Genomic DNA, 65,108 nt, shown 5'->3' with positions numbered 1-65,108 from the left:
TCAAAATACAATTAGTCAAAGAAAATGGGTTATGTGCACCTGAAAGCTTTGGATAGCTCTCTTGATCTCCGACTTCAAGCTCCGGGCTCTTTACCCACAACAGACCCTAACAAGAAAAATCATGATTAACTACTGGATACAAGGGAGTTCCCCTTCAAAAGCGTCTCCACTCCAATAACATACCTGTTGCGCCGACTTCGCCTACTTCTGTTGCAACAACCAGCACCAAGGCACTAGCACCAGTCACGCTCACAATGGACGCAACTTCAGCCATTGTAGGCACCACACCTCCAAAACTCTCGGGGACTGTTGGGCCCTCCACCGAGCGGATGACCTCTTGCAGCATGGATATAGTAGCACCTAAACGACCTGCGTCATCGATCTTAGGTGCATCCTCCATAGTCAAGTCGACTATGGGCCCAGAGAGGATAGTCGACGGACCAGCCTCCGCCCCCATCTCGACGGGAATAATGTCTTCAGCATCCCTGGACCGATCAAGTCACGAGATTATCATCGGGCTACAAAGTACAAAAAATATCAAAAGGAAAGATTACACAAATCCTTACCGGGCTGATCGCGGTGGCAGATGAACACGCCTCTTTTCGACTACCACCGGTTGGATACTCGGCACCACAGGGGCCACGGGAGGAAGTTTCTTCACTCTTTCGCCAAGTCCTGAAAGAACCAAGGTTGAGACTACGTACGCACGACTACCTGAATAGATCGCGTACTCACCATCAGTAATATCCTCAGACAACAAGGCGTCAGAAGCCACTCCCGGTGTCTTCACAGCATCTTCCAGCTCAGAAGTCGTGGCCTCACCACCCGATGGGTTAGTAGCATGCCCGGGGGCTCCCAGCTTGGGGTCTATCGGCTCAGAGGCTACCTGCTTGGGGGCTCCTAACCCCGAGTTTAACGGTGCCTCCTCCACGGGCAGCTCTTCAACAGCCGCAACACTTGCAGCTGCGTCTCTGACAATCGCGACTACTTCAGCAGAAGTAGCCTCGTCATCACCAAAGGTCAAGTCGGCAGCCTTTTCAACACACACACTAATATCATTAGTATTCTACAAGTAATACGAGTAAGTCAACAAGAAACAACAAAATTACTCAAATAAATGCAACGCGCGACTATGCACCTTGGTACCCTGCGACCCCTCAGGGGTCAAACCCGAAGAAGTCGCAGCATGCTGAGTAGCAGGTTTCCTCTTGTTGGGATACGAGGTAGGCTACGCTAGCGCAAATCAAAATTTTCTACCGCGTATAACCAGGAAGAACTGCCGTATAAGGATCACGGGATTACCACTCGACGCACTACTGGTGCGGAAGATGTAGATTTGCGTCGATGCAGTGAAGACGATCACGTAGTCGTACGTAGTCGATCAACGTCCAGCAGCTCCTCAGCAGCTCGTGCAGCTCCTCAGCAGCTCGTCCACGTGCACAGCAAGATCGCCTCCGGTGCCGCGGCTCGTCGTCGGCTCGTCGGCGGCTCGTCCAAGTGCTGCAGGCGCAACACCTCCAAGGTATCCACACGTGCAGGGAGGAAGCGTCGCAAGCCGGATTGCTAGATCCGCGAGTTGCAACAGGCGAGGGCGTGGGAGGCGCGGCAAGTGTGTTCAGCCAAAAGGTGTGAAACCCTAGGGCGCCCCCACCCCTCTATTTATAGGGGTTCCTGATGGGCCTCTGGATCCGAGGCCCATTAGTACTCCTAAACCTAATCCAACTCGGATCAGATCCGAATTGGGCTTCCAGCCCCTTAAGTGTGTGACCCTATGGGTTCGGATACGTATAGACATGGCCCGAGTACTCCTACTCGGCCCAATAGTCGGTAGCGGCCTCTAGCAAGACGTGCCAACTCCTATACGCATACGAAGATCATATCAGACGAACCATCACAACATAATATACATGCTATTCCCTTTGCCTCACGATATTTGGTCTAGCTTCAAGCCGACCGCTCTTTCTCGATCCTGTGATTCGGAATCCCTTTGTAGGTTAACTCTTAACCGTACGTAGCATGGCCATGCATTTTCTGATCCGATCACTCGAGGGGCCCAGAGATATCACTCTCAATCAGAGAGGGGCAAATTCCATCTTGATTGACCATGTCTCATAGCATGCTTCTTGACAAACCCGAAAGCTACCTTTATAACTACCCTGTTACGGCGTAGCGTTTGATAGCCCCTAAGTAGGTCAATCCACATCTAGAATACATGCGACAAACTCAGGTCTAAGGATAAAGCGTATATGTTGTTTAAAGAGAGAACTACTTCTCGTGTTGGGTCAGTCCTAACACATGTCTCCACATGTGTCCACATTATTAGTTCAACATCTCCATGTCCATGACTTGTGAAACATAGTCATCAACTAATACATGTGCTAGTCTAATATTCATGTGTGTCCTCACATGAACTCCGACTAGGGACAACTTTAGAATAACCATACAAGTAAAGAGTTTCACATACAATTCACATAATTGCAAATCAATTCAAGTAGCCTTTAATGGATATTCAATGAACACAATATACAAATCATGGATACAAATGGAATATCATCATCTCTATGATTGCCTCTAGGGCATACCTCCAACAGTCTCCCACTTGCACTAGAGTCAATCTAGAAGGTACCTAATACCCATAGCTCTTACATGCGCATCATGCTTAGCCTGCGGGAGTGGTTTTGTCAACGGATCAGAAATGTTCAGATCCGTGTGTATTTTGCATATCTTGATCTCACCCCGGTTAACGAAGTCTCGAATGAGATGAAATCGCCGCATTACGTGTTTGTTCTTCTGGTGGTTCCTTGGCTCCTTTGCTTGCGCAATTGCCCCATTATTATCACAGTAGAGATTCAATGGGCTGGACGCATTCGGGAACACACCAAGCCCAATGAGGAAATTCCTTATCCAAACACCTTCCTTCGCGGCTTCCGAAGCCGCGATGTACTCGGCTTCTGTCGTAGAATCGGCCACCGTCTCCTGCTTGGAACTCTTCCAACTAACAGCACCACCATTTAGCGTGAACACAAATCCTGATTGTGACTTTGAATCATCTCTGTCGGTTTGGAAACTAGCATCGGTGTAACCTGTTACAACGAGCTCCTCCTGACCTCCATAGACGAGGAACATATCTTTAGTCCTTCTCAAGTACTTAAGAATGTTTTTCACCGCTGTCCAGTGACTCTCACCTGGATCAGATTGGTGTCTGCTTGTCATACTTAGCACATATGAAACATCTGGGCGAGTACTTATCATTGCATACATGATAGATCCAATAGCCGAGGCATATGGCACTCTACTCATGCGATCCCGCTCATCAGCAGTCGAAGGACACTGAGTCTTGCTGAGATGTATGCCATGTGACATAGGCAAGAACCCTTTCTTTGCCTCTTCCATGCTGAACCGCTTCAACACTTTGTCAATATAAGTATCTTAGCTCAAACCTATAAGCCTTCTCGATCTATCTCTATAGATCTTAATGCCCAGAATATATGCCGCTTCCCCTAAGTCCTTCATCGAAAAACTATTTTTCAGTGAAGTCTTTACGGACTCAAGCATAGGAATGTTATTTCCAATCAGTAATATGTCATCCACATATAAGATTAGAAATACTACAGAGCTCCCACTAACCTTCTTGTAAACACAAGACTCTTCTTCGTTCTTGGTGAAGTCAAACCCTTTGACCACTTCATCAAAACGAATGTTCCAACTCCTAGATGCTTGCTTCAATCCATAAATGGATCTCTGAAGCTTGCATACCTTTCCAGCATTTTTCGGATCGACAAAACCCTCGGGCTGTATCATATACACGTCCTCAGCTAGGTTTCCATTCAGGAAAGCTGTCTTGACATCCATCTGCCATATCTCATAATCGAAATATGCAGCTATAGCTAGAATAATCCGAATGGACTTAAGCATCACTACGGGCGAGAAGGTCTCGTCGTAGTCAACTCCTTGAACTTGTCGAAAACCTTTTGCGACAAGTCGTGCTTTGTAGATGTGAACATTTCCATCCATGTCCTTTTTCTTCTTATAGATCCACTTGCACTCTATGGCTTTAACACCATCAAGCAGGTCAACCAAGTTCCAAACTTGATTGTCTCCCATGGACTCTATTTCGGATTGCATGGCACTCTGCCATTTTTCGGAGTCTGGGTCCATCATTGCTTCTGCATATGTCGCAGGCTCATCATTGTCCAACAATAATATTTCCCGCATTTCACGGAGCCTTGCTGACCTTCGTGGTTGTGGTGGTGCTTCTCTTGCCATGGGTATCTCAACTTGTTCTGCTACGTTAGCATCACTCATTGATTCTTGCCCGATCGGCTCATCTTGAACTTCTTCAAGATGCACTGTCTTTCCACTCTTTTCTCCTTTGAGAAACTCTTTCTCTAGGAAAACCCCGTTTCGAGCGACAAACACTTTGCCTTCTGATCGGTTGTAGAAATAATATCCCAAAGTTTCCTTTGGATATCCCACGAAAATGCACTTATCCGACTTGGGTGTGATCTTGCCCGACTGAAGTCGCTTGATAAACACTTCACATCCCCAAATCCTTAGAAAAGACAAACTAGGAACGTTTCCAGTCCATATCTCATATGGTGTCTTAACTACAGATTTAGATGGTACCCTATTAAGTGTGAAAGCTGCTGTTTCTAGAGCGTATCCCCAAAATGACAACGGTAGGTCCGGCTGGCTCATCATTGATCGAACCATGTCTAACAAAGTTCGATTACGTCGCTCGGACACACCGTTTCTCTGAGGTGTTCCAGGCGGCGTAAGTTGTGGAACAATTCCGCAACTCTTTAGATGATTGCTAAACTCGTGGCTCAAATACTCGCCTCCACGATCAGATCGTAAGGCCTTAATTTTCTTGCCACGCTGATTTTCAACTTCATTCTGAAATTCCTTGAACTTTTCAAAGGTCTCAGACTTGTGCCTCATCAAGTAGACATAGCCGTATCTACTAAAATCATCAGTGAAAGTTATGAAGTATTGGAATCCTCCTCTAGCCGTCGTGCTCATTGGTCCGCATACATCACTATGTACGAGTTCCAACAAGTCTACTGCTCTCTCAGGAAATCCTGTGAAAGGCGTCTTGGTCATCTTGCCTAGCAAGCAAGCCTCGCATGTCTCGTATGATTCAAAATCAAACGAAGTTAGAAGTCCATCAGAATGGAGCTTCTTCATGCGCTTATCACTTATATGACCCAAACGACAATGCCACAAGTAGGTAGGACTCAAATCATTAGGCCGAGGCCTTTTAGCACTTACATTACAGACAGGTGAACCATCAAGATTTAAAACAAACAATCCATTCACAATGGGTGCAAAAGCCATAAACATATTATTCTTAGAGATCACACAACCATTGTTTTCACTCGCAAATGAATAACCATCCTTCATCAAACATGAAGGAGATAAAATGTTTCGACTTAAACTAGGAACAAAATAACAATTATTCAACTCCATAATAAATCCTGACGGGAGGTGGAGTTGCATCGTCCCGACGGTCAAAGCAGCAACTCTTGCATTATTGCCCACGCGGAAATCAACTTCTCCTCTTTCCACGCTTCTACTTCTTATCATTCCCTGCATCGAATTGCAAATATGAGCAACCGATCTGGTATCAAATACCCAAGAATTAATAACTGTATCAGCGAGAAATATGTTGTCTATAACATAAACAACAAGCGTACCTGAGGTAGAAGTACTCTTACTTCCGCCGTTCTTCAAGGAAGCTAGGTACTGCTTGCAGTTTCTCTTCCAGTGACCAAGTTCATGACAGTAAAAGCACTCTTTATCTGGAGCAGGTCCAGGTCCAGCTTTAACCTTGGGCGGTGGGTTTGGCTTGGACGTTCCAGCCTTGCCCTTCTTCTTCCAAGAATTGCCCTTCTTCTTAAAGCTGGGCTTGTTCTGTATCGCCATCACATGGCTGGTACTAGCGCTTTTCTTTATGTCAGCCTCTGCTGTCTTGAGCATACCACACAGCTCATTCAGACCCTTCTCCGTCCCATGCATATGGTAGTTCGAGATGAAGTTCCCATAGCTAGCCGGAAGAGATGAAAGAATGAAATCAGTGGCCAACTCTTGGCCCAGTGGGAAGCCTAGCTTCTCCAACCGTTGAGTGTAACCAACCATCTTGATTACGTGTGGTCCTACTGCTGCGCCTTCTGCTAGCTTGCTCTCAACAAAGGCCTTAGACACATTGAACCTTTCAGTCCTGGCCTGTGTTTGGAACATATCTCTAAGCGCCACGATCATATCGTGCGCCTCATGGTTTGTTTCGAACTGCATCTGCAGCTCGGGTTCCATGCAAGCAAGCATAAGGCAGCTTACTTCAAGGTTAGCATCACATGCTTTCTTGTAAGCATTCTTAGCAGCAGCGGGTGCATCCTCAGCAGGTTCTTCTGGTAGTGGGTTGTCTAGAACATCTTCCTTTTTCTCAGCCCTGAGAACAATTCTCAGGTTGCGGATCCAATCCGAGTAGTTTGTTCCATTCAACTTGTCCTTCTCAAGGACCGAACGCAAAGCAAACGATGTGGTGGTGTTGCTAGGTGCCATTTAATCTACAACAAGAGTAATGCAAAATACACTAAGACAAACGTATCCATGATAGAGCAAATTACATTAAACTATTTTAACAGAATCTACTCCCACTAAAATCAATATCCCTCTATTGAAACTTAGTGATTCAGGATCCACAACTAACAAGTCTACTAGTGAGCTTTAGCATCACCGCTAGCAAACGAGGTAGATCGGTAAGCAACTTTTGCTAATCATATCACATATGACTCCTGTTGTTGGGTGACATCTCCATGTCTCGGCGCCCAACCTTTATGCCCCAAGGTCCTTAACCGTTAAGATGACCTTGTTAAGCAAACCAACCCTTATGCGTGCAAGTGTCCGACACAAACCCGTCTAGTCAAGGAAAACTAGTGGCACCCTAATTTCATAGACCCACCACTAATTGTACAAGACATGGGACGGTGCAAGTTTTAGTTGGGAGGGCATACTAACTTAAACTTTGTAAGGGATCGTTCTACTTCTAACATCACAGCATGCAGAAAGTAAAACATAAATCAGAATAGCATTCACACAGTTGTGACACAGTATGGCCCGTTTTCATATGGTGATCTCCATCTCCATAGAAGCTGTTCACCATGGTGATCTCCATCTCCATGTTCCATGTGCGCCATCCTTCTGGTGATGAGTCCTCCAAGAACTAGAGCATGCTATTACGCCTAATAGCTAGTAAAGAATCTAGTAATGAAGATTACATAGTTGCTTGGATCATCACAGATTGGTACGCAGACCATTAATTACAATAAAGTGACAACACATATGGCTCCTGCCGTGTTGCCGTACGCGCGACACGCAGGTCACGAATGAGTTACACACATGCATCACATACACAAGGGGCCATACTGATCACAAGATACATACATCCTGCAAAAGAGAGTTAGGCGTCCTAACGTTCCAAACTTGGGAAGCCCGAAACTCCATCTTCCAAGCCGAATTTGGCAAATCTAATGTCGCTGAAAATGGCGAAGCGGTTGAATTTCATGTGTAACTTTTTCTGTAGATCAATTTTCATATAGAAATCGCCCCGATCCGAGATCGTACCGAAAAGTTACGGCTGATTTACCGAAGCATGCGCATACGGCAAAATCCCGACCCCGGCAGTAGATCACATCTACTATTGCACATCTAATGCGCCTGGCGTATGACCCTGGATCTCGATTTGACCAATCATATTGATCTTCCCTCACTGCAACTGGATTTACGTGTATCACTTAACTCCGATGGCGGAAACCGACCGGTAGGAGTATGTCGTTACACTACCATTGCAGCAAGGGCACGAAATCAGGACATAGATCAAACAGAGAACTCGCATATCTCCATATGCACACATCCCAAATCCAAAACTAAGCAGCTAAGGCTCTGATACCACTGTTGGGATACGAGGTAGGCTACGCTAGCGCAAATCAAAATTTTCTACCGCGTATAACCAGGAAGAACTGCCGTATAAGGATCACGGGATTACCACTCGACGCACTACTGGTGCGGAAGATGTAGATTTGCGTCGATGCAGTGAAGACGATCACGTAGTCGTACGTAGTCGATCAACGTCCAGCAGCTCCTCAGCAGCTCGTCCACGTGCACAGCAAGATCGCCTCCGGTGCCGCGGCTCGTCGTCGGCTCGTCGTGGCTCGTCAGCGGCTCGTCGATGGCTCGTCCAAGTGCTGCAGGCGCAACACCTCCAAGGTATCCACACGTGCAGGGAGGAAGCGTCGCAAGCCGGATTGCTAGATCCGCGAGTTGCAACAGGCGAGGGCGTGGGAGGCGCGGCAAGTGTGTTCAGCCAAAAGGTGTGAAACCCTAGGGCGCCCCCACCCCTCTATTTATAGGGGTTCCTGATGGGCCTCTGGATCCGAGGCCCATTAGTACTCCTAAACCTAATCCAACTCGGATCAGATCCGAATTGGGCTTCCAGCCCCTTAAGTGTGTGACCCTATGGGTTCGGATACGTATAGACATGGCCCGAGTACTCCTACTCGGCCCAATAGTCGGTAGCGGCCTCTAGCAAGACGTGCCAACTCCTATACGCATACGAAGATCATATCAGACGAACCATCACAACATAATATACATGCTATTCCCTTTGCCTCACGATATTTGGTCTAGCTTCAAGCCGACCGCTCTTTCTCGATCCTGTGATTCGGAATCCCTTTGTAGGTTAACTCTTAACCGTACGTAGCATGGCCATGCATTTTCTGATCCGATCACTCGAGGGGCCCAGAGATATCACTCTCAATCAGAGAGGGGCAAATTCCATCTTGATTGACCATGTCTCATAGCATGCTTCTTGACAAACCCGAAAGCTACCTTTATAACTACCCTGTTACGGCGTAGCGTTTGATAGCCCCTAAGTAGGTCAATCCACATCTAGAATACATGCGATAAACTCAGGTCTAAGGATAAAGCGTATATGTTGTTTAAAGAGAGAACTACTTCTCGTGTTGGGTCAGTCCTAACACATGTCTCCACATGTGTCCACATTATTAGTTCAACATCTCCATGTCCATGACTTGTGAAACATAGTCATCAACTAATACATGTGCTAGTCTAATATTCATGTGTGTCCTCACATGAACTCCGACTAGGGACAACTTTAGAATAACCATACAAGTAAAGAGTTTCACATACAATTCACATAATTGCAAATCAATTCAAGTAGCCTTTAATGGATATTCAATGAACACAATATACAAATCATGGATACAAATGGAATATCATCATCTCTATGATTGCCTCTAGGGCATACCTCCAACACCTCTGTACTACTTGGCGTCTCTTAGCTGGAGGAGCAGAAGGCGCATCTTCAGTATTACCCTCAGCTACCTCCTTACCCTTGGAAGGCATGGGCAAGAAACCAAGCAACACCCGGGACTACAAACCACAAGACAACATTGTTATTGGGAAAGTACTAGTCAAACAGAGTCAACCAACTACATCTTCGACTACTCAAAATGAACAAAGAGAAGCAAAAATACCTCTGTTGGTCCATACCAACTGTCAAACTGCCGAAGGAGTCCCGGGAGTACTAGCACTCCTTGATAGTTCCTGAATAACTTACCCAACAACGCCTCCACGTCGTCATCGGATACGTCTTCAGAGGACATACGTGACGGGTCATCAAAACTCGTATACTTGAAGCCCGAGTGAGCACGCTGCTGTAGGGGCTGAACTCTGCGCTTAAGGAAACTGGCGGCCACATTGATCCCAGTTAACCCCGAAGTTCTTAAGTCGGTAATCTGCGCCAACAAATTGGTGATCTCAGGGGTATCCTCAGGCTCAGTCACCCAGTTGTCCGCATATTTTGGAGCATGGCTGGTGATTATTGGCAAGACAGGATCATGGTTGCCAATATAAAACCACCTCTTCTTCCAATCACCATGGGAATCAAGCAGATCATACTCGAGATACGCACTTGAGTTCCTCAACTGAAACCCAGCCCCGTTGAAGACTTCTGTCCTATTTGCATTAGGCTGTGGTTTACACCGAAACAATTTCTTAAACAAGTCGAGACTAGGCAAAACACCCAAGTACACTTCACACAAGTGTACAAAGATAGCCATATGCAACACACCATTTGGATTCAAAGGGACTAGTTGAAGATTATAGTACTCAAGAATACCTTTGAAGAAGTTAGAGGTAGGCACCGCCAGGCCTCTTTCAACAAAATGAGCCAGCATCACCGTCTCCTTGGGGTGCTCTTTGAATTGCCATGCATTCCCATATGCGGGCCTGCACTCAAGCTCGACCCTTGGTTGAAGAAGATTTGCATCAACTAAGGCTTGAACCGTCGGCTCCTTCATCACAGAATGCTGCCAAGTGATCCCATGAGGCGACGGCATAGTCTGGTTCGTCGGGCCACACTTGGGTGCCAGCAACTCGAGTCATTGCCCTTCTTGGATCGGGATCTCAACATGCTGGTGGTCGCGGCCTCCCCCTAGATCTTCTCAGGTTTCTTGCCCATCTTCTTAATACGCATCAAATCTTGAGGAAAAAAGGGGGAGAAAAAGGCCGCAGCAATTTCTCTCCTAAAGATCGGGCGGGGCAACAATGGTAGCGGCGGCACAAATAGGAGCAGCGGCACTAGGGTTGGAGAAAGGCCGCAAATTGCAAGATCTGCTACAACAGGCATGCCAGCAATTAGCGTTGGGCCCCCAATTATATCCGCAAAACTTCCGGATTCCACCCGTTAATCAAGCAACGGTCATATACGACTCAGATTTACCACCATAATGCCCAATGGCTACTCTGACAAAGAGATTGATCCCTTCACTGACTACAAGTAGTCGTCCAAGTGCTCGGGGACTGCGTATACCGTACCGTTGGATAAAATTTTGTTTTTCTGAAGACTGAGATAAGTCGAAGCGAAAATTACAAGTTTGACCCTCAGCCTGATTCTTTTATTCAACCTAAGGCTCGGGGGCTACTCCATATGGAGTGCGATTATCATCGCACTACCATATACAAAATGTTTCAAGACAAAGACTACTCGAAGCAAACATCAGGGACTGCTAAGCGTACCATCCAGTCACGCGACAGTTCTAGTACTCGAAGGTTGGCTGCATTGAGAAGTACTCAAGGAGCACCAGGAGGAACTCAAGCGACATCTTCAAGTACTCAGAACTATTCCTCTCGACTACAAAGTACTCAGGGGCTTGTCGGCTAGGCACCCCCGAGCCCACCAGAAGACTTGTATGGACCCACTCATGGGAACGTACCTGAAACTTACTCGGACATGAAGACTAGTTTGCAGGGCACGTAGGCTTCATAGACTCCCCGAAGACTAGTCAGGTTAAAAGGAAACTACTCTACCGAGTTAGAGTAAGTAGGACTCTATAACGTACTCGACTAGGACTCATACACAATCCGCCCTGTAACCCTGCTCCCCCGACAATATAAGGGCGGGCAGAGACCCCCTCCAGAAAATGGAGAACAACTCAACACAAGTTCAATACAATCAACACACTGGACGTAGAGTATTATGCAATCTAGCAGCCTGAACCTATCTAAATCATGTTCCTTGCGTCACCATTGACTCCTTAATTCTCGACGACACCCACCGCACAAAAGACCACCTTGGGTACTCCCTAGGCAAGTTGCCGATCTAAAACACCGACAGAGCTGGACAACCTTCCAGATTCGGATCAGGTCTAACGAGCTAAAGCGTGACTTCAGGCTGCCACTGTCTAGCTGGAGGCATGATCTAACGAGCGACACACACACTCACGGTCCTCATCTTCCACGCATTCCCGCAGTCTATCCGGGTACAGCAGATCCGACCGTCGCTGAGGTGAATGCAGGGGTGGCCGCCTGCCCCCAATCAACGAAGAATAAGTAGACCAAAACACTATTCCACCCGCCAACCCCAGGCCGAGCAAGCCGCAAACCTGCCGGCTGCTCAACCTGTCAACCCACCGGCCATTCAGCCGCCCAATCCTCCAATCAGCAACACCATCAACAATGACCATCAACAACACAACAAAGATAACCGCCCCCGCGGCGGGAGAAACCATGACGAAGACAGGGGCCAACTAGAACGGCAGCACGATCTTCGAGATGACCTGCATGAGCTTCGCTAGAACCGTGACATTCGCGCCAACCTAAATAAACACCACAACGAGCGCGATGAGTATGAGCTTCGTCACCACGCCGAGTACGATCGCGACTATGGCGCTCCTATACCCAACCGCGATGCGGCGCATGTGACATCTCAAGTAATTAAAAGCCAAATCAATTCAAGTAGCCTTTAATGGATATTCAATGAACACAATATACAAATGATGGATACAAATGGAATATCATCATCTCTATGATTGCCTCTAGGGCATACCTCCAACAATTCCGTCGGTTTCACCCGATAAACCACTTGTTTAGGATCGAAGTTAAGCATACTCACATGAAGGTGAGTTCCAGAGATTACAACATTCCACGTAGATTAACTTAGGTTCAACTTCAATTTATTACACCACAAGAGTTCAAAAAGTGCGTAAAGTAAATTGTTCAAAGTTTAAGCAGTGGAAAAAGGATGGCAACTAAACGTTGAAGCAGAAACATCATGGTGAAGCCGGCCATGATATCAGCTACCGCAATCCTCGCCGACCGAGGATGGGTCCCACTTGACCGTCCAACCCGGAGGGAGTTGGGTCGGCCAAGTCACACTAGCAACCAAGTCATGCACAACAACATTACCTGAAAACATAGCCACAAGAAAGGCTGAGTATACTAATACTCCGCAAGACTTACCCGTCAGGTGGTATCTACTCCACCGACTCCTAGACATGCAAGGCCTTTTGGCTAAGGGGTTTGTTTTGCCAAAAGCATCTAAAGTGGATCCTTACTTTCAAGTTTTAGTATCAGGTTCTAGTTGATTATCCATTCTAGGTAAGCACCTATACTAAGCAAGCATGGTGAAACAAGCAAAATTAATCAAACATCCATTTTAATCAACATTTGTTCCTCTTCTTACTCAGTGCAGCATAGTGATCAAGCAGTTCTAAACTGTGAGAAGTAGATGATTCGAATCGAGTTTCTTAACCTTGCAAGGTGGATCTAAACACACGACATATGCTACTACCGCGACGGGTTCACATATATCCGCGGTTCCTGTCAATGCATGATGTTTGTCTAGATCCCACTTCCCTTGGATACAATGCCCCAATGGTCCCGGAATGACGCCGTACCAAGGCTGCACTTGTACCCACATGATGCACCAAGGGAACCCAGTTCCAGAGAGAGTAGGGAAAAGGTCCACACTGGTTCAATCAGGTAGTAGGTTTCCCGATCCCATACTCAGTATGTGCTTAGTACTTTCAAATACTTGACCACAATGACCATCACATTTCAACCTTAGCACATTTATCGCTAGATAGATGGGGCAATCCACCAATTCAAAACCAAAAGCCTGGCCCCACCTGTCGTCCTTATGGTTCCAGCACAAGAAACAGGCAACTCCTATAACTTGTGAGTGACAAGAAATTACTCGACTTTTACCGAGTCCTATTTAGCATTGCAACTACTCGGGATATCATACTAGTGTTCAAACATAGGTACCTGAGATCATGCAACTAAGGTTTCAAGAAACTCCTATGAACTTAAATGCACAAACATAAGTAGCATAGATATTGCATGAACTATGAATTAGGGTTATGCTCCGGGCCTTGCCTTCCTGTTCTACATTAGTAAGGATCTCGTTGGAAGCTTGGCTTAGGTCTTGCTCAGCCTCGACGTGATGCAGCTCAGCGATCCTTCGTTGGCTGTCGGCAGCAACTTGTAAGTTCCATTTGCGAGAATCGCTTCTACATGAGATGCATATGCAAAATTCAAGTTTCACGATTTCACGAGCAAGATGTATTCTTAAGATTTTGCAAAGTGTGAGTTTAACATGTAACCCAAGTCAAGATTCAAACTGAGTTCTTTGTGAATTAAAGTGCTTTCATGTTTTAAACACTGGGTTTGATTGATGGTGATTGTGTACACATATAAGGTTTTAGAAACTTAGACTTCACAAAGAAGGGGGGTTACTTAAGGGTTGCTCAAAACTCACTTGGAAAGTTATCATGTTTCTGAATTTTTAAACAACTCAAAACATCATATTTTACGTGTATTTAACTACATGCATTTATTTGAGCAAGGCAAAACATGTAGCAACTAGAAGCTAGCATTTTTCCTAGTTAAACAGAGGCATCAAGAACCTAACAAAAGTGATCTTGCATTTTTATCTATTTTCTTCCATTTATAGAGCAAATAACAAGATCACACTTAGCATTACAAGGTTTGCCTTAAACCAATGTGTTCAGCACCTAAACTAGTGCCACAACATTCATATCTAGAACAAGCATGACACAAGTGTTCTAACAGAGGTGGATGTACATTTTTACCATTTTTGTGTGATTTATGGAGCATTTATGAGCTTACACACAAAATAAAAAACTACGGGGAAAAAACATCAGTAACATGTCCAAAACCATTTTTCAGTAACATTCGTTGATCCCGACTCGTTTTCTAGGATCTCGAGTTCTGTGGGGCTGAGTTTCTTTGAAGCTGTGAAGACCTGTTGCATGGGATTGGGTGCTTGAGAAGTCGCTGCGATTTCTACAGCTTCTATGTCACACTCGTATGATCGCCTTAAATCTCCACGTAGTGTCAACTCGCCCTTAGGTCCTGGCATCTTGAGTACTAGGTAGACGTAGTGTGGTATAGCCATAAACTTGGCCAGGGCTGGTCTTCTGAGTATAGAGTGGTAAGAAGTTTCGAAGTCAGCAACATCAAACCTGATGTACTCGGTTCGGTGATGTTCCTTGGTGCCGAAAGTGACTGGTAGGACGACTTGTCCTAGAGGTATGGCAGCATTTCCTGGGACAATTCTGTAAAATGGTGAGTCCGTTGGAGTGAGCATGTCAGTGATGTCGAGGCACATTTTCCTTAGTGTTTTGGCGAAAATGACGTTGGGTCCACTTCCGCCATCGATAAGTACTTTAGTAAGTCTTGACCCTGCGACGACAGGATCGAGTACTAGAGGGAATCGGCATGGTTCTGAGAAACTTGTCCATTGGTCCTTTCTACTGAAAGTTATGGGTAGCTCAGACCATTTGAGTGGTGTGGGAGCTGCTGGCTTGATAGTCATAATCTCTCTATGTACTAGCTTATTGGACCGCTTGGACGCGGTACCTGGGATTCCACCAAAGATGACGGAAGTCTTAGACCGTCTTAGAGGCAGCTTATTGGACTGCTTGGACCATCTTAGAGGCAGCTTGGAACTCACCTTCACCCTCGTCAGCTTCATTGACTTTGCCTTTACCATTGTCCTTCTTCTGACCAATGTCTTCAGAAGGTGGTGGTGCGGGTAGTTCTTGCATTACTCGGTGCATGCTGTAGCAATAAATCGCCGAGTGTTTGCTGTTTGGCTGCCATGGGCATTGTTTCTTGAGTAACTCGGTGAAGGAGGGCCCGTCATTGCATTTGTGTGACCCTTTCTTGCTTGAGTTGGATATAGCCGTGACAGTGTTGTCAAGTTTGCGCTTGCGGTTCTGATTACCCGAGTAGTTGTTTCGAGTATCATTGTTGCGGTTTCTGTCTTGTTCATGATTGTTGTTATTGTTATCACGACCGCGATTGCGATGAGAGCTGAATCTCTCACGTTCTTTGTCTTCTTCCTCTGCCCATTGTTGCACCATGATTTTGAGATCTTGGCCGACTCAAACCTCAAGTCGAACTCTGAGAGAGCCAGAATCCACTTTCCAATCCTCCCTTTCAAAATCGGCAATGATAACATGTACTTGACAACATCATCTTTGCACACAACCACACATTCTGCTGATAACAGATAGTGCCTGAGTTTGGTACAAGAAAAATATAGACAGAGGCACAGCCGTTCTACCGGTGGATATCTTGTTTCGGTGTCCAGAAGTCTTCTGCTGACATAATAGATCACTCTTTCTTTCCCTTCAAACTCCTGGACCAGCGCTGACCCAATAGCCCTCTCATCGGCCGACAGGTACAGTTTGAACGGCTTGTCAGCCTGCGGAGGAACCAATACTGGTGGCGAGACCAAGTACTGTTTGATGTTGTCTAATTCTTTCTGTTGTTCCTCACCCCATACAACTTCTTGCTCGAGTTTTATTTTCAACAAAGGGGTGAAAGCTTGAATTCGCCCCGACAAGTTAGATATGAATCGCCGGATGAAGCTAACCTTGCCAATTAAGGACTGTAGCTCGGTCTTATCCTATGGGGCTATAACCTTGTTGATGGCGGCTATAATCTTCTGATAGATTTCAATTCCGCGCTCGTGGACCATGAAGCCCAGAAATTGGCCGGCCGAAACGCCGAAGGCACATTTGTTAGGATTCTTTTTCAACCCGTGCTTCCTCGTGCATTCCAATACTTTTCGCAAATCGGCTAGATGCTCTTGGTGCCCCTTTGACTTGACCATGACATCATCGATGAAGATTTCCACCAGGACACCGATAAGCTTGTGGAATATATAATTCATAGCCCGTTGATATGTAGCTCCAGCATTTTTCAAACCAAAAGTCATTACCACCCACTCGAACAAACCGAGATGGCCAGGGCATCTGAAAGCCATCTTCAAAATATCTTCTTCGGCCATTAATATCTGATTATACCCAGCATTACCATCCATGAAACTGATGACTTTGTGTCCTGCGGCAGCGTCTATTAAAACATCAGCCGTCGGCATCGGATATTCATCCATCGGCGTAGCCTGATCAAAATTCCTGAAGTCAATGCACACACGTAGTTTTCCATTTTTCTTGTATACGGGCACAATATTGGAAATCCACTCAGCACAACGACATTGCCGAATAAATCCTGCTTCACTGCCGAATAAATCCTGCTTCAATCAATCTTGTAATCTTGGCCTTTATGTCAGGTAAAATTTTAGGATTACAACGCCGTGCAGACTGCTGATACGGCCGATACCCTGGTTTTATAGGCAACCAGTGTTCGACAATGGACAGGTCTAGACCAGGCATCTCATGATACTCCCAAGCAAAGCAATGTTTAAATTCTCTTAACAGACTTGTTAACTCACGCTTATACTCGGGGTCTAACTTGGCACTAATATACGTCGGCCTTGGCTTGCCGTCTCCAAGGTCCACCATCTCCAATGAATTGGCCAACGTAAACCCGTGCCCAAGCTTCCCATCTTCTCGAATGAACTGATCCATTTAATTTAATTTTTCAGAACCGACTGCTTGGATCGGCTGTAAACCAAAATCGGACACCTTCAGAAAATCGGTGTCCCAAGTCCTGCCAGATAAGCATCTGACGTGTCCGCAGCTCCACTATTGCACGTCAGCCGCGGCATCGCTATAGGCGGAATCGGCGGTGACTACTTCGATGTTGTTGCCGACCCACTGGACGAGGCATTGGTGCATTGTAGACGGGATGCAGCAATTTGCGTGGATCCAATCTCGCCTGAGCAACATGTTATAGGACCATTTGCCATTAATAATAAAGTAGTGGGTAGGGTCTTACTGCCGATGGTGAGGTCGACGCAGAGTGCCCCCGGGCCGGAGATACGTTGCCTTCAAAATCTTTGAGCATCATATCCGTCTTGGTTAGATCTTCTTCACCTTTGCTCAGTTTGCGGAACATAGCATATGGCATGATGTTCATAGCAGCGCCTCCATCCACCAACAACTTAGCGACTGGTCGTCCATTGACGTGTCCTTTGAAGAATAGAGCCTTGAGATGCTAGCATTTTTTGTCTTTGGGTTTCTCAAAAGTGGCGGTCATTGGCTCCAGAGCCAGCTGTGCCATCTGTTCCTCTATCTCTGCTGCGTCGTCACAGTCGGCGGGAGCCATGAATTCCATCGACAAGATGAATACCATGTTGACGTCAGCTGCCGAATCGTGATCGTTGTCCCCTTCATCGGTTTTTCTTTTGGGGCGCCAAACTCGGGACCTGTCCCAATTCTTGTCTACCGCTTGCCTTTGTTCTTCTTCTTGTTGCTCCCATTGGTGTAAACATTGGACTCTCCGTTTCCGGGACTTAGTCAAGCCGTCTGGGCACCATTTGGGATTTACTGGTTTTTAGGCGGTTTTGCATGTTCCCAGTCTGGCTCTCGCCCCGGGGTTCTCATATGAGACTCTTGAGTCGGCCATTTCTCCCAGCCGATCATGTGCGCTGGTCCTGCCCCCCAGCCGATTACGCTGGTCAACTCTGCCCCCCAGCTGATCACGCACTAAAACGCGTCAATCTCCTTGCTCGTGCCTATTTCTGCTGATCGGCTCTAGTCCTCGATCCCTGGAGCGTGATCTATTGAACGGACGGCTACTGCGATACTGTCCGTTGCACTCGGGGCAGTTATCGACCGATGGTAATCTGAGGTTATTTTCCCAATAGTGAATGAAAAACAGGCACCTCCAGTGATCTTCGTGTCGGCGCATCATCTCCTCTGGCATCTTGAATCTTCCCGCTACCGCTGGTACTTGCTGAGTAAGTCTTGAGAAGTGACAGGCCGACGTAGTCTTTCTGATCCTTCACCTTCGTTATCCATCCCTCCTTTTCCTTTGACATCCTCGGCCGAGGTCTAGTTTCTAGGGTCCACTGCACTGCTCCTTCTGGCCGATTCTGACATCAGCACTTTGGTTTGGAGCGCGTTTCTTCCCACGTCGACCATGTTAGCAGGGAAGGGGTGCTGATCGATCTTCATCGGCTTCCCCGGTTTTGCTGGGACTTTGAATTTGAGTCTCTCTTGCTCAATAGCCGACTATATCTGTTGACGGAAGATCTTGCACTCATTGGTGTTGTGAGATGTGGCATTGCACCATTTGCAATACATCATCTTTTTTGAGATGTTCGGCCGACGGAATCATGTGGTAAGGCGAGAGTTTGATCTGTCCCTCTTGAAGCAGCAAGTCAAAGATTTTGTCGGCCTTTGACATGTCGAAACCGAATGTCTCGAGCTCCTTTTTCCCGACGGGCATGATATTAGCTTCTTCCCTTTTACCCATTCTGCCAGGCCGATTTCTGCCTCTTCTTCCAATTCGAACCCTTCCATATGCCACCTTCTTCTGGAAATTTCTTCATTGGTCGAAGGGGTGCACTTTCTGGCCGGATAGTCGGTGAACGATTTGGCTCAAACTCTCGAACTCTTGGGAAGCATATTTCTCCTTGATGTGTGGCAGGAGTCCTTGGAAGGCGATATCAGCCAACAAGACGTCGGTCAAGACCAGGGTGTAGCACTTGTTCCTGACCTTCCTGAATCTCTGTATGTAGCTGTTCCTAGCCTTGCTCTTTTGCGTATTAAACCTTCAGTTTATATATGCATTTATGTTTTAGCCCTTGGCTCCTTTAAGCTTAGCCCCTGGAAGTTTTAAAACATTGCCAGCAAGCCCCTGCACCTTGTTTAGTGCATATCCAGATCCGTTTTAAGTGTTTCTTGAGTCTATGAATTTGTCTTAACGTATAGATTAATTTATGATCTTGTTTTCTCTGTTGCTACTATTTGGTTTACTATTTTCTTATTTTATTTATTTGTTTGCTTGTATGTGCTCGTGTGATGCATTTAGAAGGATCGCAGTTCGAGGGATTCGAAGGTCAACATTTAGAAGTCCAAGAAGGCAAGACATGCCCTTGATCACAACTTGATCCTATGAAACTTTTACTTTCATATTCAAAACACAAATGTTATGCACATTAAATTCCTAAACATGATGGGTCCTATTTAAGGTGTGCCTAGTTTTTATTCCCTATGCCTTGATCAACCTAGGTTTATTTTAATGTTGGGTAGTTTATGCTTAGTTGCTCAACTTGGTTATGGTGGAATTAATAAACTTAATAATTAAACTTGTTTTATTTATACTATACCTTTCATTAATACAAGATCACCCTGCTTAAGTGGAACATGGAGAACCACATGGGAAAATAGTACAACCACAAGAACTATATGGCTATAGTCTTGGCTAATTAATTAGAGAGTTTAGTCTAAGGTAATCTTGCCCTAAGAGGGGAGGTGTTGATGGGGTATAACCCGACCCTCAGACTGATCTGCTCTATGGTAGCTTCACAGTCTTAAGAGAGGTTTATGCTCTGCTTCAACCTGAAATCTTAGCGGGTTACCACTTACTAGGAAATCTTTGTAAAGGCCTCGTAGCATCCCTATGCAATCACATCTCAGAAGTGTGATATTGTACCTAGCCCGAAACAGCATGGTTGGGTCTAAAGTTCTTTTCAACTTTTACACGACTTGTGGGTAAAGATGTGCAACCTATGTAGAGTGTAAAACTGATCGATTAGCCATGCTCACAGTCAAGAGCGGCCTGGACCCTCACATGATTAAATTATCAGAAGTTGAACTAAATTGTTGCTATTTATTTCTGTTATCTTTATTTATGTTCATGTGTAATGTTAGTAAATGCTAATAAAACTTAACCAACCAATTAAAATACTAAATTACTATTAAATCATAGCCTATACTTGATTGGCCTTACACTGCACATTTCTCATGCTTGCTGAATACCAACCATAAGTGTACTCACCTTTGCTAAAATCATTACTCAGAACCGGTCAACTTTGAGGAGGTTCTTCAAGATTTTGAGGAGTTCTAGGCGTATGTGTTCCCCAGTCAATTCTTCGATGGAGATCTGCTGCGATAATAAATACTCTTTTTGCTATTTGGTTTGGTCATGTAATAATTATATACTCTCTTTACGTCATGGCATTGTCTTTGATATTCACTAAAGTCGTCGCATGTGTGTAACTTGATCCTAACCCACATGTGATTCTTGCATATGGTTTTACCTTTAAAACCGGGTGTGACAGCTCTACGGAGGAGGGCCATACTAGCGTGGCGTGCACCGCGGAGTATGTTGTTGCTTGCTACCAGAGCCGGAGTGAGACCTACGACCCCAGCGTAGCACTGCAAGTGATCGCCGTTGCCGTTGCCCACGAACTGAGCTAGCTTGTGCGGGCAAATGACGAAGAGGTGGCCAACCATGAGGCCGTGGTGCCAGGGCCACCAGCCATAGAGGACGATGCCGACAAGGGGGAGCTAAACATGAGCGAGGCAGGCAACGCCCACAAATACGCAGACGGTGTAACCCATGCACACCGAGGAGATGGCTTGCTACCATCTAAGGCAGACTGGGTCTCGAGGCACGCGCGGCTGACCGGTTGGTCGTTACAAATTCGCATAACCTACTCCCACTCAGTCACGCATGAGCCATGTTGCGTGGTAAAACCACCTAAGTTACAAGACTTACTGCTATCTAAGGCTGATTGGCTTACCAGATCCTCCAGTTAATTAGCGTAACCTACTGGGACTCGTGAGAGCGCTGCATAAACCATCTGTACAACAACGGCACAAATCTGTCATTTATCGCTTTCTTTTTTTCAGGTCTTGTGTCATTTATCTTAGTTTCGGCTGAATAAAATGGCCGACCCAACAAACCAGGCTGTACTAATTCATTCTGCAAGCCCAAAGCAAGTATTCGACCCATCAAAGAAGTTGTACCTTTCAACTAGCGTGGCAGAAACTGATGGGATGAGCATAATTAACCGATGACCGAAAACTGAACCGAAGTACCCTGACGAAAACCGAAAGTCCCACCGAAAAAGTCAGCCACCAATTCGGTCTTTAAGTTCCTGGTCGCGACTTTCTTCGACGCCATGCTCAGCACTCAGCAGCCCATGTATTGATGCCTCTTTCCTCCCTTGGGTAAAAGCGACGCTACGGCCACATGCTCCCTATCCTTTCCTTTGACTATGCCTTTTGGTACTTGTAATCCATATTCAAGCTAACTAAAATCGATCCTGCTTCGATGTGCATACTATGTTGTGTGCATAAAGACCAGGAACATCTCCTGCTACAATGCCCCCACGTTAGGTGCCTCAAGACCGATGGATGGCCCGGTGCTGTGCCGTACCTTGACTTGTTGCGCGTCCACTAGGGTTACATAACCTTCTAAAGTGGAGGACTGCCACGTCTGCTCACCGATCATCACCACCTTGCTATGGAACACAACTGGAAGGTCCGAGATGACCTAGTCTTTTAACAACTCTGTCGTGCCTATGAAACCACATCTTTCTTGCTGTGGCTGCTGATTTTGCGTTATGGAAGCATCAGTTGTGTGAGTTGAAGCAGCTAACTCTATCCTGTTGTGGAGTATCCTGTTGTGGAGTAAGTACTTTCGTAACATTGTAAACTAGTGGCACTCTCTGTGTACCCTACTCTCAAAAAACTATATGAAATAATATCTACCTAAGATCAGATGAGTTGATTTTTATTGTCTTCCATCTATGTTCTATATATTTAATAATAAGTTCTTACTCTTTCTGTTCTTTGGAAAAATTGAACACACGATGCTCCTATTTCTTTATTTCATTATGAGTCGTATGCTTGCGACAATAATTAATTCTTATTAAAATATGTAGTGTCGCATCTGAAACTTCTCCATCGACTGAACTAAGAGCTTCCAAATTAAATTCCTGCAACTTGCAGAGACCAATGGGACCAATGGCTTGAGATAAAAAGTTGTCCTGCAACTTGGAGAGACCAATGGTCGTGCTTAAAAGTTGTGCTGCAACCATCTATTTCATCCAGGTTGCTTGCGGATCGTAGTGTGCCCTTACTTAGCAATATAGTTCCCTCTTGATAGTTTGCAGTATGGTTTATAGGTTTTATTACTGTAATAAAATCATTTCATCTCATTATTCTACATAATCTAGAAATGATGCTCCTACTATTTACTTGCTGAAGTGCCCCTTATAGTACCAGTGCTCCTGACTTTTCCTTGCTGTAATGAGATCTGTTTCGTATCAATTGCTGAATCAATTACTTGCGCATACCATGTCTTCAGTTTTGCAAAACTATTATTTGGAACAAGTTTTTGAAGTCTGGCATGTTCTTCCATTGTTGCAGGAAAAAGACATCTTCAGATAGCACGATGAGTAGCAAAACCAATTATCCTATACAAAATAATATCTAATTGGCCTTTCAGAGATACAAGCAAACTATGGTCCTGAGTAGAAAATATATTCCAAAAGATTTATAATAGCTAACTCATGGAAATGCTGTTTAGTTCCTTCTTTGTACAAGGCACAAGGTTCATGTCCTCGCTATTTCTTTTAATCAAATTGTCTTTTGTTAGAATTGCATTACATGATATCAGCCTTCAACCACATAAAATTTTTAATTTCAGTGGAAGTTTAGCTTTCAAGACCATTTTGTATGGAAAGCCATACTCAGAACTGCACAAGTAGTTACACACTGACTTGATTGAAAATCCACAAGACTTCTCGCAGTTCCATTTTGCTTTATATTTTTCTCTAGACAAAGCAAAGGAGATTAGCATAACTTTTAGCCTTCTCAACTCTAAAATTTCGCAAGTTTTCAGTATATTTAGCCGCTCCCACATCCTTTTCAAGACTGCGGATGCATAATTTGGATTTGATCTTTGCTCAAGTGAACTGTATCTGATGTTCCTCTGTTCTAACAGGTTACTGATAGTAAACTGCTTTGCCATGCATAAATTGGAATGAGTGAATTTCACTGTAGGACCTTTAATTATTCCCGAGATCTCATCTAGATCCATAAAGTTTTAAAGCAGTTATCTAGGTCCACGATCTAATAAAGAATGATTGTAGAGGTCCACGGACGTCCACGGAAACATTAGAATGATTGTAGAGGTCCACAGACGTCCACGGAGGCACCTTCTGGCTATGTGGCGATGCCAGCATGGCAACAAGTTGTGAAAAAGACCTATCTTTCATTTCTCACTCTCTCGTACTCATCCGCGGTAATTGGCAACGCGAGCACTGACATAGTGAGAAATGAAAGATGGAGGGGTCTTTTTTACAACTTGTTGCCATGCTGGCATCACCACGTAGGCAAAAGGTGCCTCCATGGATGATCATGGACCTCCACAGACACTCTTTATTAGATTGTGGTCCTAGATGACCACTTTGAAACTTCATGGACATAGATGAGACCTCAGGAATAGTTAAAGGACCTATGGTGAAATTCACTCAATTGGAACGCTAACATTTATTGTCAAATGAAATCTTCATGTTCACCAATTGGCTAACCAAATTGGCATTTTTAGCTATCTTTTATTATCACATGCTGCTTCCTGTGGTAACTTGCAATAGAAAAAGCAAAGCGCCACCTGCTTGACAGATAATAGGCTATAGGTATTAAGTATTAACAAATCATCACAAGTATTCCGATTATATAATCTGTTGACACAATTGTTTCTGGCAATAGAAACAGGTAAACCGACCTAAATTGGTTTCGGAAACTTACAGGGAGTTTCAGATGCATGGGGGCATGGATCCAAAAGAGCCAATCCATCTAGGTGATGACCAGCTCCTCTGCGGAGAACAGCTATAAGTTTCCTTATGGACACTTGATCACCATTGGGGCAGAGATGTTCAGATGTGCTGAGGTCAGTTCCCCTTCCAGCCTTCTTTCCGTGGTATGTAATCACCTGGAATCCATTAGACCACCTGCAACTCTATCATGAAGTGTGATGTTCACATGAGGAAGGACCTCTATAGTATGTAATCACCTGGAATCCATTAGACCACCTGCAACTCTATCATGAAGTGTGATGTTCACATGAGGAAGGACCTCTATAGTAACATTATTCTTTCTTGAGACTTGCCATCACTCAGAAGTGTCTCCGTAGCTGCCTCACCATCTCTCCTCTCTCTTCAGCCACCATCATCTTGTCGCGTGGCTGGGCTGCCGACGGTGTGACTTCAATCCTGGTCGTCCATACGACCGTACGAATTTGGCTTAATAGATTGTTTGAGTCCATAACCTTAGTAGATGAGTTGTGTGTGTGCGTAGTCTCAATCTTATGCATATTTGATCGACAATTTGACTAGGAACAGGCAACAACCTGATGCTATATTGCTATATATCAACAAATACATAAAAGTGTACTTTTCACAACCACTCCATCGTCTCTGATCTGAATAACAATGAATTGAGCACCTTCACAGGTAAATCCATTGCTTTCTGTACAGCTGTAGTTACTAACAAATTAAATGGCATACTAATGTAGTTTCGTTGGATAGTTAACCATTTTTAGCTTTTACCAGTCAGCTGTGCAATTTTACGAATGCATTACTTGCGAAGTGCCTTTCTGCCAAACAATTTTTCATTTCTATCATCAAAATAACATTTTTGTTCATTATATTTACTGAACCTCAGATGATGATATCAATCCATGTTGCATAATTCATATCAGTCTTGGTGGTTCAATTCATGCACTAAATGCCACAGAGCTTCTGTTCTCCAGATTTTGAATACGAATGCTCAGGAAGGTGTGCCCTACGCCCTACTAAGATTGTTATAATGCACATTTTTCCTCCTCTAGACAGTAAAAGCATGTTTATTTGTATATACTACGATATCCCAATTGTATATAAACAATCAATTTACAAATGTGTATACAAGAACCACCGAATTTGTTATTTGGAAGAGTGGTTGTCATCTCTTTATAGTCGAGGGGAAAGTCGATTTTCTTCCTCAGGTTCTGGACAAAATCAGAAAATTCCTAAGCTTGCTATCTTGGTTTCTGCAAATATGCCTTCTGTGTCTCATTGACATGTCTAATTTCAAGTAAACACCATCAATGTTTTATTGACCAAGCAAATTTCCATTCCATCATGTCCTGAGCTTGAAGCATCGACTGTCTTTGATGGTGCAAGCAATTCATGTTATGTCTATGAAGGATTTGTTTCCTTAGAGGTTTAAATATAAATATGTCGATATTACTTTTAAAATCCTTTTAGGATTTTCCAATCCCTTCTAAATACATGATGTATCTTGGATCTTATCTTGCCATGAAGATATAAGGCAACGAGAAAAGGCCCACTTCAAATATGCTAAAAGCTACTTCTGATATGGTAGCATTAGCCAAAATCAGCATACTTATTACAAATAATCACTATTCAATTCTCAAATGTTGCACCTCAATCGAGAGACACATACTGAATTCTACAGTTGTCCAATCCAATGTAGGCGCAGCAAAGCCGCGCTTGCATTTCTAGTTTTCAGTAAACTGTGTTTTTTGTTTGATTTGGGGCTGGTGTTTTGTTGCTGTAGGTTTTTGGCTGAAGAATGATTTGTGTGGATTCAGTTCTTTTTTAGGTGGTACATAGAGCTTATGGAGCTCTGGCCGTTTAGGTGATCAACAACGATGCATGCTTGTCCATTATGAGCTTGCTTGCTCACTCTCACCACCTGAGCTGCTGCATGGTATTAAACTACTGACTAAATGTTTATTAATCTTCTCTTTCAAAGTACTGCCTATCCCAGTGGGTATTGATTATTTCAATTTTCTCAATTCCTGATGGATCCAAGATGAGTAGGAACAACCAATTGGAGGTGGCAAGTGCTGGGCAGCCCGCCCTTGCCGGAAGGAGACCGAGTAGAAGGTGTTAGACTACTTATTTCATAAGCGCTTCTCAAATGAGCTGCACAAAAATGGAAAAATCGCTTCCCTAAGAAGCGGGTTTGATCCAGCTTCGGCGTTTTAGTACAAATGGGAGTGGTGGGGAGAAGCACAGCCAGAATAAGCTGCAAAAAAATGCGCCGTTTGGCTACTGGTTTCGGCTTATTTTGGCCATAAGCAGGATTTAAGCTGTTCCAATATCTCGGGGAGGCTTTCTTGCCCCCCCCCCCCCCCCAGTCTTGTACCCCTATATATTCACTCTTGAGGCTCAATGCAATATATCCCATGCATTATACACAATCTTACAAAAGGATCTGCCAGCGGCCAAGAAGTTGAAGAAGAATGTGGCTGCAGCATCCCGACCAGCATACCAGTTTAGGTATCAATTCTTGTCTTTGCTTTTTCTTGTGTGTCATTTCACATTTTTTCTATTATTATATTTTGTTTATGTATAACACTTGTGCCTTTTGGGCTCCTTTCCTTATGTTTTTTAAAATTAACAGGAGATATGCTGTAAGATTCAGATTTCAGTAGACCTGTCATAAGTGTTTATGAATTTTCTGGTAATATTGTTACATATTCTTAAGCCCACAAGAATTGGTCTTTGCAACATTGAATCTTAAAGCATCCAGCAATGGCAAATATGTCTCGGTTTTTTATTTGCACAATAGTTCTGCATACTTGTAGGCACAAATTCAGAATGAAAATCTCCTGTGCAACTAATTAACAAATGCTCAAATTTAATTGTAGGCACAAACACCAGATAAAATGACAACATACTTCCCATCACATTCAAACTTGGATCATTAAATTTAAACTATTTTCTGGGAGCAATTCCACTGAAACTTACAAACAAGTACAAATACCCTTTTGTAGAAGTTTGAACATGGAAAGAAATTCATTTCCTGACGAAGTTCATATAAGAAGAATAATAACCCAATACTCCATGTTGGCCATGAATATTCTGTCAGATCTCACATCCTTGATAGCCATTAATCTGAGTGGTATAAGATGATACTATATTTTCCTTTGGCTTTCTGAATCTATCAATCTGGACACTAAGTGATTCATATCTCAAATAGATTTTCTTGCTTTGGTCATTTAATTTTGTTATTCAAGGCTGTAGGAACAATATTTTTTTATGCAATCTATATCTGCAACTACATCCGCAAAATCATGCCTGAAATGACATAGGATATCAAAAAAAATTTAAATGGATCGAGCACTACATCTGACTTTTTAAATCTACACTATGTTTTGATGTTCATTCAGCTATGCATATTGAGCATATTCCATCTCACTGTAGGGGTGGCCTCTTAATGTCTATCTTATTTTCCAACTCCACTGATGTAGAAATAATGTGCATTCATCATTCATAAGTATTCTTGACTTTGATGAATTTAAAAAATGATAGCACTGTTGGTGTGTTGAGCCTATGCCTAATTTGAGTAGGTCTACATCCAGTGATACTAAAATTGCAAGACTTACAGGAGGCTCCGGTGCTGGCAGTCGCCTGTCAGTCCAGCTGTGCCTGGCACCTCGGCACCTGCTGATCCTCTGCTCGCACTCCCTTCTCCATCTGGAAAGGCATAAAAAGAACAAATCACCAGAGAACGTCAGTTCAAATAAGTTCAGTTGCAAGCAATGACTTTGCCAAATCAGGAGCTAAAATGTAAACAAAGGCAAGGCACTTAAATTTCCATTTGAGAGCTAAGCTACAACTTTGCACAGAGTTCAAGCAGTCAGCATAACTATATTCTAAAATTCACATTATACCTTTGGTACCTGAAACCACAAGAGATGTCTGTATATAGTGTTGACTGCTGGCTTTTAGTTGACCAATCTGCCAAATTTGCGCCTTCCTAAACCCAGCGGCCGGCGGAACAACTATCCGTGTTCAAGAACAAGCTCCTTTATTAACCAAGCGTGCAAGTACATTGTTTCCCCATCCAGGATGAATGAATGCAAGCATATTTTTGGCTGTAAAAATTAAGCCCACAAAGGCTTTAAAATCACAGCTATAACACAACACATTAGCATCGACTCCCCAGAAAGTCATGAACTCTTCCCAAGGTTCCACCTTGCACCATCTCCAAATCCCAATCATAAGTAAAGCAAGAAGCAAACAGATTGCTCCAGGCAGATAGAATAAGTTAGCATCTCAAATTATCTTAAATCGGAGAGCTGATCCAGTAGTATAACTCACTGGCAATCAACATGAATATGGATTATACATCCAGGAAGAACTGATTGCCTCTGCATATCAAATTAAACCAACCAAGTTGTAATGACCAAGCAAAGGGATTAACATGCAAGGAAGAAATAATAACGTAAATTGATTAAGCCAAACATTCACTAAAATTTATTAAACCAATCATCCATCAAAAGATCAACCAAGGAATTACATAGAGAAAATAACAAGCCGACAAAGACTACCATATACACTGCTGCAGGAAAATGACACTTCACAAATGACATTACCTGAGACTTGAAACCTCGCCGCTCCCTGCTTCTTTGCTACTTACATGCACAAGCTGATAGCTGAACATGCCTGCCATGGTCAACCTGATACCGTGGCTGAAAATCAGAGAGAAAAAGCCAAGCTGTTGCTGCAATCAAAATGGTACAGAACGTCAAAGCCAATAGGTTGCTACTGTTGCTGAGCAGCAAGTAGAGAAATTCAAATCAGACGAGCAAAAACTGAACCACAAAGAAAAATGAAAGAGGTCCAAGAGTGGCTGCCACTGCCGAGCAGTTAATCAAGGAGCTTAGGCTGCAATTGGTAGTGACAGCAGAACAGAACCAAATCATTGTTGCAGAGCTGCAGTAACCCAAAGGCAGTGGCTAAAAACCGAGTGGCACAGGCAGAAGATAGTGACAGCCGATTAAACTAAATCAAGCGGAACCACAGCAGAGCACAGGGCTCCTCCTAGAAACAATGCACAGAATGATACATCCTTACATCCTTGGTTTGCTTGAGATCCAGATAGGAGAGGGGTACATGAATAAGAAGTTTTTGCATGCTTGGCTGGAAATCTGGTTATTCAATGTGCTGGCATTAGAAGCCACCAATTTTGCATAGCCCATCTGCAGAGTTAACCAAATTAGAATTCGTTTGATATCTTTGGTTAAACTGTTCACCCGACAGATGCTAATTTCTCAATCGGGCACTTGAAATCATAAACTGCAGATATTTGATTCAACACCTCCAAGGATGGGAACTCACCACCGAGAACCCCAAATCTGCACGCAACCCCATATGAAATCGAAGCGGAAGCGAGGCATCCACCTGATGGATGGGCACGCCTCCTTTAGCGGTTGGTTGCTCGCCGCCGGGGAAGAGGTTCCCGTGCGGGGCTTGGGGCTCCGGCGCCCATGGTGGACATCGACGAGTGCTCGCCGGTGCCCAAGCCCGCGCCGGCAAACCCGGACCCCTCCGTGCGGGGGCGACGCGGGGGCAAGGCGCGTCGGTGGCCGGTGGGGAGCGGCGCGGGGCAAGCCGCGGCGGTGGCGGCCGGTGAGGGGCGCGCGTAAGGAGGACGGGAGAGGCGGTAGAGGGCCGGTGAGGGGCGCCGCCATGCCTGAGGGAGTAGGAGGAGAGGGAGGCGGATCTGGGAGAGGGAGGAGACGGGGAAGGGGAGGTAGTCGGAGAGAGGCCTTTTTCCCACCGCTTCAGGCCGTGCGCGACGTGGACAGCCTCGGGAGGAAAAAAAAAAAGACCCGTTAAAAGGCCACGAAGCAGTCCAGCGCAACCTTTGAGGGGCTGAAACCCCGCACCTCGGGACGGGACACCTCGGCCCGCGCGCGGACGGTGGCGGGGCTCCCCGCAAAGCGTTGAGCGGGCTTCTGAAGCACAGGAGCGCGTCGCAAAAAAAACGGACGCGTTTACTGTACACCGGGTGCCTCCATCGAACCCGGATCCGATATGCCGGGAACCGAGGGGCTCCCCGTGAAGCCGCGCGCCGTGGTAGCGACCTCGGGGCCGCCGGATTGTTCGCGGCCGAACGGACGCGATTTCGGAGTGACGTGGCCCGCGTAAGTTGGCCGCGGCAGGTCGGGAACAAGGGGGGTTGATGTGAGCCCATAGCATGTAGACATAGGCCTAGTTAAACCAAAAGAAGAAAAAATATGTACTAGAAAACAACGTAATAAAGCAACAAAAAAAAAAGGGTTGGCGGGCCGACTGGGCCGACGATAGATTGGCGGGCTGACTGGGCCGACAATCGATCCCGCTCCGTAAAACCCTAACAAAGCCTTTCCCTTTTCTATGCTCTCAGGTCGACGAGGGCGGCGGCCTGCGGTCAAAGAAAAGGGCGGCGGCCGACTGGGCCGAGCGATCCAGTTGGTCAAGTCCCTCTCCCGCCCCGTAAAACCCTAACAACCCTTTCCCTTCTCTGCTCTGCGGTTGAAGTGGGCGGCGGCTGTCTGCGGTCGAAGGGCGCCAGCGTCCGCCAAGCGCCGCATTCACCATGGTAAGCATAGTTTGCCTATTCTTTTCCGGCGCCTTCTCGATGCCGGATTTGAACCGCAGCCGATCGTTGCTGAGTTCTTACAACCCATTAATTCATCACCATGAATTTCTCCTTTTCTGTATTGCCCCCAAAAATTTGAACTGTGCTGGTTAATGAGGGTGTAAAAGATGTAGTTATTCTCATTTTATTATCGAAGCCTGAGTTGAATATGACCAGACCCTTGATTTTTTTTTTCAAATTTGTGTTTATTAGGAGGTAGCTTTGTAGCTTTTTTGGATCTTTTATATCTCAATATCTCTTTTTAACTTTAATGTATGCTTTTTTTTTAATTTGGGCCGCAGGCTGATACTGAGTTTAGACGTCAGCTGTGCGGGGATGTCTCTTCCTCAGTTGTAATGGTGGAGAAACCTACTGGTCCAAGTTCACAGTTCTGTGTGGGCTGTGTGATTCACAAGACTACAATTGACACCTATATTCTTACGCGAACAGAATTCATACCCAGAAAATGCAAGCTTGTTGTACACTTCTCTGATGGTACAAAGCAAGAGGCCAAACGGTTGGTTGGGGACAAGCAGTTCACAGTCATACATTCGAGTAATGCACATGCGTCCAGCACTGCTATATGGTTTCGTCATGAGCCGATTGATTATTCAGAATTGCTGTGCATTGTACCAAAGCCCCCAGCATCATTTCAGAGGTTCTGGGACCGCATTGCAAGGCCTTCCTGTGCATCAACTAGAGATGATGGAACTCTTGTTCCCGATCGATATTTTCTCTATATATGCCATCATGATAACACAAAACTAATGACAACAGCTCCTATTTTTCACAAAGATGGAGGGGTTTGTGGCTTTGTTCTAGATGACTGTATGACCACAGATAAAACAGGTGAGAAAGTGGACGCACATGTAAAGTTTTGTGTGAAAGCCACCACCGTGGAGAACAAATTGAGGACTATGCTGAAGAACGATGATTGGAAGGTAAAAGTTCATTTTCTGTTCATTCATTTTTTAAAAATGAAATTAACGGTCTAATAGGATGATTTTCAAACTTTTTTGCAGCGTGCCCTAGAGGACAAGGCAAAATGGTAATAAAAACTTCCTAACTAGTTGAAAGTTCCTTTGTGATTACCATGAAATGACATGTTCTATATCATTCATGTTCAAGTTTCATTATATTAGTTATTTATTCATGGCCTTCTAATTTGGCAAATATGGTGTGATAGAATTCAGTTATTTTCCTCTATTTTGGTCTAATTGTCAGAAAGCTGCAACTTGCTAACCTCATCTCACAAATCCACTATACTTTAGGTCTTGTACTCATAACAACTTTTTATTATACCTCCTGCTCGTGATTAGCTGGGCCACAGGTTAGCAACTGTAACTCGGATACTTTGCTGTGGCAGTTTGTTAGATAGACATTATGTATATATAGATAGATGCTGTATTAGGTCACTAAACTCTGTCCTTGTTGGGTATTGTTGGCTGTAGCTGTTTATATCATTCTATTAGTAGTAGCTCTTTTTATTAGAATTTCTACAGTCTTCCAGATGCTGAAAGTTTTTACTAGGCAGAAACAATTTGGAGCGTTGGATATTAGGGATTCTTACCATGGATGCATTTTGCAATTATTTTTTGCTCACCTTTTCCTGTGCTAGGGGACGGCTCTGTTCTCTAATAAAAGTTTAGTGTTTGGTCCAGTTGTTCCTTTTTTTACAAAAAAATAGTCCACTCGAATCTTTTACTGATATTTGTGCCTATATTATGATTCAGAGTGGTGACTACAGGGAAGACACGCTGCTGATATACCCAAGTGCTATTACTTTTGGGCTCTCTGAAGAAATTTTGACTCTGGCTCTTATCCTACAGTTAGATATGTACCTGAGTGCCAAGCAATCCGGTTTGACCCGTCTTTGTGCTGTTGGACTTATAGCCCAGCCGTTGAAATTTTGTGTGGTAGACTGGTGCAGATCAACGCTGATTTTGATTAGTAAATTAACTATTCCCAGCTCACATGATGTGTCATAATGTGGTCAGTGACGGCTTTCTTTGGTTGACTAGGCTTCCTTTTTAGTTGGAGATTCATTCAGACTAATCTGGTCGGTTTGAAATTGCCGTAGCACCATTAGTTTCGGGTTTGTTGTCAGAAGTTCATTTGTCTGTTGTCGCGACAGCAATACTGTTGACATTGGGATTTGTTGTCAGAAGTTCACTCGTCCATTGTCGTGGCAGCAATACTGTTGACATTCAGTAACAGATAAACAAGCATTTATTCCTTCCAAGTTGGTTTTATTTGTTGGTCATATTCCAAGTTATGACCCTAACACTACGCTCAGCCCCCAACATGTTTCTCGATCAAATATTGTGTTTGTTGTAGTTGTGGACATAGTATAAGAATTGTTATGGTCTGTATCCGACATGTTTCTCTGTCAACATATAAGAATTGCTTGTTCTTGTTGTGGACATAGTATAACAATCAACATGCAGCCCCCCCGTGGGACCCACACTGACAGAGGAACTGCTTCGTTCGGGGCTGCTTCCTTCTCTTGAGAATGTGGTCCTGTTCAATTCAGCGGTAGGTGGTGGCCTGATGGGATACCCCTGATGCTGATGTGGCCGGTCGACTGGCTGCTCATCCAAGGCTTGAATAAAAATCCTATCCTATTGCTGCTCCGTTGTTTGCTAATCGTAGCTGTAGCTGAACAAATCCCTGTCAGCTAGGATCAAGGGGTATGCGCTATGGACCGTCGGATCGGAGATCCGACGGCTCTCGGCGGTGCTACTGGAGTCGACTTGTGTGTATGTCGACACGAATGTTGACCACACGAGCATTGACTGGTCAGTGTGATCGTGATCGTTTAGTATTAAGATTTATCTTGTGTGAGCCAATTTCGTTTGTGTTGAAATTGCTTGCTTGCTCGCGTTGGGTTTATTCAGGTTGCTGTTTATTGTGTCGCTTTCGAGTTCAGAAAATGTTTAACATTATCTGGACTTCTTTCTGTTATGTATGTCTCTTAGCAAAGGTTGCGGTCCAATTCGAATATTACAATAGCAATTTTCATGCGTCATTTTTCTCAGTTTCTAGTTTGCTTGTTTGTATATATTGTATATACGGACAGACCATTGTTGTGCAGCTGCTCCAAAGTACAGTCCGGTGTCACTTTCTTGGGGAACTGGCTAGGACGATTTAAATTTTAAGCCTAAGGGAATAGTACAGCATAGCATGTACCTGCACTTAATTACCATGTCCATTTCCAAACGCACGCATGTTTTTCTCAAGTATTCACCGTCTCAATCTTTTATTGTTGCCCGGTGGCTTCTCAGTAACGAGTGGGCTTCACCGCAGCTGTCCTTTTAACGTCCTTTCATATCCTATTATCTTTCTCAGGATTATTGTATTCTAGGAAAAAAGAAGTTTAGCATTGTTCCAAAGGAGTAGGTGTTGACAGTTTCGTGCCCTCTGATGAAAGGCTTTGAGTCTAATTCCCTAGCTAGCTAAGGCCTTGTTTACTTGACCAAATTGGGAGGCGCCAAATTACTGTGCTGGCACTATAGCACACTGTAGCGTTTCGTTTGTATTTGTGAATTATTGTCCATACATTGACTAATTAGGCTCAAAAGATTCGTCTCGCAAAGTACAACAAAACTGTGTAATTAGTTTTTAATTTCATCTACATTTAGTACTCCATGCATGTACCGCAAGTTTGATGTGATGGGGAATCTTCTTTTTGCATAGTATCAAAGTTGGAAGTTGGGGGTGAAGTAAACAAGGGCTAAAAGGAATTAATTAATTAACAATGTTTGTGTACATATAATCGAGTCAAATGTTTGAATTCCTTCGCTGATGACCAGGAAACTGCTTACCTTTGAGCTTCTCTTTTTCGCGTTCAGCTTGTATGATTGATTCAAATCGGTTATTTGATCGATTCAGTTTAGTTATTTGATTTCATCCACTGTAAACCTGCCCTCATGTTTGACTCTGATGATTTGGATATCACGCAACGACATGGTGATGTATGTACACGAGTTGTAGGAAAATAAGGTGCTGTTATATTTAAGTGCGAGGAACTCGCCATTTCTAACTTAGGTTGCTTAAAATTGTTGATTTGTCCCCTGGACTTGACAAAAATCGCTTGACCGATTATTTCATATCATTTCTTGGTTACTTGACCGAATTCCAGGTGATTTGAATCACCTTATGTTTTGCTTGCGAGTTGAAGTATTCAGTTGAGTAAAATTGGTAAACGGACATAGTAGTGTTATCACATTACGTGGAATTCCGAAGGGAAGCGTTTGACGCCGAAATTCTATAATATGTTGGTTGGACATAAAAACTGGTCATAAACCGCAATCTTCATACATTGATGAAAGGTACTAAAGTGTTCTTGCCTAGTCCACTCAGTGTTCGAGTATACTATCGCACCATGCAACACACTTCGGGGGTGTTTGGGAGGCATGTGCTAAATTTTAGCACATGTCACATCGGATGTTTGGACACTAATTAGGAGTATTAAACATAGTCTAATTACAAAACTAATTGCACAACCTCTAGGCTAAATCGCGAGACGAATCTATTAAGCCTAATTAATCCATCATTAGCGAATGGTTACTGTAGCACCATATTGTCAAATCATGGACTCTGCAAACAACCTACCCCACTTAAATTGAATCTCGTCCTCGAGATTCGGCTGAGTCCTGAACAGATGGGGGAATTCCTTCTTCAACGCATCCTCGCGTTCCCAAGTGGCTTCTTCCTCACCATGCCTACTCCACTGAACTCTGCAAATCCGTACTGCTGAATTCCTTGTCCTTCTGGTGACTGTGTCCAGAATCTTGACGGGTACCTCCTGATATCGCAGATCTTTCTGCAAATCTATGGTTTCCACCGGTATTTGCTCTTCTGGTACCCTCAGGCATTTTCTCAGCTGGGATACATGGAACACCGGGTGGATATCCGACATTTCTTCGGGCAACTGGATACGGTAGGCTACCGCTCCAATTCTTTTTAGCACCTTGTATGGTCCGATATACCGAGGGGCCAGCTTCCCTTGCACTTGAAACCTCCGGGTACCTCGGATCGGAGAGACTTTAAGGTACACGAAGTCCCCCTCACGGAAAATCAATTCTCGTCTCCTCTTATCTGAGTAGCTCTTCTGCCTAGATTGTGCTACTTTCAACTTCTCCCGTATTTCAGCTACTCGCTCCTTTGCTTCCTTGATAAAGGCAGGTCCTACCAGGGTGCGCTCCCCCACTTCTGACCACATCAACGGGGTTCTGCACTTTCTTCCATAGAGAGCCTCAAACGGTGACATGCCTAAGCTGGCTTGGTAACTGTTGTTGTATGAGAACTCTGCATATGGTAGACTCTGCTCCCAATCCTTGCCATAAGTAAGGACACATGCCCTCAACATGTCTTCCATGATTTGATTTACCCTCTCTGTTTGGCCATCGGTCTGGGGGTGATAAGCTGAACTAAAGTCCAGTTTGGTGCCCATAGCCTTATGGAGACTCTTCCAGAATCTAGAGGTGAATTGGGTCCCTCTATCCGAAACAATTCTGCTAGGTACATCATGCAACTTTACTATGTTGTCCACATAGAGCCTCGCTAGCTTTTCTCCACCATAGGTGGTCCGTACGGGCAAGTAGTGGGCAACCTTAGTGAGTCGGTCCACTATCACCCATATGAAGTCATTCCCTTTCTGAGTCCTGGGCAATCCCACTACAAAATCCATGCCAATCTCGTCCCATTTCCAAACTGGAATGGGTAGTGGTTGTAGTAACCCAGCTGGCTTCTGATGTTTGGCCTTAACTCTTTGGCAAATATCGCAATGAGCGACGAACTGGGCTATGTCCGCCTTCATCCCGTTCCACCAGTACTTCTGCTTTAAGTCCATGTACATCTTGGTGGATCCCGGGTGGATGGAATATGCTGAGTTATGGGCCTCATCCATGATGGTTTGCCGGAATTCACCTTCCTTGGGTACACAAATCCTATCCTTGTACCACAAGGTTCCCTTTTCATCCACTCTGAAGTCTGGGGCTTTGTTTTCTCCGGTTTGCCTGCGAATCCTCACCAGGTCCGGGTCCAAGCCTTGGGCCTCTCGGATTCTTTCTTCTAGGGTGGGCTGAACACTTAGCTTGCGGCTGGTATTCTGAGGGATGATATGTACATTTAATCGGGCTATTTCCTCTTGTAAGTGGGGGTCCTTAGGTCCGATCTGCCCATGGGGTTTCCTGCTTAATGCATCCGCTACCACATTGGCCTTACCGGGGTGGTAGTGAATTTCCAGGTTATAGTCCTTGACCAATTCTAACCATCTTCTTTGCCTTAGATTCAGATCTGGTTGGGTGAAGATGTATTTTAGACTCTTGTGGTCAGTGTAAATCTCACACTTATTCCCGATCAAGTAATGTCTCCAGATCTTGAGGGCATGCACTACGGCTGCAAATTCCAAGTCATGGGTGGGGTAATTTTGTTCATGGGGCTTAAGTTGACGGGAGGCATAAGCCACTACCTTTCCATCCTGCATCAGGACACACCCTAACCCTTGGCGAGAAGCGTCACAATAAATGACGAAGTCCCGCTGGATATCCGGTAGGGTTAACACTGGGGCGGTCGTTAATCTTCTCTTCAGCTCCTGAAAACTCCTCTCACATGCCTCGGTCCAATTGAATTTCTTGTCCTTCCTGAGTAGCTCTGTCATAGGTCGGGCTATCTTGGAGAATCCCTCAATGAACCTCCGATAATATCCAGCTAAACCAAGAAAACTCCTGATTTCACTAACATTGGTGGGTTGCTGCCAGTTGGAGACGGCTTCCACCTTCTCGGGGTCGACTGCTACTCCTTCTGCAGTCAAGATGTGTCCAAGAAATGCCACCTTCTCTAGCCAAAATTCACATTTACTGAATTTAGCGTAAAGTCGGTGGGCTCTCAATCTCTCCAGCACCACTCGCAGATGTTGCTCATGCTCTTGGACACTCTTGGAGTAAATAAGTATGTCGTCGATAAAGACCACGACAAACTTGTCTAACTCTTCCATAAACACCTTGTTCATGAGATTCATGAAATAAGCAGGGGCATTGGTCAGTCCAAAGGACATCACTGTGAATTCAAACTGGCCATACCGGGTAACAAAAGCTGTCTTCGGGATATCACTTTCCTTAATCTTGAGCTGGTGGTACCCTGATCTCAAATCTATTTTGGAGAAATACTTGGCTCCCTTTAACTGGTCAAATAGGTCATCTATTCTGGGAAGGGGGTATTTATTCTTGATAGTGACCTCATTTAGTGCGCGATAATCCACGCACATCCTCATGCTTCCATCTTTCTTCTTGACAAAGAGCACTGGGGCTCCCCACGGGGATGAGCTGGGTCTGATAAAGCCACTCTGCTGCAGTTCACCTAGTTGTTTCTTCAGCTCTGCTAACTCAGACGCTGCCATTCTATAGGGCCTCTTGGCTATAGGGGAGGTTCCAGGGATAAGGTCGATCACAAACTCTATATCCCTATCCGGGGGCATTCCAGGTAGTTCCTCAGGAAAAACATCCGGGTATTCACTCACTACCGGAACTCCTTCTATGGCTTTGGCTTCCATGTTAAAAACCATTGGGTCAGGCCCACTTCCCCGGGTGTGGCAGGTTACTTGTACGCCATCCTGATTAATTAGGCGCACTACCTTATCAGCACACCCTATGTGTCCATCATGTAGGCTTAACCAATCCATTCCAAGGATCACATCTATTCCTTTAGACTTAAGTACTACTAGATCTGCTAGGAATTCTACCCCACTTAAATTGATCCTTACCCGGGAACAACCTAGTCGACACTGGATGTCGGCTCCAGGTGTCCGGGTTAATAGGGGTACCTTTAGTAGTACTGTAGGTATGTGGTGCTTATCCACAAAGCTTGATGATATAAATAAATGTGATGCTCCAGAATCGAAGAGTACTGTTGCCAATACTGAGCTGACTAGAAACTCACCGAGTACAACGCCCTGAGCTTCCTGAGCCTCTTGCGCACTGATGTGGTTGACGCGGGCTCGTCCAAACGACTGCTGGGGCTGCCTCATCTGCTGGCTGTTGTTGTTGTTGTTGTTGTTGTTGTGGCCGGGGTTGTTGCTGCGGACGGGAACACGGTTGGCTCCTGACACTGCTGCCCTTGGCCCAGTCACTGCATTGGAGAAGGCTGATGCAGCTGGCTTGTTGGCGTAGGGGCAGTTGGCAATGAAGTGCCCTGGCTCACGGCAGTTGAAGCATGCCCTGCCGTTGTTGGTGACCTGACTGGCGCTGTTCTGTGGGGCCTTGATAGGATTCTGGCTTCTGAATGGGGCATTGGTCTGATGAGAACCGGAGGCTTGGGACTGGGTCCTGTACTGCATGGGAGCTTGGGACCTGGGCATGGGGTAACCAAAGCTTCTTGGTTTCTGAAACCTGTCCTGCTGGTGGGTCTTGCTGTCCAGGAACCGACGCTTGTTGTCTCTCCTTTCATCTGCCTTGGCCCTCTCAGTCAGAATGGCCATGTTCATCAGGGTGTTGAAGTCAGGGTAAATCTGAGGGGTAAGCAGGGTCCTCAGTTCTGCGTTCAAGCCCTTCTTGAACATGTCTTGCTTCTTCTCATCCTTGTCTACCTCTTCTGGAGCATAGCGGGCCAACTCCATGAAGTGATAGGTGTACTCCTCCACAGACTTGTTGCCCTGGCGCAGTTCACGGAATTCATCTGCCTTGCGCTTCATGGTAGCTGCAGGAATGTGATAGCGGCGGAACTCTGTCACAAACTCATCCCAGGTGATAGTGGAGGCATCCTGGGCGGCCGTGCAGTAGTTCTCCCACCAAGCTAAAGCAGTCCTAGTGAGCTGGTGTGCAGCCAGAAGAACTTTGTCCCTGCTCTCACAGCCGAATGGCTCTAGCTTCCTCTTAATCACCCGCAGCCAGTCATCAGCGTCCAGGGGGTTGATGGACCCGCCAAAAGTGGGTGGCTTGGTGCGGAGGAAGTCTGTCAGCTTCTCATTCATACCCTGTCCGCGGGGCCTCTGGCGAGTGATGGCATTGGCCAAGGCTTCCAGCAGAAGGGTCTGGTTGTTCATGACTTGTACCAGGTCAATGACCGGTGGGGGTGGTGGCTCCTGTGCTCCCACTTGACTCTCTCCCCTGCCCTCGGGCTGATTCACCTCCTGCTCCTCATGGTGCACTATTGGTGGTGGTCCCTGCCTCTCCTGTTGTCTTTCTGCACTGGGAGTGGCACGTGCTTGACTCGGGGAGGTCCTGGTGGCACGCTTGGGAGGCATCTGCAGATTGAGCGAACTTTCATGAGACTTGGATTTGGATATTAAGGTGATGTTTAGTTAATTATTTCGAATTTTCGAAGAGACAGAATCCACCTCCTGCCGACAAGCACACAGACTAACAAACAACAAGCACAAAGGATTTTATTATTTTGCCGGGGCGGTTACAACACTTGGGGTAGGGCCAAAACACGTGCTACACGACCGGTACAACAACACAACTAGGGGGGGGTACAACTCTAGACTCGGGACAGCTTCAGGAGTACAACTTGGACCACGGACCATGACGACTCCACTCCCTCGGGCAAACTCTGGGCTGGGCACTCTACTCGCGGGACGAATCTGCACACTGCGCGGAGTGGTCTTCTGGCGGAATCAGGAGGGCCAGCACCTCATCTCTCAGGGTCCCACCCACGGGAGGGAGCTCATTGGCCACCTCAGAGTCCCTTTCCGAGGCGGTGGTGCTGGTGTGGCATCGGGGCTCTTCCGCTTCCCGGACCCCTGGGCAACAGGAACTCCATCCAAAACTGGGGCCTCGTCGTCCTCCACGATCCGCATCTTTCTCCGCGTGCGGTCCGAGCGGTGGGCTTCCTTCAGGGCCTGCGCGTGCCGGTCCTCGGCCGCCTTGAGGGCCTCGATGGCGAGGGCCTCATTGCTTTGGGCGGCCGCGGCTCGGGCCTCAGCTGCTGCCAATCTCACCTGGAGCCTCCTCACCATAATCTCGGCGTCCTCGGCTCTGCGGATCTGCTGCTTCAAATGAGCGGCCTGCTCATCGCAGAGTTCATCCAAAGTGAGGAGGTAGGCAGCCATATGGAGCACGGTGGGGTCATCCTCGCGCTGTCCACGTCCTTCCAAAGTCCTCACCCGGGCCAGCCAAACCGGGCGGTTCTTCTTGACAGGCGGGTAGAACCTCATCGGTGTGCGTCCGATGTGCCGCTCGTAGATCTGGCACAGGTAGCGTAGGGCTTTCCGAGCTGCCGCCTGGTAAGTGTCTTTCCGCCGGAAACCAGTGGCAGACACATTCCAAGGCTGAATGTCGGGGAAGCGGCTGCTCCTGCCCACAAAGATGGTCATCTCGCACCGGAGAGTCCCACGGTCCTCATACTCCCTGCTGGAGTATTCCGGGCGCTCGTAAATTCCGAGGCGGTCCATGCAGGCGAACAGCAACCTGGGAAAACCGGGCTCCTCCAGGCAGTGGCTGTTGGTCCATCCATCTTCGGCCATCTGGAAAGAATCGGGGTGTAAATCAGTTTTGCAATTGAGCAGGGGTAGCAAGAAATTTTGTAAATCATTTAATTTGGTCAAAAAGGCTCTTCCGGTCCTAATGGTTACGTCCTACGGCCAACAACGGCTCTGATACCACCTGAAGCGTCCCCACATAGGTAGAGACTAAATGTGATCCAAATTATCAGTCCTAGGAGGCTGATAACACATTTATTCAACAGATAGTTCAGAAACCGTACAACTCCCGAAGGAGCGGGCGGGCAAGCCACACCCAAATCAAGACTAAAGCGATAACAACACAAATCCAAGTTGCAGTCCAGTCGGACTCCGGGCTGCAATCGGAGCTAAGCGTCAGCGGAAGCATCCTGCAAAAGGGCCAACACCACAGGCAGCGTTGGGTGCAGACGCAACCTCCTACTCGAAGTCCTCGGCGACGAAGTCCGGATCCTCCTCTGAAGTAACAACACAAGGGTGAGTACAAAAGTACTCAGCAAGTCCAACCCCATCCACGGAGGGGGATACAACAGAGTATGCACAAGAATAATCAAGGAATAAGCTATGGTTTATTTGCAGCAAAGATAGATTTTAAACGCATGCAGGGTTCCATTTCAAAGAAGTTTCATAAAAACATTTCAGTAAACAATATATCTAGTGGGGTTGATCCTACTCAAAGGATCCAAGTTTTATCGCTACCGGACTCCCCGTCCGCCGTAGCGCACGGCACACCTGCCGGACACTTCCAAAATTCCACGCACCCACACACGCAGTAAAATACCAGTCATTCCCAAAAGCTAGTTGTGTGACCGAGCCGTAACTCGTCCAATGCCGTGGACACGGCTACCCGGATAGGTTTTAACTCTGCAGAGGTTGTACACTTTTCCCACAAGTAGGGTACCGTATCGCGGACACCTTAGTGTCGGTACGGATCCTAACAAAGCCGTTACCCACCCAAGCCAACACTGACTAGTCAACGCAAGAGCGCTCAAGGGGTTAGCAACCCATCCACGGGGCCGTAACCGGGACCTAAGTCACCAAGAGCTTAGTCCTTTTCCAAGGCCTCCCGTTGCTCACCAGCACACCTGAAGCCTAGCAGTTTAGCTAGTGGGATTTATGCTAAGCCGTTGCCCATACAACGGTCGAGTGGTTGTACGATGATGGAATTAGGCAGGATGACACATCAACTCGGTCCTTAGTCATGACGAGATGGATATCTCCCACACTGCTCAACCACTGAGGTACGAGCCTGTCAATCCGGAGTTCCACACAAGAAACACCCATCCATCTCATCCACCACCTCTCCTAACACCCGAAAACCCAACTTCTCAGTTAAACATACTCACACATTTATTTTCCGAGTAAACAGGTGTAGTCATGTTTGAATTTGGGTAATGAGTTCCTAAGCATTCTAGCAGTATTTATCATCTAAACAGAGCAACTCATATTTAGAGATAAATATGGGACAACAAGGAATAGTCATAACAATCAAGGGGTGGCTATCCAACCATGTCTTGCGATAAAACAATATGCATTTTATGAAATAGGCCAATAGGTTGTGTCTGAAAAACTGGGTATTAAATATGCATCAAAGGGTGGGATTGGACTTGCCGTTCTCAAAGCCTTCTGGGAGCTCCTGCTCGCGGTACTGGTCCTCGGGCTCGGGCTCGAGGTCAAACTCCTCCTCGCGCTCCTCCTCGGGTACTCCGCGATCTACGGCACACACAAACGAGCACACAATAAATAAAAGGAAAAAAAGGTTTTACCCGAAGAGCTCCGAACAGGAAACATGAACGGAAAATAGGTAGGAAGGGTATTTTCGTGGGATTTTGATATGCCTCGGCGGAAATATATGAGAGGAGGCCGTGGTCGAGTTTGGGGTTAATCGGAGGAGGTTTGGCGCATGAAATGACGGGTTAAAGGAGTATTAGGGGCTTTAAAATGGGGTTTAGGACTGAACCGCGAGAGTAAGGGCCTATCTGTAATTATTTTTGGAATGGTGGAAGGGCCTATTCGCGAATAAGGGAAACTAGTGGGCTGGATCGCGAGGAGAGGGATTTACCCCTTCTTCTTCCTGGAGACAACCAGAAACTTGAGAGGGGCAATGGCCGTCGGCGTTCTGGTGGTGGGAGTGAGGAAGGCAAGGTGCTCGTGGTGAGGGTGTGGAGGTGGAGGCTCGGCTCTCCCCTTTTATAGGCGGCGCGCGGGCGGGCGAGGGCCGGGGTAATGATGGCAGCCGGACTTTTGACCGGTGGCGTGCCGGAGTGGTGGAGCTCGTGGATGGCGTGGCGGCGTGGTCGACGAGGCCACAGGGGCGGCGACTGGTGACCGGCGACGCGACGCGACGCACCGAGCCAAGCGCTAAACGCCAAGGCGCGAGCGGGCGCGGCGCGGGCGACGTGACGCGGTACGGGCGCGGTGCGGTGCGGGCACGGCGCGGCGCGGGCGCGGCGCGCGGGCGCGGGCGGCGGCGCGGCGCGGCGCGCGTGCGCTGCCCGGCGCCTCGGCGCCCGTGCCGGCCAGGGGAGTGGGGGGAGGTGTGCAGGCGCAAGTGGGGAGCCAGGGGAGTAAAGAAGAGAGAGAAGAAAGGAAAAAGAAAGGGGAGGAAGAAGGAGAAGGAAAAAGGAGAACGAAAAGAAGGAGAAAGAAAAAGAAAGAAGGAAGAGAAAGAGAGGGAAGGGAGGGGGAAAATGATGGCGGAAATTCCGGGATTCGACTGCGCGCGGTGACGGATTGACGGGCACGCGGCGAAAATTACGGGGAGTGGAAAATGGAGGATTGACGGGTCAGGCCAGGACGGCGGGTCCGACGGAAGGGAAAAGATTTGACGGAGCTCGGCGGTCGGAAAAATTTTGGAAAGTGTTTTTTTTAACGGGTGATTTAACCGGGTGTATTTTGCGGGCGTTACATCACTGCTCGGGTTATGTTTGCTTAGAGGGATGGGGGGATGGGATGCTTCTAGTTTTTGCTGAGTAAGTTGCACCTACTATTTGATGACTTGGAATGTAGTCATTTTGGTCCATCAAGTTGCAAATCATGCAATATGGTGTGTGAAAATCATCCAGTTAGTTGAGTTGTGGGTACGGTGGCAACTGACATGGAGCAAATCATGCACTACGGCGTGTGAAGTTGTCATCTACGTGCATGTATGATCAAAATCGTCCAGTTAGTAGACTTGTGGACACGGTGGCAACTGACATGGAGGCAGTGGCCTTTCAACTCAGGCAGGTCGTCTGGAGAGATTTGGATTTTTGCCATTGCAAACGTTGGGCTTCACAACTATATCATCGTAAATGTTGGTTTCGCAAATTTGCCACTTAAATCGTTGGCACCTTGATTTTCTTGCTTATTACGCCTCTTTAGCTGTTTTTAATTCCTTTTCTATTTTTCAAGCAAGAGAAAGGACGAAAATGCCCTTGGCTGAAAATACATTGCATCTGCTGGCCGCCGTTCGGTGACCCAGATTAACATTACGCCGCCTACCTAGCCGCCGCATCTTCACGCGCAGGACCCAGCGCCGCTGCATGCTCTTCGCGCCGCACCACTCCCCTCGACTCACCGTCACTTGAAAATCCTCTCACCTGAAAAAATAGAAAATTCGGGAAAAAATCGAAAATTCGATCAATAAATTAAAAATCATCATGTTGCGTACGAAAAAATAGAAGATTGGGAAAAAAATCGAAAATTGATTTTCTTGCTATTACGCCTTTTAGCTGTTTTTAATTCCTTTCCTATTTTTCAGGCAAGAGAAAGGATGAAAATGCCCTTAGCTGAAAATACATTTGCATCTGGACCCGGCGCCGCTGCCTGCTATTCGCACCAGAGAGGTCTTGATCGAACCTAGGACCTCCAAGATAGGATGCATTGCACTTACCATTAAGCTACTTATTTTTTTGTTTATCTTCCTGGTATTTAACAAATTTATATACAATTTTCTTATCCTGTTGCTTGTGTGGCGACCATAGGGCTGAGACGCCAAATCACCGGCTGCCGCCGGCCCACTAGAATTTGACCCAAGAAAAGTGTCGTGAAGAGGGTTCGAACCTTGAGACCTAGTATCAAAGCAAAGCCTGCCTTGCAACTGCACAACTTGTTTGTTTATGTCAAGTTTGGACATATTGATTTAAGGGTACTTTTGGTTGGATTTTTCGACCTGCTTTCATTTTCGCAGAAGTCAAAAGCCAACCTAAGAACTTAAAAGCCACAAATAATTTTACACAAAAGCTGCTTTTGCTCTAGTACAAAATCAAAAGCACCTTCCCTAGTGCTTTTGGAAAAAAAATTACCTAGCTGCTACGGGTTAAACGTACGGTTCGTTTTATTTTTCTCCGCACACACACGCGCAATCCCTCCGCCTCCTCCCGCCGCCCCTAGACGCCCCGGCCGTCGGCCCGCCGCCCACCGCTCACCATGGCCGCACACTGGGAGCTGCTCCTCCTCCTCGCCGCCGGGCGAGGGCTCCGCCGCCGCCAGGCGCGGGCACGTCTTCCGTCTGGATCCTTAGGAGCACGTCAAGCAGGTCCTCCTTACCGTCGCCATCGTCAGCTGCTCTGCTCTCCTAACCGCCTCCGGCTTCCTCTTCACAGGGCGACTCAAGCGAGCTCGTGGTCGCGGACGAGCTGGCGCCCGCGCCCGTACCCGCAACACGATCTGCGCCACCAGCCTTGTCCTTGCGCGCGGACGACACCAGGCGGGAGGAGCCCGAGCCCGAGGCGTAGGACAGCGCATGCTTGACGTGCGATAGCGAGGGCGGCCTGGCGCCCCACCGGCACGCGAAGTACATGGCGGCGGCCACCGCGGCGAGGACGACGAGCACGGCCAGGGCGGCAGCGGTGCCCGCCGCGACGGGAACCGGCATGCTGAGGAGGTCGTTCCTATCGCCACCCACGAGCTCCGGCGAGCTCGTTTTTGTAGTTAGCTTGAGCGGAGAGGGCCGGGAAGGGGTGCTCACCTTGGTGTGTTAATGGCGGCTGGCAAAAACAGGGCAAGGTCGGAGGCGGCGTTATGGCTGATGGCGTTGGGCGAGGACTGACTGGGGCCGTTTGGGAGGGTGTCATGGCACGGTGTGCGGAACAAATCGGCCGGAGATGGCTCGATGGCGACGGAATCGACGGCAAGCTCAAGCGGGCGGCACTGAGTAGAGAGAAGAACAGAGGGTGGATGACTATGGTGCTGCGATATATATATGAAGCTTCATCTCTATCCTTCACGATTGCTCTGCCTGCTTGTTGCTCTGGCTTCGCCGCTCCATGGTGCATGGCGGCTTGCAGAGAATTACCGCGGTGGCCCGGCAGCAAGCAGCAGCACTGCCGTGGTTTTACTGCTGCATGTTTTGGCTTCAGAGAAATATTCCTTCTTTCGCAAAATTCGTCCAAACCAAACACAATCTCTTCGAGAACCAATAAACAAAAGTGTAGATGTAACGTAGGTCTACAAATGATAGATGGGAACTTTGTTCAAAGGATCCATGGTTTGAAATATTAAGAGATCTGAAAGATCGTTCATGAACTGACACTTCGAGTTTCAGTTTCAGACGAGGGCTAAAGTTTAGCCCTGTCACGTCGGATGTTCGGATGCTAATTAGGAGGACTAAACATTAGCTAATTATAAAAGTAATTGCAGAACCACTAGGCTAATTCACAAGACGAATCTATTAAGCCTAATTAATCCATCATTTGCAAATGGTTACTGTAGCACAACATTATCAAATCATGGACTAATTAGGCTTAATAGATTCATCTCACGAATTAGTCTCGATCTGTGTAATTAGTTTTGTAATTAGACTATGTTTAATACTTCTAATTAGTATCTAAACATCCGATGTGACAGGACTAAAGTTTAGCCCCCTTTAGCCAAACACTCCCTTAGTCTCAAAATAGCTTAAAGTTCAAACTTTGAGCTTCAAATAAAATACGCAAACATCTATACCTAGTTCAAAGTTTTCTGTACACATTATACTCAAATTCTCAATAAAACATTTTTGATTTTATGCGAATTTCCTTTCTAAAATAATTATTTACATGCGAATTAATGAACATATTATTTTGTTACGAGCAATTTGCATATAAACAAACCCTCATGCCTTTAGGGGCATCACAGCTTACACAACCTACAGTTTCACAGTTGCTCTAACCAAATGGCCTTCTGCTTTTCTCACAGCTGCTTTTCCACATCTCACAACTTACAGTAGCTTTTCCAAAAGCCACGGTCCAACCAAACGCACCTAAATATCCTTTATGTTGGCGGTGTGGCCAGGTATGAGCCCATCACCAGGCCCATCTATTGCGCCGATACTATTAACTTAAAAAAATAAATGGCTCATGGGAATCAAACCACTCAGCATTAGTGTTGAGCATGCTTTACCACTGCACCAACGTGTTCTTTGTTTCTAGTTTTGGCATTTCATTCAAAATATTTTTGTTATTGCTGGGTGCATGTCACCACACGCTTGGTTAAGCGGCAATGGCGCGGATCGCAATCCGCGTGCAACCATTTCAGCCAATTACATTGTGCCACCTGGTCAAGCTAAAAAATGGAAGAAAAAAATATTTGTAGCTCAATAGCACAGGAGAATGTGTTCTTTGTTTCTAGTTTTGGCATTTCATTCAAAATATGCTTTTGTTATTGCTGGGTGCATGTCACCACACGCTTGGTTAAGTGGCGATGCCACGGATCGCAATCCGCGTGCAACCATTTCGGCCAATTGCGTTGTGCCACCTGGTCAAGCTAAAAAAGAAGAAAAAAAGATTTGTAGCTCAATAGCACAGGAGGGATTCGAACGAGGCGACACCCACCCCTAAGTTGTTGAGTTGTTTTCGAAATATGAAGCGAATCAATTTATATGAATCAACAACAATCAGTTGATCTTATATGAAGAACAAATGAATAATTATCTTTTCTCTTTTTAATCTCTAATTAAAACTTGTAATTAGTATTTCTCCCGCATAAGAACTCCAAATTTGATGGTTCTTCTTCTAAGTTTTTCTAAAATCAGGATCTTTCATTTAATGGCATTTGTTTGTATGTTAATTGCTATTTTGTGGATCTTTTTTATATGACGTATATTCTTACACCTAAGTAGATAATAGAAAAACATGTTTTTTGCATGACAATTTCTAACGCAACTTAATATTTTCTAATAATATGGTCAATATAAAGTTGTGTCCAAATTTGAGGTGCGCACGAGTACAAAAATGTTATGAGGTATTCAAATCTCAAAGTTTGACTTGATTTATATGAAACCATATGAGAGATGTATCCAATTGTGAACAATGTATAGTGTCACTTTATCAAAATTATTTAAATTTTTTATTGTAAGTTTATGGGCCAAATGTTGCCATGTCAATTTGTAGAATTTTTTATCAAATTTAGATATTATTCTAATTAATATGTGGTAATTTGAAGATAGAATTTTGTATTGTCACTAGAAGACAATTGAATTTTTCATCTATCCCTAGGAAATGAGCTAGATGGAACATAAGAGCATCAATATCATTTTTGTGGAATTTTTTTGTATCTTATTAGATGTACACACATAGTTCAATTTGGAATTAATTCACAATGGTGCAAAAAATGAAAAAAAGAAAAAGAAAAATGTAAGTAGAGTAGAAATGAAACAAGCCCGTTTCGGCCAAAATGGCCCAACTATTTCTGGCCATCCATTGCGGATTCGATGGCTCTGATTGTACCCCCGACGGTATAAAATCAAGCTCATCACTCATCAGAAACCCTAGCACCTTTAGCACATTCACTTCCGCCTCCCCTCCCTCTCTCGGAACCTCTCTCACCTCCGCCTCCCCTCGTCCGCCCAGAGCGGCAGAGCCCCCATGACCTCTCTCTCCATCTCTCTCCTCTGCCACTAGCCCCTAGGCCCCAATCCGTGCCAGGCCAAGGCGGGCGCCGCCGGATCCCATCTGCGCCAGGCCAGGGCTGGCACTGTCGGTCCAAATCTGCGCCAGGCTGGGGCGAGCGCCGCTAGTTCCAATCGGGGCAAGGGCCAAGGAGGGGTCAAGGAGAGGCGCCGGCTTCCCCAACGTTGTCGCGCACATGACGGTTGTGCTCACCGACGAGCTCCGCATCTTCTACCCGCTCGCCGGCCGTATCTGCCATGACGCTGACGGTGCGCTCGCCGTCGAGGGTGACAAGTGGGCTGAGGTCCTTGAGGTCAAGGCCCTGGGGCTACGACTGCAAATCTTGCATTGCGTGGACCGCTTGGATCTGTGGCGGTGACTCTTTAAGCCTCCTCCAGGTGGACTGCCATGGGAGCGAGGTCGAGCACGGTGAGGTGTTCATCGTCAACCTGCTCATTGTGCAACAGGGTGAGCTCGAGCTGCTATTCATGGCCGTACGACGCTCCTCCTAGTTCGATCAGATGCAACACGAAGCTAAGGTCGCCCATTGATCTCCCACTCCAATCAATCCTTGCTCAAGGTATGAGGCTGCTGAGCACCCCTATGACCTCCTACCCCCTTCCTATATCCCTAGATTTGGGAACCATGGCTAGAAGTTCTGACCACAGCAAGCCCTTTTGTTTTCTGAATTGATCTACAACCAGTACTTCTGAATCTCTAGTACTTCGGATCTTAGTTGATGTCTAATGTCATGAATGCTCTTCCCCTTGTCATTGCCTGTTGATTGAATATGGTGCCCATTTTATAGCTATGCACTTGTCTGAAATATCATGCTGTGTATAGGAACAACTAAGAACTAATGATGCCATCTTTATTGGTTTAAAGATCACTGTCTATTTTTTTTATGTTATCGCGATTATATGACCCTTGCTTCTGTTCTTCCTTCCATCTGAGTTTTGTGTGCGAACAAATGTCTAGCGGCGATATCAATGTCAAGGGTTGATTTCTTGTCTAAACACGAGCAAAAGATATACAATGATACATCGTCGAGTATAGACAAGTCTGGGCTAGATGCCAAAAGGCGTAAGAACCTAGCCCATGTTGCACCTATGGACTCCTTCTCCAATTGCTCGAAACCGAGGATGTCAATCGGAAGGGAGTCTAGGAGTTCCGTAAGGGAGAACGAGTAACAAAAGTCAACTCGAAGTTCTTCCCAATCACCGCTCACACTCCCTATCATGCAGGTGTACCATTGCTCCGCCCTCTCTGTGAGAGAGAAAGGAAACAACTTCAACCTCAAGGTTTCCTGTGACATGCCTAGGATTACCAAGCACAAACAAAGTTCCTCGAACTCTTCCAAATGATCGTAGGGATCGTCATTAATTGCTCCAAAGAAGGATCTATTCCGAACCATGGCTATAAAGCTAGGGCAGAGTTCATAGCTAGGTGAAGAAGATGATGGTGGCTCATTGAACTCACCCTTTGGGGTAGAGAGGCTTTGAAATGAAGGCTTCTCCATGGGTAGCAGGGGGTAAAGGTAGAAGAAAAGAAAAGCAAAAGATACCAGGATAACTAGGTACGAAGAAAGATACAACAACCGTTCCCCAGCAACAGCGTCAGAAAGATTGATGGTGTGGCGGAAGCGCCCAAATTAACCCGGCTAAAGTGTACTTTAGTCGCCTGACACACGATTAGCCACTTTAATCGACAATTCGGTCGTCCGTCGGGTTAAACCCGATAAACCACTTAACTCAGATTGATCACAAAGCAAGCTCACACGAAGGTGAGTGGTTATTCCTAGAGATTACAACGATCCATCCAGATCAACATAGTGCAAAAATTTATTACATCAAGGTTTTAAATTCAACCAAGTTTGCAAGGTGTTCAACAGCGGAAGATAAAAGTTTGAGCGGAAGCTAAACATCGATACCAAATACCATGGTAAAGCCTACCATGATATCAAGCACCACGATCCTCGCGGACCGAGGACGGGTCCCAAACAAGTCAACACTAGCAACCACACCTGAAAAAGATAGCCACAAGCAAGGCTGAGCAACTAATACTCAGCAAGACTTAACCGACCGGTGGTTACTACTCCACCAACTTCTAGACATGCAGGCTTTTTAGCTGTGGGTTTGTTTTTGCCAAAAGAAACTAAGGTTGATCCTTACTTTCAAGTTTTAGCAACAGGTTCTATCTTCATTAACCATTCTAAGTGAGCAAGTTACTCTAATCAAGCATGGTTATCAAACAATTGGAGACAAGCATCAATATTACCATCATCATACCGTTCCATTTCTTACTCAGTGCAGCATAGCGATCAAGTAGTCCCAAACTGTGAGAGGCAGACGATTCGAATCAAGTTTTTAAATCTTGCAAGGTGAACCTAACCTTATGACATCTGGGTACCACACCGGGTTCACTTCATTTGTCATCCATCCCCATCAATCCCCAGCTATGTGTCGGGCCTACTTCCCTTGGATACAAGGCTCCATAGTCCCGGGCGATGCCGTACTGTGACCGCACTTGTAACCATATGTGGCCGCAGGGGAACTCCATTCCAGAGATAGTAGGACGGTCCTCTCACATCCCAGTTCAATTAAGTACGAGGCTTCCTCATCCCATACTAGGTATGAGATTAGTAATTTCAAACACTTAATCTCAAACATCAACACAATTCAACCTTAGCACATTTTCATTTAGACAGGCGGGGCAATCCACCGACCACCAAAATAGTTGACAAGGCCCTGCCCTGCCCGTCATCCTTATGGTTGTAACATAAGTAAACCAAACAACTCCTATAGCTCGCGAGTGACCGACAATCACTCGACTTTTACCGTATCCTATTAAGCATGGCATCTATTCGGCCTATCATGCTAGTGTTCAGATCAAAGGTACCAAGATTATGCAGCTAAGTTTTCAAGCAATGCCTAGCAACTTAAATGCACGAATATAATCAACATAATTCATTGTAGAAGTTTAGAAAATCGGGATATGCTTTTATTTTAGCTAGTAGCGTGTATTAGCTGAATTAAATTATGTAATTCTTCAACATGAACAAAGCGACTCGGCGACCATCATACCTTGGAGAAGGTGCCCCAGATAAGACGTCTCGGTGTAGGCGTGCGCACGATCGCCAACATGTGCTGATTTTCGTTGGACAAAGAAAGGCCATACTATCACAATAATTTGATTATCTGTGATGATTATAATTATGCATTGCCTATCATGAGCATGATAAATCCCCCATGAAAAATTAAGATTTTATGCCCTTCCAATAACTGCACCATTGGGATCTTGTTAGTAGGTGATAGGTCTGCCAAATCATGGTGTCATCTTCTACCTTGATCCATTGGGTGGTGTCGGACACCACGGTATAGTGTTAGTTTGCTTGACAGAGCTATCAAGTCAGACTTGGGCTTTGGGGCATAAGTGTTGGGAGCTGAGACATATGATGTCGCCCAACAAACGAGAGTTGTATTGGATGCGATTGGCAAGTGTTGCCTACCTTGTTCACTATGATGCTAGCGGTGATGCCAAAGCTCACTCAGGGAACGTTGGATCTTGTCCTACTATGCAACATCGGCGGACGTTCGCACAAGATAGTAGATTTTATTTCATTAAAAGTGTTAATAAAAGAAGTGCCAACCGTTGCATATCTTACTGGTGTAGAAAATATCAAGTGCATCAAACTTCAATCTGCGATTGATCCTAGATAGAGATAAGCTGAACGGAACAAACTTTGTTGATTGGAATCGGAACCTAAGAATTGTTCTCGGACAAGAGAAAAAAGAGTACGTTCTTGATACGCCTTACCCAGAAGAGCCTCAGAATTTTGCGCACACCACTAGTGCATATAGTGCTTATGTGAAGCATACTGATGATGCGGTGCATGTGCAGTGCCTAATGCTTGCTTGCATGAACTCTGAGCTGCAAAAGCAATTGAGAGCACTAACCCATACGATATGATCGTGGGGTTACGTGGCATGTTTGAAAACTAGGCGAGGGTTGACAGGTTTAATACCTCAAAAGCCCTGTTTGGTTGCAAGCTTGCTTAAGGTGCTCCAGTCAGCCCTCATGTCATTAAGATGATTGGGTACATTGAGAGCTTGCAGAGACTGGGTTTTCCCCTCGATGACGATCTTGCCACCGATGTGATACTGCAGTCCCTGCCTGCTAGTTTTTGAGCCGTTCATCCTGAACTATCACATGAATGGTTTGAAGAAATCACTAACTGAGTCTTCAATTCGGTGTCCTTGCTTCTACCTTCAAGTTCCTGGTCCAGCAATCCCCCACAACCAATCTACTATCTCGGGATACCCCTCGGTAGGTTGTCAGGTATAAAACACCGACATCTAGCACGCCAGGTAGTGGTGATCGTCGAGATCATCGAGTGAGCTTGAAGGACCTCTTCAAGACCAAACTACTCTACAAGACAAGAACATTTTTCTCCCATCCATTCGATGATTCAGTGTGCAACTACGTCGGAGTTCGAGACGAAGTCGTCGGACAGACTAATTCCGAGCTAGCATATGTTCTCGCCGAATTGGAATTCGAAAAGTGTGCGGAGTGGAGCAATTCACTTGCTGCTGATCGTCTCCAAGCATCAAGATCGAGATGGAATAGAATTGGACAGCATCAAGATGAAATCCTACATGGAATCAATTTCCTTAGTTGAGTCTGAAGCGGAGACCAGCTTTGTTGATCGAAGATGGAAAAGCACACCAAGCATCAAAATAAAGAAATAAATACTGTTGTTCCCTCCGACGCTAGAAATTATTGGTGTATTCAGCTATGCGCACACCAAAAAAGCTACTAGAAGGACTTCAGCTTGCGTGGTAACACCAACAAATCTCCAACGATGCGATCGACTACTTCTGCAAGAGCAAGACGTCTCTACCGGCTCACTAATGACTACTTCAACTACTCATCTCGACTAGATAACTAGACAAGGGTGGGCCTCATACCGTTAACAACTAGTCGGAATCAACTCCGACTAGTCGGCTTCATCAACAACAATCACGGCTTCATCCACAATCGTCCATGAATCAAGCTAAGTTACTTTTTTAATAATTATTTTTTCTCTGGCTTGTTTTCAGCATGGATGGCTATTGCGCCGATTACTTATTTGTGTATGCCTCTCAACAGGAATAACCCTCCAGAGCTACACTTTGTCGACTGCTCCTATGGTATTTTTACTGACAGCCATGAACTTGGTACACCAAATTACGGAGGCCATAGCTATGGGTTTTGTGCACTGAGTGTAACATCTGTGAAAATCACCAACTCAAATCATCCGCTAAAATTCGTTTTCAAAATCTTTTGACCGTTGAGCTCCCGGAAATCCTTTCCTTCCCAGCGACTTCGCTGTCGCGGCACCCAATGCCAACAACCATCTTTTTCTTCCTCCGCAAATTTTGCCGTGTGCCCATCAAAAATCCATCTGTAACAACCTAGACTAATTAAACTAAGTTTAATCTTAAATAAAGTCATTAGAGCATAAAGAAGAACAATTGGCAGTTGTGAAGACAAGTAAAATGACACTTTTTACCTCACAAGCTAAATAACTGTTTAAAACATAACTTAGGTTTTTGCTTAAAAACTTAAAAATCTGTCAACGTAAGAGTTGTAGAACTTAACTTTCCTAACAAGTTTTATGTTTGGTGTTTTGCTTGAATCTAAGCAGAAGACCTTCAAAAACTCGAAGTTCAAAACTGTGTCCATTTAAGAAAAACAGATAAAACCCCAACTTTCGAGCTCTTTATCTAGATTTTTCCAAAATAAACTCAAGCTGAGCTCTATACAAAAGTTTTAGAGATTCAAGACCTTAACAACTTTGAATAAAGGAGTAAGGTCTAAATCCACACAGAAGACTTCCAAAACCCCAGTCAAAGTCAGCTAGTTCGGTCAAACCAGCCTCAATGAGCAATCTAGGCGAAGTGTGGAAGCAGTTCAACCATGCATCTTGGCTTAAGCTTATCTCACAAAACTTGAAAAGAATGCCAGCAAAACCATTTATAAGAGTTTGAGAACTATATTTATACAAAAACTTCCTCACTTTGACTCTGGTCAAATTCACATCAGAAGCTTTTCAAAATTAGGGCTCAAGTCAGCCAAAAACCCAAAAATCGGCCAAACCGCCGTTTTTGCCTAAGTCTAGAAATCCGGCATTCCTCCAAATTTGAAGCTTTGTATCTTCAAAGTTGCTACGAATTTGAACTCGGTTCAATTATAAAAGTTGAACTTAGATCTGAGGACTACAACTTTTGTAAAGGGAGTTAATATTGCACAGTTCAAGAATTGGGAGATCTTGGCGCTTGAAGACCGGCCTGGCGAAGCGATCCCGCGAATCCCTTGGCCAGAGCGCGCCAGAGCACGCGCACGCCACACTCCGTTTGCTGCCCACCGCGTGGACGCTGCTCACCGGCACAGCGCCTCCGCCTGATCTCCGGCCGCGGCAAGGAGACGCCTCGCGCACCCCGCGGCCAGTGAGCGCGTGGTCGCCTTATCGTGCCTACGCCACCCTGCTCCGCCCAAGGGCACGCCCTGCCCTGAGCGCGCGTGCAACCGCGGACGTCTGCCCGACACCGCCGCCTCCACCAACCGCCGCCCCGACCACGACGCCTCGAGCGCCCGCCTTGCCAACCCGACGTCCCGGCAAAGTCATTCCTCACGTGCACACTCGTTTTGCCCGAGCCTGTCACCCTCCTGCTGCACCCCGCCGGTCACCCGCCCCCCCTGTCTGCCAATGGCACCACCACCATTAATGGCCGCAGTAGCGCCCCGGCTCCCCTTCGGTCTCCAGCTGCTAGTCTCAGCGCCGCCTCATTCGTCGCTTCGCCCCGACCCTATAAATGGAGGCCCGGCACCGCCTGTGCCCTCTTCCCTCACTCGCCCAACCTCGCCGCGCTCCCCTGCTCTATTTCACACCCGCCACTGAGCCACCTCTTCGTGGAGCTCCCCCTTCTGCAGCTCCCCGCTCCTCACCACCACCACCGCTAGCTCCGCCCGACGACGCCGGCACACCGCCGGACTTCGCCGCCACCCAAAGCTCCTCGCCCTTGCACCGTTTCACTTCCACCAAGCCTTCTCCATACCTGAACCACCGCCAATCGTCTCCCGATGAGCTCCCGCGCCTCCCCGGCAACTTCTTGCCCTGCATTGGCCGGCGCCTCGCCGGAATTTGGACAGACCGCCGCCGGGTGCGCCGCCAAGGACACACTTGTGTCTTTTCCCTTCTTTGAGGGGCCTTAGCGCTACAAGTCAGGGACCTCTACGCCTTTAACCTATAGACCTAGGGGCTAGACCGTAAGTTTGCCAAGGTTTTTCTTTTATAATCGGTTGGAAATGTATTTAACTTTGGAAATTCACCAAAACTCGTAGAAAATTCAGAAAAATGTTGAACCGAGTTTGCTAGACTCAGTATAAAGTTTTGCTTCTAATAAAAATACTTTTGGCACATGTCTCTGCTAGGATTAATGTTATATATTTTAATCCTTGTTTAAGCCATTTAAATAAAATAAATTGCAGGAAAATGCTAAATTAGTAAATCCAACTCTCAAGTGTTTGTTTCGGAGATGGGAAGCTTATAAAAATGATGTGGAGCCTAGCTCAGATGTTTAAATATCTATTTTAGTTTTATCATGGAAATCTAAGGTTGCTTTTATCTTTTTGCATGATAATTAAACCAGAGATGATAAAAATGTGAAACAAATTGGTTTAAGTTCGTGGTGTAGTGTAGTTTGTAGGAAAAATATGGAACCTAATCAGAAGCAGGAAGAAAACCACTTTCCTTTTTAGGGAAGAATAAATAGGGTAAATGTATGGAAGAAAGAAACCTTGACTTATGATAAAGGTAATTTTTGGAAGAGGTAAAAAAACATTCAGACTAGGATACCTTTCCACTCTGAAGTTTAATAAAGTTAAGTTGTATATATGTACCCAATCACCATCAAGTCAACCCCGGGTTTACACCATAACACACCTTACCTTATGCGGATAAAGAAGGTGTAGAACCTTGTTTAGGTGCATGTGGTCATGATCTAATTTATACTTCAGTGTTAATTCGTGTTTTACATCCTATGCGAAAGCATGGAAATTGAACTCGATGCATTTGCCTTTCGTGTAGAGCTTAACCTTGCTGACGGAATATACGAGCTTCACCTGGTGCCAGAAGCAGGAGCCATAGCTGATCTGCAGCCAGTCGGAGCTGAGCCCGTACCGGAGCAAGCCGAGGACCAGTTCACTAACTTCCCGTGTGAAGGAAAGCCTCAGAGAATAAATTCCTATCTTTAACTACTTGCAATATATTTGGTTGCTTGATTGTGCATTAACGTTTTTAGGAATTGTTTGAAACCGTAGATGCATGAATTAGTACCCTTTGATATGAACACTAGTATGATAGGCCGAGTAGTTGCAATGCTTAATAGGACTCGGTAAAAGTCGAGTTTTTGACTATCACTCGCGAGTTATAGGAGTTGTTTGCTTTTCTTTTGTTACAACTATAAGGACGATGGACGGGGCAAGGCTTTGTGAACTGTTTTTGGTGGTCGGTGGATTGCCCTGTCTGTCTACATGAAACTGGACTAAGGTCGAGATGTGATAGTGTTCGTGATCAAGTGTTGAAAGTACTAATCTCATACCTAGTATGGGATGGGGAAGCCTAGTACTTGATTGAACTAGGACGTGAGCGGATCGTTCCACTATCTCTGGAATGGAGTTCCCTTGCGGTTGCATGTGGTGACAAGTGCGGTCATAGTGTTGGGATACGAGGTAGGCTACACTAGCGCAAATCAAAATTTTCTACCGCGTAAACCAGGAAAACTGCCGTATAAGGATCACGGGATTACCACTCGACGCACTGGTGCGGAAGATGTAGATTCGCGTCGACGCAGCGAAGTCGATCAGCATAGTCGTACGTAGTCGATCACATCGACGTCTAGCAGCTCCTCAGTAGCTCATCCACGTGCAGCAAGATCGCCTTCGTGCCGCGGCTCGTCGTCGGCTCGTCGTGGCTCGTCGGCGACTCGTCGTGGCTCGTCGGTGGCTCGTCGTAGCTCGTTGGTGGCTCGTCCAAGTGCTGTAGGCGCAACACCTCCAAGGTATCCACACGTGCAGGGAGGAAGCGTCGCAAGCTGGACTGCTAGATCCGTGAGTTGCAACGGGCGAGGGCGTGGGAGGCGCGACAGATGTGTTTTGCCAAAAAGGTGTAAACCCTAGGGTGCCCCCACCCCTCTATTTATAGAGGTTCCTAACGGCCTCTGGGTCCGAGGTCCATTAGTACTTCTAAACCTAATCCAACTCGGATCACATCCGAATTGGGCTTCCAGCCCCTTAAGTGTGCGACCCTATGGGTTCGGATACATATAGACATGGCCCGAGTACTCCTACTCAGCCCAATAGTCGGTAGCGGCCTCTAGCAAGACGTGCCAACTCCTATATGCATATGACGATCATATCAAATGAACCGTCACAACATCACTTACATGCTATTCCCTTTGTCTCACGATATTTGGTCTAGCTTCAAGCCGATCGCTCTTTCTCGATCCTGTGATTCGGAATCCCTTTGTAGGTTAACTCTTAACCGTACGTAGCATGGCCATGCATTTTCGGATCCGATCACTCGAGGGGCCCAGAGATATCACTCTCAATCAGAGAGGGGCAAATCCCATCTTGATTGACCATGTCTCATAGCACTTCTTGACAAACCCGAAAGCTACCTTTATAACTACCCTGTTACGGCGTAGCGTTTGATAGCCCCTAAGTAGGTCGATCCACATCTTGAATACATGCGACAATCTCAGGTCTAAGGACAAAGTGTATATGTTGTTTAAAGAGAGAACTACTTCTCGTGTTAGGTCAGTCCTAGCACATGTCTCCACATGTGCCCACATTATTAGTTCAACATCTCCATATCCATAACTTGTGAAACATAGTCATCAACTAATACATGTGCTAGTCTAATATTCATGTATGTCCTCACATGAACTCTGACTAGGGACAACTTTAGAATAACCTGTGACGACCGACCCCTAATCTTCCGAGTTAATCTTAATCGGAGCCCTTGATCATAGTCATCTGTCTTGTTACCATGCCTGAGTGCTCATCCTTCAGCCCGATTCCGACCCCGGAGACCCAACCCCTTCCCGTTTCGCTCCTCTCCCGACCCCGGCAAGCTCAGCCCACCGTCGGATCCTGCTAAGTTTTCCTCAAGCGTCCGTTCTATTCGCCCGGTGGACCCGCGAGATCTTTTTCCCAGATCCTCCGTGACAGGCGCACTCGAGTTGCATGCCCGCTTCAGAGTCTCCCTGCCGCGTGGCTCGTCTTCTCCGACGCCCGCCACGCAGTTTTGTCTCTGGCTCGCGACCAAGTGGGTTCTCGCGCCCCCTTCCCCAATGGCAGCGGAAGCCCCTCTGCAACCTTTCTGCAGAACCTCGCCTCCCGCGCCCATCATCACGCCGCCAGGTCCCGGCCCCAGAGCCGATGTCGCCCGTCTTTTCCGTCACTTCAACCACAATCGCGCCGCCTGGTCTCCGCTACACGACGATTCCCCCATCGCCAACCCCGACCGCGGCAGCGACAGCTCCTTTCCCCGCCCTGTCAGAAGCCGCCCGACAATCTGTTGCTCCGCGCTCGCCCGCGCGCCCGCGGCTGCCTGTCTTCTCACCTGTGCGCCCTCGATTCTAGCGCCGTTAAACCCGTCTCTTCTATCAAATCTTCCGCACAGCGACGCCCGCCTTCCGCCAAATCTCAACCACCGGTCTACCCGCTCCTACGCCGCCCTGACGGCAGAACCCAATGACTGCTAGCGTCACCCCCGGAGTCCTGCACCACCGCCCTCTTCGCTCAATCGCCGCCCTGGCAGAGCACTCCATTGCTTCTCCCCGGCCTTCGCGCCGCTCCCCTTCTCTCTCTCCCGCGCCGCTTCCTTTCTCCGTTCCAGCAGCTATAAAAGGAATGCACCAGCTGCCGGAGTTCCCTCCGCCATTGTTGCCTTCAGCCATTCTCTCGCTCCCTGCTCAAGCTCCTAGCGCCACACACCAAGCTCCTGAGGAGCTCTGCTCTCAGATTCTCTCTCAGTTTTCTCCAAGTCACCCAGCAGCTTGCTCCTCCGTGCTGCGTAAAAGCTCTCTTGCGATCAGCAAGAAGCGCCGCCGCAGTAGCTTTCCGGTCTTAGCCGTTGTTCAAGCTTTAGTCCTTCCGCCCAAGTCTGCTTCTTCCCGACCCCAAGCTTTCCTTTCAGAAAGAAGGTAAGTTGCTGACCCCAGTCCGCTTCGCCCGACCCCTCCTATCCGCCCGACCCCAGTTCCGTCTCGCCCGACCCTATCTGTTCCGCCGACCCTTATCCGCCTCGCCCGAGGGTTCGGCTGTGATCTTTTTCTTCAACCCGAGGGTGTATGTGTAAAACTTAGGAACCCTTCAGCGCTGCGTCTGAGGATTCCTAATGTATCACATCCTCTAGTTCAAGGATCAGATCATAAGTTCCTTTCCGACCCTTGCTCTTTGATCTTCACCCGCTCTCTTAAACCTCCATAACCTCCTGCTCTTTGTCGCGATTTTCTGGGGTCAGGCGAGCCAGCGTCGCTGTTAAGATAACCGTCTATGCTAACCCTTGCATTGCATTCGTGTAGAGCTGCACCTTGCCGACGGCCTCTACGAGCTACACCCGGCGCCAGAAGAAGAAGGTGTAGCCAAGCTCCTGCCCGCTGAAGCGAAGTCGCCCCCGAAGTCGAGCAATTTCCTTCCTCTTTGCTCGAAGGCAAGCCCCGGTTGCATGAAAACCCTATGTGTTTTACGAGACTTGCGCATGCCTTCTGTAACATGATTGTGCATTTACGTATAGGAGTTATTTGAAACCCTAGATGCATGACTCAGTTAACCCCATGATCTGAGCACTAGCTATTGGACCGAGTAGTTGCGTTGCTTAACTAGGAGACGGTAAAAGCCGAGTGATTCCCTGTCACTCGCGAGTTGTAGGAGTTGGATGTCTATCTTTCTGTTACAACTATAAGGACGATGGACGGGGCAGGGTTTTGGTAACTCTTTGGTGGTCGGATGGTTGCCCCGTCTGTCTATGAAATCTTGCTAAGGCCTGACAGTGGTGGTGTTCGTGATCAAGTGTTTGAAAGTACTAGGCTCATACTTAGTATGGGATGAGGAAGCCTAGTACCGGATTGAACCTAGACGTGAGCGGTCGCCCCATTGTTCTTGGAACGGAGTTTCCCCTGCTGGTTGTCGCACGTGGTGGCAAGCGTGGTCGCAGGACGGCAGAGGCCGGTCTGTGGAACCTTGCACCAAAGGAAATGGGCCCGACACGGGTTAGGGGATTGATGGGGAAGGCCGACACAGGAAGCGACCTCCGGGTGCGCGGATGTCGTGAGGCTAGGTTCACCATGCATGGTTAAAGAAATCGAATCGATTAGTCTGCCTCTCACAGTTTGAGATTGCTTGATCGCTATGTCACCCTGAGTAAATGAGGAATCTGATGATGGCATGTTTGTTGATATCTATACATCTTGTTTGGTTCTATGATTGCTTAGAAGAACTTGCAAAACCTAGACCGGTAAAAGAACATAGAACCGGAGCTAAAACTTGAAAATAGGGTTACTAGTGCTTTTGGCAAACAAACCCCTCAGCCAAAAAGCCCTGCATGTCTAGAAGTGTGGAGTAGCTTACTCCTATCGGTTAAGTCTTGTTGAACTTAGCAGCTTAGCCTTGTTGTGGCTCCTGTTTTCAGGTGAAGTTGCTGCTTCCGACCCCTCTCTTGCTGGCGCTTGGCCACCCCAGCTCCCGCCGGGCTGGACGGTCGAGTGGGATCCTTCCTCGGACGGCGAGGAGAGGAACCAGTGATGTCCCGGTTGGCCTCACCAGGGACGTCCGACCCCGACGAAGTCTTCCGCTAGTATTTATCTTTGTTGTTTTCCTTGAACCTTGTAAAAACTCTGATGTTGGATTTTATGGTCAAACTAAATGGGTAAATTTGCCTCTAACTCAGTGGACTCGTTGTAATCTTTGGAACCACTCACCTTCGGGTGGGTTTGCTAAACTCGATCCTGTTCAAGTGGTTAATTCGGATGAAATCCGATGGCACTTCGAGTTAACTTGGTTTAGGTAGGAGTGTCGCATGTTAGGCGGCTTAACCCTGCGTGATCAAGCTAATCCGAAGTGAATCCGCCACAGCTGGTATCAGAGCCGACTCTCGCGGTTTCACGGGCGCGTGCGGTCGCAGTTGCGCAGGCATGGTGTGCATGGCTGGTGTGGGCCTAGAGTGGTCACACAGCATGGCACATGCGCTGGCATTGGACACACGGACGTGGCCAAGAGGGGACATTCCTGGCTTGGGGTTGACCGACGAGGGCGTCGGTCTTCTAAGGGGGTGAGCATGTGACATCCTGGCCAAGGCTTAATAAGAATTGATAGAATACTTATACCAACAAGTTGCAACTTCTTTTCCGGAAGCTCATCCTCAAAGAACTTCGGGGTTAAGCATGCTTGGCTCAGAGCAATTTCGGGATGGGTGACCGACCGGGAAGTCCTTCCCGGGTGCGCACGAGTGAGGACAAAGTGCACAGAAAAGACTTGTGTTGGTCTTTGAGGGAATTCTTGATATCCTAGAGAGCTACCAGGTGTAAACGGGCCTGACCCCGGGGGGGCGGGACGCCACATAACCATACAAGTAAAGAGTTTCACACACAATTCACATAATTGCAAATCAATTCAAGTAGCCTTTAATGGATATTCAAGGAACACAATATAAATCATGGATACAAATGGAATATCATCATCTCTATGATTGCCTCTAGTGCATACCTCCAACACATAGAACAGCAGAGGCCGGGTCTATGGAGCCTTGTACCAAGGGAAGTGAGCCCGACATAGGTCTGGGAATTGATGGGGATGGCTGACAAGTGAAGCGACCCTTCGCGGTGTGCGGATGTCGTGGGATTAGGTTTGCCATGCATGGTTAAGAAATTCGAATCGATTCTTCTGCCTCTCACAGTTTGGGACTGTTTGATCGCTATGCTACACTGAGTAAGAATGAAAGATGATGATGATCAAATTTTGTTACCTGCAATAATTGCTTGGAAACCATGCTTGGTTCGTATAGTTGCTCACTTGGACTGGTAAATGAACGTAGAACTTGTGGCTAAAATATTGAAAGTAAGGACCTACACTAGTCACTTTTGGAAAAACCAAAACCCAGAGCCACAAAGCTTGCATGTCTAGGTGTTGGTGGAGTAGTACCACCGGTCGGTTAAGTCTTGTTGAGCATAGTCTCTCAGCCTTGTTGTGGCACATCTTTTCAAGTGATGTTGATGCCTTTGATCTCACTGCAAGTGGCACTTGGCCTCCCCAACTTCCTCCTAGTTGGACAGTTGAGTGGGATCCCTCCTTGGACGGTGAGGATCGGGATCATTGATGTCATGATCGGCTTCGTCATGATATCCTGCAAAGACATTTAGCTTCCGCTTATTTATTTCTGTCATTTAAGAACTCTGCAAACTATGTTTGAATTTCAAACTTGAGGTTGTAATAATTTAATGCACTTGTTTAATTAAGATGGACAATTGTAATCTCTGTAACCACTCGCCTTCGTGTGAGTCTTGCTTTCTTGATCCTGAGTTAAGTGGTTTATCGAATGAAATCCGATGGACGACCAAGTTGATTTGTTTACAGTACATGATCGCGTGTTAAGCGGCTTAAGTATGCTTTAGCCTAGTTAATTTGGGCGGTTCCGCCACACCATCACGCGTGCCCGACCGTTTTCCGCATTTTTCGACAACTCTCCCTCTCTTTTCTCTTTCTTTTTCCCCTTCTCCTGTTTCCCTTCTCTTTTCTTCCTTCTCTTTCTTTCTTCCTTCCTTTCTTCCTTCCTTCTTTCTTCTTCTTTCTTTCTCCTCCTTTCTTCTTGGCGCACACCGCCCAGCCCCTCCCCTGGCTGGCCCCCCAGCACCACTCCACCAGCCCTTGCCGTGCCGCCCCCCCTCCCTGGCCTGCCCGACGCCCAGCCCCACATGCCTCGCCCTCCGCGTCGCAACTCCTCTCCCACATGCCACGCCAGCCCCCGGCCCAGCGTGCTGCTCGCCAGCACCCCGACCGCGCGCCGACCACCGCTCATCGCCCCTCCCCTGGTGCGCCTCCCCATGCCGTCCATTGCCCTTGTGCTCCTCGCCGCCTGAGCCCGACCCCACCACACCATCCACACGGAGCTCCACTTCACAACGCCACCGGCCGGGAATCTTGGCCGCCATTAATGCCGCTCACCTATGCGCCGCTCATTGCCGTCCCGCCCACCGGCTATAAAAGAGGCCACACCTCGGCCTCCCTCACCACTCCTCCACCTCCCAGCTCGCCGCCACTTGCCTCCCGAGCGCCGCCACCACCGCCGCTAGGAACGCCGCCGCCGAAGCCCGCACGCCGCCCCCTCTCCCGTTGCCACCCGCCCAAGATGAGGGCTCAAATGGAGTCCCCTTGCCCTCCTCTCCCTTCCCCGCAGCCCGGCCTCACCACCGGCGAGCTTGGCTGGCCGCCCCCCCCCCCGGTTCCCCTCCTCCCCCACACACCTCCTGTACTGAGCCAAGGAAGAAGAAAGGGGAAAATCCCGTCCAATTTTGATGTAACCCCCTATTATCTCCTATTCATGAGACAGCCCTCCCACCTCTCTCATAGTTCTCTTCCTCCCACCTCTCTTAAAGTTCTCTCGCAGATCATCCCTCCCACCTCCCAAAAATCATTACAACTAGGTCATTGGTTCTCGCAGTTTAGTCCTAAACCTTGTTTTAA

General features: G+C 46.6%; 3 protein-coding genes across 20 annotated transcripts; 1 reads left to right on the top strand and 2 right to left on the bottom strand.

Moving 5' to 3' along the window:
• Positions 1-9,268: 9,268 nt before the first annotated feature.
• Positions 9,269-11,541, bottom strand: LOC111256491. Its single transcript, XM_022824707.1, has 2 exons — positions 9,555-11,541; positions 9,269-9,450 (listed from the first exon to the last, which is right to left on the bottom strand). Exons 1-2 carry the CDS (start codon positions 10,416-10,418, stop codon positions 9,274-9,276), a joined length of 1,041 nt encoding a protein of 346 aa, XP_022680442.1. The 5' UTR covers positions 10,419-11,541; the 3' UTR covers positions 9,269-9,273.
• Positions 11,542-12,490: 949 nt separating this feature from the next.
• On the bottom strand, positions 12,491-30,199 carry LOC101779129. 18 transcript variants are annotated; one of them, XR_002676366.1, is made up of 5 exons: positions 29,732-30,194; positions 29,468-29,592; positions 28,291-29,114; positions 27,994-28,084; positions 12,491-12,765 (listed from the first exon to the last, which is right to left on the bottom strand). XR_002676366.1 is itself a non-coding variant. In XM_022824122.1 (5 exons), the coding sequence occupies exons 1-5, from the start codon at positions 29,762-29,764 to the stop codon at positions 12,730-12,732; spliced, it is 381 nt and encodes a 126-aa protein (XP_022679857.1). In that variant the 5' UTR covers positions 29,765-30,199; the 3' UTR covers positions 12,491-12,729. The 18 variants fall into 18 exon arrangements, 3 of the variants coding, with proteins under 3 accessions (XP_022679857.1, XP_022679858.1, XP_022679856.1); XR_002676353.1 differs by having other exon boundaries at positions 24,345-28,084; positions 28,282-29,114; positions 29,732-30,193; XR_002676365.1 differs by having other exon boundaries at positions 28,282-29,114; positions 29,732-30,191.
• Positions 30,200-30,838: 639 nt separating this feature from the next.
• Positions 30,839-33,255, top strand: LOC101778712. Its single transcript, XM_012843887.2, has 4 exons — positions 30,839-30,977; positions 31,319-31,957; positions 32,039-32,064; positions 32,750-33,255. Coding segments are annotated over exons 1-4 (669 nt in total). The 5' UTR covers positions 30,839-30,974; the 3' UTR covers positions 32,751-33,255.
• The last annotated feature ends 31,853 nt before the right edge of the window (positions 33,256-65,108 follow it).

The sequence above is a fragment of the Setaria italica genome, chromosome II (genome assembly GCF_000263155.2).
Source record: "Setaria italica strain Yugu1 chromosome II, Setaria_italica_v2.0, whole genome shotgun sequence".
NCBI lineage: Eukaryota > Viridiplantae > Streptophyta > Magnoliopsida > Poales > Poaceae > Setaria > Setaria italica.
Note: the sequence above shows the minus strand (reverse complement) of the source record. Positions and strands in the feature narration are given on the sequence as shown.

What these genes read in the sequence shown, in the direction of transcription:
- LOC111256491 (XM_022824707.1), bottom strand. Translation starts at nt 10,418, where the DNA reads ATGCCGTCGCCTCATGGGATCACTTGGCAGCATTCTGTGATGAAGGAG. An exon ending in GTTGGTATGGACCAACAGAG is followed by an intron (nt 9,451 to 9,554) that starts GTATTTTTGCTT and finishes TGTGGTTTGTAG; the next exon opens with TCCCGGGTGTTGCTTGGTTT.
- LOC101778712 (XM_012843887.2), top strand. An exon ending in TGAAGAACGATGATTGGAAG is followed by an intron (nt 31,958 to 32,038) that starts GTAAAAGTTCAT and finishes ACTTTTTTGCAG; the next exon opens with CGTGCCCTAGAGGACAAGGC.
- LOC101779129 (XM_022824121.1), bottom strand. Translation starts at nt 29,764, where the DNA reads ATGGGGTTGCGTGCAGATTTGGGGTTCTCGGTG. An exon ending in CAGATTTGGGGTTCTCGGTG is followed by an intron (nt 29,593 to 29,731) that starts GTGAGTTCCCAT and finishes TTAACTCTGCAG; the next exon opens with ATGGGCTATGCAAAATTGGT. An exon ending in GGCGAGGTTTCAAGTCTCAG is followed by an intron (nt 28,085 to 28,986) that starts GTAATGTCATTT and finishes ATGCCTTTCCAG; the next exon opens with ATGGAGAAGGGAGTGCGAGC.